Source organism: Pelophylax lessonae (genome assembly GCF_965119305.1).
Source record: "Pelophylax lessonae genome assembly, chromosome: 5".
NCBI lineage: Eukaryota > Metazoa > Chordata > Amphibia > Anura > Ranidae > Pelophylax > Pelophylax lessonae.
In genome coordinates this window covers 115,365,312-115,437,400 of record NC_138772.1, presented here as the reverse complement: position 1 = coordinate 115,437,400, position 72,089 = coordinate 115,365,312, and the positions used below count along the sequence as shown (strand labels likewise).

General features: G+C 42.7%; 1 protein-coding gene across 1 annotated transcript; it reads right to left on the bottom strand.

Annotated features, from left to right (window-relative positions):
- Nucleotides 1–22,000: 22,000 nt before the first annotated feature.
- EXOG (exo/endonuclease G) lies at nucleotides 22,001–67,652 on the bottom strand. The gene is made up of 6 exons (XM_082257796.1): nucleotides 67,455–67,652; nucleotides 59,314–59,463; nucleotides 38,798–38,937; nucleotides 36,594–36,670; nucleotides 26,393–26,507; nucleotides 22,001–22,469 (listed from the first exon to the last, which is right to left on the bottom strand). Exons 1-6 carry the CDS (start codon nucleotides 67,582–67,584, stop codon nucleotides 22,011–22,013), a joined length of 1,071 nt encoding a protein of 356 aa, XP_082113922.1. The 5' UTR covers nucleotides 67,585–67,652; the 3' UTR covers nucleotides 22,001–22,010.
- Between the last annotated feature and the right edge of the window lie 4,437 nt (nucleotides 67,653–72,089).

Here is a 72,089-nt window from a genome sequence, read left to right as displayed (position 1 = left end):
CCCCCCTCCCATATATTTTTTTTTTTTTTAAAACCCCTGCTTAACAGTTGGTGTGTTTAGCACATTTTAGATACTTACCCACCCAGCAGATCCAGTGCTGTCCTCCAGAGACCCTCTTCTCTTCTGGCAGTGCTTGGACACGCTCTGCCTGTTGTGTGTAAGTTATCAACAGGCTGCGGACCTTCCAAGTTCATCCAGCAGGCCTCACGATTATTTACTGCTTGGCCTGCCCATTCTCCTCCTTTGTGAATGAAGGACTATGCCTACTGGGATATGTAATGTGCAAATCTCAGGAGGCATAGGGAGCACAGTACACATCATTTGCCTAGGTAAGTGACGTGCATAGGGGGGCCACCTGAAGACTTTTAGTTTAAAAAGAAAAAAAAGAGCCCTATTTGTGTAGAGGACCAGAGGAGGAGTGACAAGGGGGAGGATTGAATTAAGGGTGTTAAGATCTGCTTTTTAATGTTCACTGTCATGGATGCTCTGACCAGTAAAACTCTCGAACTTCTGAAGCTTGCCCACCTCTTACTTCCTCTTGCACATTTCTATTCTCCAGTGAGAGTGCCCATCATAGTATCAGACCAATAGGAATATGTGGGTGCAAGGATTAGTAACAAGATGTGTTAGAACACTGTTTTGCCAGAGTGTTCCTGTCTGAAAAGCTGACAATTTAGTCAAGAATGTAAGGTTCTTCTTAGTCAAGAATGTGAGGTTCAGGAGATGCAAACACCTCTGGGTTACAACTCTTCATAGCTACAGCTGTTTTTTATATATAGATGACAGTTTATTTAATACTTCAGGACACATTTTATGGTTCCTTTCTCTGTAATAAAATGTTTTAGATGCAATTATGTCTATATCGTTAATTACAAAAGCACAAGTCCTTTTTTTTTTTTTGGAATAAATTATGGGGGGGACCTCAGCAGACCTAATGAGGCCCCATTCAATTCAATTCAGCCTCCTGATTCACTTGAGTTTGATATGGCCATTCTTCAGTATTTAAATGTGTATCAATTTGCTTCAAAGTTGTGAAGCCATCCTTAGAATAATAGGATTTACTGCCGATATATGTTTACAGTGTAGGCTGTTTGCCTATACTTAGCCATGCTTGTTTTATTTATAACACAAGTAGGGATTTATGGATTATGCTCCAAGAAGAAAAAACTTCATTGGAACTTGCCGAAAGTATAAAAGAAGATGGTTTCCATGGATACCATGAATGGCCACAATAGGCACCTTCCTGTGAATCATTAAGTTACCCGGGAGATGCACATATGACGTGTTAGCCAGAGGTGGACTTACTGAAAAATAAAAACACATGGAAAATGTTTAAAGAAAAATCAAACATTCAGGGCCCATTCACACCAACGCACTTTTAATATGAGCGTTGTATCGCACATTAACGCATGTGCAGATGTTTGCCATTTTTTAATGGTGCTAGTTCACATCGGTGTGGTGCGGTGAATGAAAACGTTCATGTCTGTTTTTTTATTCGTCATCGCGTGACATGCAGGCTTTTGGTAGGAATGACAACACACCAATTTTAAAATGCAGGTTAACTCAGATGCATAGGTGTGAGTCCAACCTTAAAGAAAGGCCCCAGTAAGTATTAAAGTTATTTCTCAGCAGGTGTGCACATTAGATAGAGAGGGATTGCTATTGGATTTAACAGCATTGTGTAATTGCTAAAAAAAAATCCCTCCTTATTTTGAACGCTTCAATCTTCTTATACTGGAATGTCTACACATACATATTTGTGATTACAGTGGCCATGTTAATTCAAAGTGTAATCTTTATCTAGGGTCAATTTAAAAATCCATAGATTCCTAAAATGAAAAAAAAAAGTTAAACCACCAATATAATGCTGGTCATAAGCATCTTTAGGAAAAAGGGGAATACAAAAGTGTGAGCAGGTGCATAGGACAGACAAGCCGTGGAATGACACCCTTCTTGGAGTGACACGCGTGCACTGTGTTTATTCAAGTCTGGTTTATCTTTGACTACAAGGAAATGTTTCGACTGGAATGTGACCAGCCATCCTTGGCTGTTTGTGTAGGTCAAGCACAGAGGGGCCGATTCTCAAAAGAAAAAAACATCCATCCAGAAACTTTCTGCAAGAATTGTACATATATGTATAATAACATCTGCATTGTATAGAATTTAAATCATTTTACAGCCCATGTGATTATGTTTCTGATGTTTTTGCAATGGCCCAAAGTACACCTGTCATAATGTGTATGATTATCAATCATATTTTATTTAAAAGTGTCAGGGGGGCGCTTCTAAAATTAAATCTTGACTCTTCCTTTAAAAGTCAAGTTTGGCCCTGCCCCTCCAAAAGAGAGACTGAAGACTAATATGGAGAATGGGGAGAAAGAAGGAGGCTAAGCAAGCTAATGCTTCATCTGTCTCTCGTGCTCTGATCGCTTTGATGTGTTTTTTTTCTTCTTGTACCTGTGTTCACCTATTCTCTTCATCATATGCTCAGATTAAATAAATCTCAAACACTGAACTGACAACTCATGGAGCCCCCTGGCAATAGAGGATCATGGGGCCCCCTGTGTCCTTGTCCACACTCAAGGCACACCCACACAAAGCCCCACCTACAAATTGTAGTTCAGCTGCATACAGGGAGCATTTACAGTGCTGCGCGAAAGTATTCGGCCCCCTTAAACTTTGCGACCTTTTGCCACATTTCAGGCTTCAAACTTAAAGATATAAAACTGTAATTTTTTTGTGAATAATCAACAACAAGTGGGACACAATCATGAAGTGGAACGAAATTTATTGGATATTTTTAAACTTTGTTAACAAATAAAAAACTGAAAAATTGGGCGTGCATCAAAATCGCAACCTGTTCGATTGATGCAAAATGATTGCGAAGTGTATGTTAACCACTTCTGTGTCGGGCCTTTTTCTGACACTTGTTATTTACAAGTTAAAAAATCATTTTTTTTTTTTGCCAGAAAATTACTTAGAACCCCCAAACATTATATATTTTTTCTCTGCAGAGACCCTAGAGAACAAAATGGAGATCGTTGCAATATTTTTTATCACACCGTATTAGCGCAGCAGTCTTACAAAAACACTTTTTTGAATTAAAAAATAAGAAAGCAGTAAAGTTAGCCCAATTTTTTTTCTCTAATGTGAAAGATAATCTTATGCCAAGTAAATAGATACCCTATTTGTCATGCTTCAAAATTGTGCACGCTTGTGGAATGGTGACAAACATTGGTACTTAAAAATCCCCATAGGCGCATTTTAAACGTTTCTACAGGTTACCAGTTTAGAGTTACAGATTCAAATTATTGTTCTTGCTCTAATGATCGCGGCGATACCACACATGTGTGGTTTGAACACCGTTTACATATGTGGGCGCGACTTGGGTATGCTTTCCCTTCTGCGCGCGAGCTAATGGGACGGGGCGCTTACATTTTTTTTTCCTATTTATTTTATCTTTTTTTTTGTTATTTTTACATTGTTTTTAAAAAAAATAAAATGTGATCCCTTTTTTCTATTACAAGGAATGTAAACATCCCTTGTAATAGAAATAAGTATGACAAGACCTCTTTAATGTGAGATCTGGGGTCAAAAAGACCTCACAAAAAAAAAAATTTATGATGAAAAAAAATGGGCTCTTTAAATCTGTCGCTAGGAAGCGAGGTATGAGTCGCATCCGGTCCTCCAAGGCCATGGAGTCGAGTGAAGGCCATCTTGCCCTCACTTGACTTTCTGCCTGAGGGGACAGCAGACCGGATTGTTTTCCCCGCTACCGGCAGGTTCGGTAAGCAGGGAAAAGGACCGGAAAATGGCGGGTGGGGGGGATGCTCCTCTCCCGCCACCCATAAGGGTAATTGTGCAGCGAATCTGCTGCTGTGACCACCCTTATGTTTAAGCGGACGGCCCGCAGCTTAAAAAAATGACCTGGGTTATGGCAGCTATCTGCTGCCATAACCTCGGCATTTAACGCCAAAGTACTGACGTAAAACTGCAGCGGGCAGTCCATGAGTGGTTAGGTCAACAACACCCCAATCAGTTTGCAAAACGCAGCGCAATTTGCAGATTCAGACCGCATGGGTGTGAAACAGCCATGCGATCTGATTCTGGTGCTGACAAAAAAAGGGTCCTGCACGAGTTTGGTCCGAATGCGATGCAAATTCAGCCATATAGTTTGTATGGCTGAATTTGCATCACACAGACATTGCATGTAATCTGCACAGCAATGTGGTGGGAATCACATGCAATGTCTGGCATTGTACTAGTGTGAACCCAGGCCTGAAAGAACTCCCACTCTCAGGACAATGCAGACGATGAGCACACACAGCCTGCAAGCCCCCACCTCTTCTGAACACTGTAGACAGAACATCTGCAGCCCTCCTTCCTGCACAACCTCCTGCAGCTGCCAGCCAGTTCTGAGGAGATGACAACAGTAGTATATCGCTTGTGTTGTGGGTGAGCGCGTCTTGGGCACAGCGCTGTCATTCACAAGCCAGCAACAGCACACTACATATTTCCAAGACACACTAATATAGCAGCTGCTGGCTTCTGCTGTAGTCGTAATGCATTTGTGTGAATGACTAGCCACTGTCATTGACACAACACAACGACCAGCCACTACTGTGGTCACAGGTTGCAGTCTCAGCCTTGTATCTATACAAACTAATCAGAGGAAGCACAGGGATGCATGGCAAAGAGGGCTTTAGAACTGAGAAAGCTGTGACTTCAGTGTTTTCCGGAACCTCCTGTACCTCATAGGAATGCCTAGAATTTTGGGTTTGTGCCTGGAGTGGAGCTACAGCCAGCACTGACAGAAAAAAACAGTGCATGATACATAGGGCTTATAGAACGCTGTATAGATGACATTTATGTAACCATAGAGAGAGAACGGACTGTCCCAGATGTGGAGGATCCCCTACAGATCTTCTACATACGCTCTGGAAGTGTCTCAAACTGGTGCGCTACTGGCGTTATGTTTTCGCTACTATCAATCAAACATTTTTAGTCTCTTTTGCATAACGATCCATTGACCTGTACATTGGGAATTATATATACACCTCAAGCCCGGACTTCTATCTCTAGGTCATTGTTCTTTTCGCCATTTCCTTCCTACATTTGAGGACTGGTGAAGGCAGATTAAAGAGGTTGTAAACCCTGGGGAAAAAAATAAACCTGTAAGACAAAGGCATAGTGAGCTAATATGCATCACATACAACTCATTATAAAAAAAACTTACCTTAGAACAAAGCTGTCTCAGCACGCCTGCACACCGCTGAGGCGGCTGACATCTTCCCCGGGGTTTCTTCCAGGTTCGCGGGCTCCAGCGATGTGAGTGGACGGAGCTGTGATGACGTCATTCCCATGCATGCGCGCAGGAGCCACCCTTTACGGCAGGATCTCTGAAGGTCCGGCACGGTAAGCGTAAACATCAGAGCGCATGCCCCGATGACGTCATTGGCTGCCTGCACTCTATTTTCTAAACTTTGCAAGTATAGGAGATATTCACAATACTTACAGGTAAGTCTTATTATAGGCTTACCTGTAGGTACAAGTAAAAAAAAGAGTTTATTTCCTCTTTAATTCCATCCTGCTTAAAGAAAAGAAAACCATGCTGCAACGAGGCACTCTTCACGATTTCAACAAATTATAGAATCCATGGCTGCAGATTCCAGGTTTAAAAAAACAAAAAACAGAGCGCCTCTAAGTGCAGTATTTAACCACTTGCCCACCGCTCACATTGAGCGTACTGCGGCAAAGTGGCTCGTTCCCGTCCAGCGACGTAGACCTACGTCGCTGGACTCCTCCCCCTGTAGGCGGCGCTCGCGCGCCACCGGAGGCGCGCTCCCACTGTTTTTATTCACAGCAGGAGTCGGGCCAGGGGAGGAGCAGCGGCGATCGCCGCTGCTCTTCCCTGATCGTCAGGGAATCGAGTGAGGAGATCCGCCCGCCTGTGTAAACAGAGCGGGCGGATCTCCATAGTGACAGGGACTGACAGATCGGAGTGTTCAGCATAGCTTGACATCCGATCTGTCCCTGTCTCACACAGTCACCTCCCCCCCCACACGTCAGTAAGCACCAGACATACATTAACCCCTCCCTCTCCAATAAAATTAACCCCTTCACTGCCAGTGTCATTTTTACAGTAACAGTGCATATATATAGCACTGATTACTGTAGTAATGTCACTGGTACCCCCAAAAGTGTCAAAAATGTCAGTCAAGGGTCCGATCTGTCCGCCGCAATGTCGCAGTCCCGCAAAAGAAAAACGCAGATCACCGCCATTACGCGTTAAAAAAAAACCACCAAAAATGACAGAAATCTTTCCCTTTGTTAGTAAACGCAATAACTTTTGCGCAAACCAATCAAAATACGCTTATTGCGATTTTTTTTAACAAACATAGGTAGCAGAAAACAAATTGGCCAAAAATTAAAAAAAAATTTGATTTTTAAATTTTTTTGGGGGGGAATTTCATATAAAAAAATGTTAAAAATATTGTTATTTTTTCAAAATAAACGCTCTTTTTTTGTTTATAGCACAAAAAGTAAAAATTGCACAGGTGATCAAATACCACCAAAAGAAAGCTCTGTTTGTGGGAAAAAAAGGACGTAAATTTCGTTTGAGGAAAGGCGTCGCACGACCGCGCAATTGTCAGTTAAAGTCGCACAGCGCCGAATCGCAAAAAGTGGCCTGGACGTAAGACAGCAAAATCCTCCGGTGGTAAAGTGGTTAATGAAAATATATGAACACACATAAATATACACTCACATAGTAATGAGTATGAGAAGGCTTGAAAGCTCCGGTGGTTTGTTAGGTGGGAGATGTGAGTCCTGAAGTCCCGGGGAGGTGGAGAGTGGCTGATACGGTGTTTTCCATGGACGGGAAGAAGCTGGCCAAAGAGACTTCCGTCTTCTGGTTTGGCTCGTACCGGGGACCAGGCTGGAACGCAGCGTACGCTGCGTGACGTCACCGGAGCAGGCATGACATATTTTGTTGGCTTTGATTACGGCATGCATTCGCTGTGGCATTGTTTCGATAAGCTTCTGCAATGTTACAAGGTTTATTTCCATCCGGTGTTGCAATCATTTTTCACCAAGATCTTGTAGTAATGATGGGAGAGTCGGACCACTGCGCAAAGCCTTCTACAGCACATCCCAAAGTTTCTCAATGGGGTTAAGTTCTGGACTGTGGGTGGCCAATCCATGTGTGAAAATGGCGTCTCATGCTCCCTGAACCACTGGCATTCTGGCATTGTCATCTTGGATTATGCCCGTGCCATCAGGGAAGAAAAAATCCATTGATGGAATACCCTGGTCATTCAGTATATTCAGGTAGTCAGATGACCTCGTTCTTTGGGCACATGCACTAACTATCCAATAGGAAAGTTACTGCATGCTTAGTTTAGTTAGTTGCTTAGTTAATTCCAGGTGGCAACTTTTTTTTGCCAGGCAGTGTATTATATTTTTGGTTTTGGGTTATTACAGCTTTAACTTCTGATGAGAGTTAACAGACAGACTGCCTAAAAGGTCTATCAGCTAGTCAATTCAATGGTCAGCCTTTGGAGCTCAGGGCAAGCTTACCATGCAGGTGTTATTTGGGAGGCAGTGGTTTAGTTTAGGTTTGCTAAAGAAAACTGTATACAGTGAGTCATGAATACAAGCATACTGAAAAACAGATTAAATCTGAAATAAAGGTATGGCAATTTTTACATAGTTAAAATGATCCAGCTTGGATCAATGTAATGATGTACAGTATCTCACAAAAGTGAGTACACCCCTCACATTTTTGTAAATATATATTTTTTCATATCCTTTCATGTGACAACACTGAAGAAATGACACTTTGCTACAATATAAAGTAGTGAGTGTACAGCTTGTATAAAAGTGTGAATTTGATGTCCCCTCAAAATGACTCTGGCAACAAAAGTGAGTACACCCCTAAGTGAAAATGACCAAATTGAACCCAATTAGCCATTTTCCCTCCCCCGTGTCATGTGACTCCATAGGGTTATAAGGTCTCAGGTGTGAATGGGGAGCAGATGTGTTAAATTTAGTGTTATCGCTCTCACTCTCTCATACTGGTCACTGGAAGTCCAACATGGCACCTCATGGCAAAGAACTCTCTGAGGATCTGCAAAAAAGAATTGTTGCTCTACATAAAGATGGCCTAGACTATAAGAAGATTGTCAAGACCCTGAAACAGAGCTGCAGCACAGTGGCCAAAATCATACAGCGGTTTAACAGGTCAGGTTACTTCGACCAAAGAAGTTAAGTGCACATGCTCAGCGTCATATCCAGAGGTTGTCTTTGGGAAATAGACGTATGAGTGCTGCCAGCATTGCTGCAGAGGTTGAAAGGGTGGGGGGTCAGCCTGTCAGTGCTCAGACCATACTGCAGACCACTGCAGCAAATTGGTCCATAAGGCTGTTATCCCAGAAGGAAGCCTCTTCTAAAGATGATGCATAAGAAAGCACGCAAACAATTTGCTGAAGACAAGCAGACTAAGGACATGGATTACTGGAACCATGCCCTGTGGTTTGATGAGACCAAGATAAAATCATTTGGTTTAGATGATGTCAAGCATGTATAAAGGCAACCAGGTGAGGAGTACAAAGACAATTGTGCCTTGCCTACAGTCAAGCATGGTGGTGGGAGTGTCATGGTCTGGGGCTCCATGAGTGATGCTGGCACTGAGGAGCTACAGTTCATTGAGGGAACCATGGATGCCAACATGTACTGTGACATACTGAAGCAGAGCATGATCCCCTCCCTTCAGGGATTGAAACGCAGGGCAGTATTCCAACATGAAAATGACCCCAAACACACCTCCAAGATGACCACTGCCTTGCTAAAGAAGCTGAGGGTAAGGCAGTGGTGGAAAATAATGGTGGCCACACAAAATATTAACACTTTGGGCCCAATTTGGACATTGTCATTTAGGGGTGTACTCACTTTTGTTGCTAGCGGTTTAGACATTAATGGCTGTGGGTTGAGTTATTTTGAGGAGGCAGCAAATTTACACTGTTATACAAGCTGTGCACTCATTACTTTATACTGTAGCAAAGTGTCATTTCTTCAGTGTTGTCACATGAAAGGAAATAATTAAATATTTACAAAAATGTAAGGGGTGTACTCACTTTTGTGAGATACTGTACGTGCCATATCTGTGGGATCCCTGTGGAAGCTGGAAATGATTGCGGTAGGCACCGTTACTATGATGGTTGCTACTAGGGATGATCGAACTTTTGAAAAGTTTGGTTCGACCAGAACACCCGAATTTCCCAAAAGTTCGGATTCCAGAACTCCATTGAAATCAATGGGACCCGAACTTCTGAAATCAAAAAACACCATTTTGAAGCCCTAAAACCCAATAAATGCCCCTAAAAAGTGCCTAGGGTTCTGGGTCATGCCCCAGGGACTATTAATAACACAAAAAAAGTTCTTAAAAATTGTCGTTTTTGATAAAGAGCCAATTATTGAAAAAATTATTGGAAAAAAAAAAGAGATTTCTTTGGATTTAGTGTCTGGGGGGGGTCTAAAAAGTGTACCTGTGAAATTTCAGCTCTGTAGCATGTCCAGAACCAGAAAAAAAAAAAAACATTTTTCTTAGAATTTCAGTAGCGCAGGGATGGTGTTACCCTTCTTTCACACCTGGGCATTTTTGTTTCAGTCGTTTATTGGGTGTTTTTTGGGCATATTCACTCCGGATTGGCCTCTGGACCCCCTAGTCACTCCAATCGGCTTTTACTGATGTTTCTGGGCCAATCACTGGCTTTTAACCGCTTGCCGACTGCTCACAGAATATTTACTGCGGCAGTCAGCCCCTCACAGGCAGAGCGACGTAGGTCTACGTCGCTAGCCTGTGAGGGCTCTGGGGAGCGATCTGTCCGCCGCAATGTCGCAGTACCGCAAAAAAATCGCAGATCGCCGCCATTACGCGTTAAAAAAAAACAACAAAAATGACAAAAATCTTTCCCTTTGTTAGTAAACGCGATAACTTTTGCGCAAACCAATCAAAATACGCTTTTTGCGATTTTTTTTACCAAACATATGCAGCATAAAGCAAATTGGCCGAAAATGTTAAAAAATTTTGATTTTTACATTTTTTTGGGGGGGAATTTCATATAAAAAAATTAGAAAAATATTGTTATTTTTGCAAAATTGTCGCTCTTTTTTTGTTTATAGCGCATGATCAAAAAATCCCACAGGTGATCAAATACCACCAAAAGAAAGCTCTGTTTGTGGGAAAAAAAGGACGTCAAATTCGTTTAGGTACAGGGTTGCACGACCGCGCAATTGTCCGTTAAAGTCACGCAGTGCCGAATCGCAAAATAGGCCCTGGTCGGAATGGGGGTAAAATCTTCCGGGGCTTAAGTGGTTAAAGCCCAGTTCCTGTCCCATTGCATTTTGGGCGGTTCTGGTGACCGAATTCCGAACTTTTACCGCAAAAAGTTCGGAATTTGGCGGGAATTTTGAACAGCCAATGTTCGGGTAGAACCGATGGTCGACCCGATAGTTCGATCGTCCCTAGTTGCTACTAGCTTCCGGCTTGCATGCTAAGTGGCTGCCCTGCTGCTTACTGAATGCAGGAGGTCACCTGCTCGACACAGGCGCCATGCACAGAACACTTTGTTTTTTTCTCTAATCAGATGAGGTAGAGATTGTGATGCCCTATTTACTCCTCTGTACCTTCTAAATTCAAAGAATGCTTTGCTTTTATTGAGTAAATGCAGGTTGTTCCCTGAATGGTGCTCATGCGGAGCGGGTGACCTCCTGTGTTCACAATGCAGCAGCTAGGATGCAGAAGATAGTGGAGATCATTGTAGTGGAGGCGCCTACTACCATGATTTTCAGCTTCCAATGGGATCCCAAAGATATGGTACATACATAGTTACACTATATTGTCAAAAGTATTGGGACACCTGCCTTTCCACACATGTGAACTTTAATGGCATCCCTGTCTTAGTCCATAGGGTTCAATATTGAGTTGGCCCAACCTTTGCAGCTATTACAGCTGTAACTCTTCTGGGAAGGCTGTCCACAAGGTTTAGGAGTGTGTCTATGGGAATGTTTGACAATTCTTCCAGAAGCGCATTTGTTAGGTCAGCCACTGATGTGGACGAGAAGACCTGGCTCGCAGTCTCCGCTCAAAGTCATCCCAAAGGTGTTTTATCAGATTGAGGTCAGAACTCTGTGTAGGCCAGTCAAGTTCCTCCACCCCAAACTTGCTCATCCATGTCTTTATGGACCTTGCTTTGTGCATTGGTGCGCAATCATGTTGGAACAGAAAGGGGCCATCCCCAAACTGTTCCTACAAAGTTGGGAGCATGAAATCGTCCAAATTGTCTTGGTATGCGGACACCTTAAGAGTTCCTTTCACTGAATCCTGAAAAACAACCCCACATCATAACCCCCTCCACCAAATGATTTGGACGAGTGCACAAAGCAAAGTGCATAAAGACATGGATGAGCGAGTTTGGGGTGGAGGAACTTGACTGGCCTGCACAGAGTCCTGAGCTTAACCAGATAAAACACATTTGGGATGAATTAGAGCGCAGACTGCGAGCCAGGCCTTCTCATTCACATCAGTGCCTGACCTCACAAATGCACTTCTGGAAGAATGGTCAAACATTCCCATAGACATACTCCAAAACCTTGTGGACAGCCTTCCCAGAAGAGTTGAAGCTGTTATAGCGGCAAAGGGAGGGACAACCCCATATTGAACACTACGAACTAAGACTGGGATGCCATTAGAGTTCATGTGCGTGTAAAGGCAGGAGTCCCAATACTTTTTGACAATATAGTGTACATTGATCCAAGCTGGATCAATTTTACTATGTAAAAATTGCCATACCTAAACTTCAGCTTTAAAGAGGTTGTAAACCCATACAAACATTTTTTTTTTTTTTTTTTGACCTGAAAGAGAAACACATAATGAGCTAGTATGCATCGCATACTAGCTCATTATGAAATACTTACCTTAGAACGAGCCCCCGCCGTGCCGTCCGCTTACCTCTATGACGGGCGACATGTCCAGTCGCCCGTCTTCCGGGATCGCGGCATCCGATCATCTGATTGGCCCGAGCCGCGGTTACGTCACTCCCGCGCACGCGCGCGGGAGCCGATGGTCACGGCACGGGGCTCTGAAGGAACGCCACCAGCGGCCGTTCCTTCAGAGCGCATGCGCCAGTGACGTCACTGGCTGCATGTAAGGTAAATATCTCCTAAATGGTACATGTTTAGGAGATATTTACAGTACCTATAGGTAAGCCTTATCATAGCCTTACCTATAGGTAAAAGTGTCAGAGGAGGGTTTACTTCCTCTTTAAGCACTTCCAAACATTAGGAACTTTAATTATCTTCTCCTATAGTGATGCTCAGGTCAGCATTTATAATGAAAAGGTGGTATTGAATGGTCAGGAAAAGGCTGATAAATAGCAATCTGTGTATTTCAATTGATTGTCAGCCATAGAATACCACAAAATTTCTGCTGTCAAGGTTTCAGGATTACATAGTGCATTTCAGTGCTACATTAATGAGCACTTTTCAGAAATTACAGGAATAACAGGAAATACTTAGTATTCTCACCAGTGGGGGGAAGTTCCGTGCCAACCATTACTAGCAAACATTTTATGGCTGTGTATCGATCACTATGGTCCAGGTTATGATTACTGGCCCTGCAAAAAAAAAAATAATAAAAAAAAAAATATATATATATATATATATATGTATATATGTGTGTGTAATTTACATAATATATATGTAATATATATAATAATTATATTTATATATATTTTTTTTTTCCTTGTGGCAGGAAGTTATGTTAGTAAGGCATATAGAAAATGTACAAGCCAATACTGACACCTTGAGGCTAAAATTGTGTACTGCAATCTGCATTTTTTTGGGTCAATTCACACTGATTTGTGCTAAAATGTATACAAAATGCATATACAACTCTATTCATTTTAGTCACGTTTTAATGCACACTGACTTCCGTTGACACTCATGTGCAGCATTATGGTGTGAATAGGACATATTAGAAATAATTGTTTTTCAGATGTCCTTCCGCTGACCTGAGATTTACAGCAGCGCTAAAACACAGGTCAAGGCGCTGGTGTGAATTGGCCCCTTGTGTAATAAATAACTGCAAAATAACTCATTTTACTCCATTATAAGAGCACACTGCCCAGAAAATGTCCTCCCAAAAAAACAACTAGTTCAACTAAACAAATCTGCTTGGAAAAATGTATAAAGCATTTGGAACAAAAAATATTTTTGATCTACAAAAAATCTATTGACTACTAGACACCATTGGATGTGCTCTATAGATCAACTGGCACCAAAGAGTAGCACTTTATATATCACTACATTAAGAAATAGGTTCTATACACTATGGAAGTGTAGTCAAGCGGTGGGTTCGGTATAATACTGGGCACTAGGTACTGGGCAGTATAATATCTATCTAGCACCAAAATAAAGATTAAACTTTATATAAGACTGGCATGCACCTTATAAATTACAATGAACTTTTAAGAAATGTTCCTGTCCCATTGGACTTACAAACTAACGTCCCTACCACGTAAACTCAGAAGCTACTAACAGCTGACCTTCAGGCAAATAGCTAAATACGCCATAGAAATACTTTTACCCAGGTCTGTATTTTGATGCTTCCCTAGTTGCCTCTGCATGATGACCCTCATTCCCCACCCCCACCCCACCCTTTTCCCATTTGTCATGTAACAATTATAGTAAACTGTTGAAGGCAGCATGGGATCTGCATTTTATGCAAAAATACTTTTCAATTGTACAGAAAATCAAAGAAAAATTGTTTCAAATTTCCTGAACTATAAAGAGTCTTCTTACTCCTCTCATCATCCCCTGTATCCTCATTAGTCTTGGATGTGGCCACAATGTCCAGAGGTGGGCAGAAGATTGAAACAAAATGTAAAAAGATATCACATTTTGGGGTTTGATGCTGACCCATCTAACTCTGTTTACCTAGGCACTGGCCTTATGAGAAATGGTGCCCTGCAATACTGTACTGAACATAAACTGCTTTACCTGCTTGTAGGGGGGTTTGTACATTGATGTGATCAGCCTTGGGATGAGCACAACCTCCTTCCAAAGAGTGCAGTCAGGGCATGCATCTCCCTGAAGAATACATTGCACTGTCCAGCACCCATCCCAGCCTCTGATAGGGCAATGAAAGAGCAGTAGCACACTGTTAAGGTCACCACCATACTTAATATATAGATATATGTAGGAGCATATGTTTTTTTATATATTAAATACATTTTTAAATCACTGTTAACCCAAAAATAGGTTTTGAATTGGAGGGAAAAAGCAGAGTAGTTGGAAGAAGCCAGTGTGGGAAAACTCACAAACTCCATCGAAACAGATTCTTGTTAAGAAATAAAAATACCAGATATACCATGTACATACCACAAAGTTATTGCAAGGAAAAAACAGTGAGCAAAATGAAAGCATGCTTTGCAGAATCTTGAAGACTGTCACAGTTCTAGTCAATATACTTTTCTGACTCGTTGTCTCCCCCTGGTGGTTTCTTACTACATTAACATTAAATGGTATATTATTTGTTCAAAAGATTATCAGCAATAAAATGTTAGCTATGGTATGATGGTCCTTGCACCTTTTCAGGGGTCTCTTTTTTATGGAGAGAGGGAAGCTGTGTGTGTAATGGAGGAGTGCAAAACTGAGCTGATAATGTATTTTACAGCTCAGTATGAAGTCTAGTTCATTTACAATTTAAAAAAAGAAAATGTAAACATTCTTACCTGACTTGCATAGGTGAAGACAGGATTAGAAAACATTGGCCTGGGCTCAAAATGGATATCAAGTTTTCTGTACTTAGAAACTTAAACAGGTACTAAACCTTAGTTGTTTTTATCTTAATGCATTCGCAGCTTTAGGATAAGAATGCCCCAGTACATTTACACCGGCCCAAACACTTCCCTACTACTGTCCCTTGTCACTGCCGCAGGGTCCTCCATGATCTATGCTACTACCCAAACTCCCAGTTGTAGTGAAGACAGTGAGAGTAAGAGAGTGATTGGCTCCTGCAGCTGATTGGGAGAACACATCAGAGGCGTGACTTGTCAGGTGCTTTGTGTTTAAATAGAAGAACACAGCCTCAGCCATGCACATAGATGGGTGGCTTCTTAGCAGCTGAATAGCTAAAGGAGGCACCCATAAACTGGCAGGGGGGGGGGGGGCTCCTGGAAAATATAAAAGGCACATTTTAAAGAGAGCAGACTAACAAATTATGTAAATCTAGACTGCCTCAACTGATAATATAAAAAATTATATAAATATATTTTTAAAAAAGAATTTGTATTACCGTATTTTCCGGCGTATAAGACGACTGGGCGTATAAGACGACCCCCCTAATTTTCATCTACCGGTAATACTTATACTTAGGTTACCTTGGAGATATTATACTCGGCGTATAAGAGGTTCAAAAGTAGTCTTATACGCCAGAAAATACAGTACTTAAAAGTTGACCTAACATTATAATTTATTCTTCATCAGCAAAGAAGATCAGTGTCCAGAAACTGAAGTTGAATGACGGGGACCATCAAACACTAATAAGGATTGTGACTAAGCAACACAGAACTACTGCAGCAAAGGTGAGAGCAGCAGGACTCCACCTTAAAGACCCTGTTTCCACAACAACATTCCACAAAGAACTTCACAAAGCCAACATCCATGGGAAAGCTACAATTACTATACCTGTAATGTAAGAAACCAACGTTAACATTAAAATTCATTTTTTGTCCATTATTCTTCTATATCATTGAAGTCTTGCCAAGCTTTGTGTATATAATAACTACTGTGGAGATCATTACTCTTGGAACACCAATTTGCCCGATGTGGTCAAGATAACTTTTTTTTTTTCCAGTGTAGCCTACAAAAATAAAGTTAAGGCTGGAGTTTAGGTATGGCAATTTTTTACATAGTTTCAATGGTCCAATGTATGTATGTGCCATACCTGTGGGATACCCCTGCAAGCTGGAAATCCCTGTAGTAGGCACCATTAATACTGTGATTGCCACTAGCTTCCTGGTATGGCGCCAAGTGGATGCCCTGCTGCATCGTGAACACAGCCGTCATTGGCTCCTGTGCCGAGCAAGCAACATCCTGTGTTCATGATGCAGCAGGGTAGCTGTCTGGCATGGAACACGGAAACTAGTGAAGGTCACTGTAGTAATGGTGCTGACTACAGTAATTTCCAGCTTCCATGAGGAGAGGATCCCAAAGGTATAGCTGGACTATGTAACTTTGAAAAATTGCCATACCTAAATTTCAGCTTTAAGCTCTATAATATTGAGGTTCCTCTTATTGTGTCCAACCCTCTGCCTACCAAGGTGATCTATTTTTCATTATCCAAAGAAATCACTCTTACAAGAGTGAATTTCTCTTCCTAGGGGTAGATTTCCTCCCACTTCCTGTTGTCTCTCTCCATTTTTAAGGTGGAGGCGTATGTAAGTCGGATGTTTGTAACTCGGGGACTGCCTGTAAGGGTCCTTCTATGGATGCTACTTGCACACTACTGGCAGCGTCTTCTTTCGGACACTGCGTTGACCTGGCACACACCAAAGCTGCAAAGCAACAAAAATGGTAAGTTATTAGCTATGTTGGTGGCTGACCAAAAATCCCTCAATAATATCCCTACGATTCGACAGGCGGGGGGGTGACCTAGTTACAGACCCGGCGTTTATTATGACTCTTCACTATAGGTACCCATTCCGCCATATGACTCTACTGGTTTGGACTCTCTTTTGGGAAGTTTAACTCTCCCGATTCCCGATCCAAAACGGATAGAGGTGCTCTGGAAGCCAAGATAACACCTCTGGAGATCGAGGCAGCTATTTTTTACCTTTCCTCTTCATAAGGCCCCAGGGCCTGACGGGTTTCCAGCTGGCTTCTACAAAACTTATGAAGAATTATTAGTACCCCAACTTAGAGCACTGTTTGCCCACTGCCTAGAACAGCCGACCCTCCCGCCATCAACGCTAGATGCCTACCGTAAATGGTCCTCCTTTCAAAACCAGGCAATAATCCCTCCAAATTCGACACCTATCGCCCAATAGCTCTATTGAATATGCACCTTAGAAATTCTAATTAAGGTTTTAGCAACCCAGTTGGCAAAGATTATACCTTCCTTAGCTGATATTGACCTGACTGGTTTGCCCAGGAAGTCTACGGACACTAACCAAAGAAGAGTATTTACACATCTCCAACTCCATAATACAAGACCACCAACTAGAATTTTAGTATCTATTGATATAGAAAAATCTTTTGATGCTGTCGGTTGGCACTACATGCAAAAAGTCCTGGAGAGGATCGGATTTGGGCATCTGTATCAGCAATGGATTGCACTTCTGTATAGCAGCCACCGGGTGGCGATCCGGCTTGGACTCCCTGTCTAACCCTTTTTTAATATTGGCAGGGGCACAGGCAAAGGTGTCCCCTCTCCCCCTTTCTTTCTGCTCTAACAATGGAGCCCCTGGCGCAAGACAGTTGGGGTCATTCAGGTGGGCACTATTTGTAATGTTGATGATTTAATTTTATTCCTCAGGGATCCTGGGCCCTCCCTCTGCGAAGCATTGACTATACTAAATGACTTCGACTCCTTTTCGGGTCTTAAAGTTAATTGGGCCAAATCATCCATCCAAGATACACGAGGTAGCCAGGGAAGTGGCTGATCCGGGTCTCCCACTGCTTTGGGTTTCTTCCTTACTTAGGAGTCCAAATTATTGCTTGTGTTTAATAACTATATGTCCCTTAATTTAGTACCCCTGGTGTTGCAATTAAAACAGAGAGTCTAGACCTGGAAAAAGCTCCCGTTGTCTTTAATGGGCAGGATAAACCTCCTTAAAATTAAAGTTCTTACAGTTATCTTATACTTCTAGCTCCGTGCTCCGGTCTGGCTGCCCAAATCTTTTTTTTAAAAACTGGATAGTGTCATTAGCTCATTTTTATGGTCCCCTTTATCTCCTTGCATAGGGCTGGAGGTCCTACAAGGACCCTAGGGTCAGGGAGGCTTAGCCCTTCCAGTTTGGCAGAAATACTACTTTGCTGGACAAATGGTCTTCACCCGCCGTTGGCTTATGATGGGGATTCAGCCCAGGTGCTGGAAGCAAATAACGTATATTAAAGTTTAAGGTACCAAGTCTACTCATCCGCTTACAATAACCATGAAGGCCACCATTAAGGATTGGGAGGCTGCAACCAAAATGTTGAATCCTAGTCAGGTGAGTATTTCCCCATCCTCTCATATATTAATGAATCCACAGCTTCCTTACTTTCATGGTCTACCTGACTTCATGGTATGGGTGACTAAGGCATTAAAATGGTAGAGGACATCACTAGAGAGGGAGAACTCCTCACCTTTGATCAGTTGAAAGCAAGACATAACCTCCCCAACTCTTACTATTTTTGATTCCTCCAATTACGCCATGCATTTCAGGTACAATTTAGTGAATTGGGACTAGAGACTCAGTCTTTGGCTCTTGAAAACAGACTGAGGCTTACAAGGAATTGTTTAAGAAGACACCGCCTGCAGTCACAAGATGTAGGGAGCACTGAAGTTCTTAAGTGCGGGACATTTAGAGGAAGGATTGGGATGACCTGTGGGAACAGCCTTTTAAGTACCTTGTGTTAGCTAGGGACATACTAATTGAGTTCAAATTCCTAAACAGAATTTATTATACACCCGCTAGGTTGGCTAGTATGTACCCTACCTCCTAAGTTGAGTGTTGGCATTGTGTATTTTCCCCTGCCAATGTTGAACACATCTTTTGGAAAGGTCAACGGATCCAAGACTTTTGGAAAAGCTATTCTTTTACATTGGAAAAAGCTCAATGCCCCCACAGTGTCCTTTTGGAAGGGTGTGGTGAACTCGATGTTACCATTTTACAGAGCCACTTATGTTTCTAGAGGTTGCATGAAAAAATTTGACAAAGTTTTGCAGGTTTGGTTATCCACATCCTCTACTACGGGCTGATGTACACGTAGTTGGGTAATTTCTGAGCAGCAGTGCAGTCTGATTAATACTAGGGGCCCTCTTCACCCCTGACTACCCTTTATAGGTACTTGAGGGCCCGCCAATTGGTACTGGACTAGTTTAGTTCTTAAATTGGCTTTAGATTCCATGCCCTTCTTAACTTTACAATAGTCCTGATGGAATCTGAGTTAAAGTATCACTTGCTATTACAGTTCATTTCTTGGTGCATTTTTCTTTTACCTGAAATAAATACTGTATAGGTTGTTGGAGACGGGCTAGTAATTGAGAGAGGGTGGGGGTATGTGGGGGATTTGGCAAATGTTAGTTGATCTCGGTTAGTCGGTAGGAAGTAGAACTACTTCTGTACTGTATGTTGGGTCCTGCGAGGCTGGTTAAGGTGGTATTGACCTTGTGACTACGCTACTATGTTTTTCTTGCACTGTACCTAAAACTAAGTAAAAGTAATTTTTCAAAAAAAAAAGTAATATAAGGGTCAGCAGCTAAGCGCAATAAAATATTTGTATGGTTAAGGTGCAAAATAGTGTGATCATGAGGAACAATAGTATATAGTCCTTAAGGATAAGTCCATAAATGATATAATCAATAATAAAGCCCATCAAGGGGTAATGATAAGTGTAGTAAATACGTGGGGAATGTCAGGGACCTAGGGGAAGCTTCTTGTAGGAGTAGAAGCAATCTCCAGGGTACATGTAAAAAAAAAAGAGAGAGGGGAAGAAGGGGCTCTAGGTGTAGACTTAAAAAAACATTTACTGTATTAAGAAACAAGTGGTTAAGCAACTCACATTTCCATAGTAAAAACAAGGCATATAGTTAAATCACCAAACTAGGCTTAAAAAAGGAGCTTGTCTGACAGACTATTCTCAGTGCGCATGCTCTGAAATGCGTCGTGAACATTCCAGTGACATCATCATGTCCAACCCTACACTCCACAAGCGTTCCAAGCCTCTCTCCTGGTCTACTCCCAACAGTCCAGCTGGCTTCAAGGACCCCCACCAGGGGCAGACAGAGCGGCAGCAGATGCGCTGCTACAGATTGATCTCACCGGTGATGATTTAACTACATACCTTGTTTTAATTATGGAAATGTGAGTTGCCTAACCTCTTGTTTCTTAATAAATGTTTTTTAAATGTCTACACTTAGAGGTGCCTCTTCCTCTCTCTCTCTTTTTTCTAAGTGAGATAAAACCTTAACCATAAACAAAGGAACAGACATTAGTAGATTAAGTTGCTGCTGCTGCAAAAAAGAAAAAGCGTGTGACTTCAGCCATTTTTCGGCAGACTCTATTGTCATGAGGGAGGCCGAGGGTGTGCACGTTCATAGGAACTCTGCTGTGGCTTCAGGGCACTGATATGGAACCTAACGGTATAGCCTAGCATCTTGTATTACCTGCTTCCTCCCAGAGAAAATAACGCATATCTATTAGTGTACTGAGCCTTCCGTCAGTTATAGAAAGCTACACCTACGCCAGTGTTCAGATTGTGACATACATACATAAACACAGACATACATACACACACACACACACACACACATACATATCTATATTAGGGTTGCGCCGATACCGAGTATTAGCATGAGTATTCATTCTTGTGCAAATGCTCCAATACCCGAAATGAATGGGCTCAAATCGCACTGCAGAGAATCACATGTGATTTGAACAGGAATGCGGTGCAATTCCTGTCCAAATTGCATGCTGTTTCCCGGACTGCTTCTATGTGAACCCAGGTTTGTCATAGTGACTTCAGCCTTGGTTCACACAGGAGCAGTGCAGGAAACCGCATGCGAAATCGGACAGGAATGGTATTGAATTCCTGTTAAAATCACATGCAACTCTTTGCAGTGCGATTTGAGCCCATTTATTTTGTATGGGCTCAAATCACATTGCAAAGCTATAGGTGAGTACTTGACCGAAAGTATCAGTAGTCGTACTCACCAGTAAAAAACTGTATTGGTGCAACCCTGATATATATATATATATATATATATATACACACACATATATATATATATATATATATATAGTCTAAAAGAGGGAGCGGCACTCACGGGTCATGGGAGGTGAACGCACAGTGAAGATTTTATTTGCACATTGTGACAAGGCACAAGCTTGTCTTCTTTAAGGACAGGTCCTGAGTAAGACAAGCTTGTGCCTCATCTAAATAAAATCCTCACTGTGCATTCACCTCTTGAGGCCCATAATTGTCGTTCTCTCTTTTGGACTATATGTACTACAGGCTTTGCTGCGCACCTAGGCCCATTTTCTCTCTGATATGTATGCAGTTGCAACCACTAGATTATATACTGTATATGTTTTGTTGTGTGTGTGGAAGACAGGCACTATGATGATGGTAGATTTTATAGCAAGAGTGACTGTAGCCCCCACTTCTCTGACATCTGTCCATGTTCAGGACGAGTAAACTGCAAAAAGCAATAACTGTATCAATTTGATTTCACCTTCCATGATCTGACATCAGCAAATTGTATCTTTTTAGGTGCTGTGTGCATGTATCACAGCATCTCTAGTCCTCACTCTTCTTTGTCGACTAAGAACCTCCAAGATTATTCTTAAAATTATCAAAATCGTATGTCATTAAGAGTCGGTTCACACTAGCGCGACTTGTCAGCCTGACAAGTCGCGCTCCCTCGCGGTCCATTGACCGCTATAGGACCCGTTCTAATAGGAGCGACACAAGTCGCTCCGACTTAGAAAAAGGGTCCTGTACTACTTCGGGGCGACCTCGGAGCGACTTGCATAGACTTCCATTATGTGAAGTCCCTGCAAGTCGCTCCGAAGTCGTGGTGCATGGTAATGCATAAGTCGCCCCCGAAGTAGTAAGGAGTCGTGTCGCCTCAGTGTGAACCGTCTCTTAAAGGAAAGTTTGTAAATGTATGTAGATACAAAATAACATAAGAGGTCTGAGTTTTATTGGAGTGTAAACAAAGATATAGGAAATAAAAATCCCCTTTATCCTCTCCTTCCTTCACGTGGGACAGATAGCTCATTTAAAGACAAATCTTTCTTTTTTTGTTCATAAAGGTCTAAGATATACTTGTCCGGTTGTATCTCAGCCTCATCCAGTTCCCTCATAATCTTCTCGACCTTCTGCAAGTTTTGTGCATTCTTCATCCTTCTAGCTGCTATGTACAACTTGAACTCGTCCAACTGGATAAGTCTGCAGGTGTCCACCTCACAGAGGTTCTTGACACCTTTAGACCTGTCTACTTGGGGAAAGAAAACTAAGCCAGACTTTTTCTCCAGATCCTCACATTCCACTTGGAATTCAGGCAACTGGTGATCAAAACTGATTGGAATGTTGGGGACAATGAAAGCTCCTTCAGCCAGTGTCTCTGCAGACTGGTTCTTGCGTGCAAGGACCACTTTGAATAGGTGTGTTGGCACTGCTACATCGTCTTTTCCGATTACCTGTGGAGTACAGAACAGACTAAGATGACAAGAATATAGTGAATGGCAATGCTAGACTACACAGTAAATAGTGTCTCAATAAATAGTAAGTATTTTGTTTTTCCTACTACACATACTGCTCACAGGACTAGAAAAGAAGAATTTAAATATAGGCAGTTAGTTGGTATATAATAAAGGGAATCTGTACTGGTTTTGTATACTATAGATTTTCTTTATTTGTTATGGTCAGGATTAAAGTCATTTTTAGTCAGGAAAATACCACTCTGTATTTTATTTTCAACTAGCAGGTAGAACTCTGGGCTTCTTTTCACATTTTCCAGACTAGTTTTCTTTTCTAAATAGTGCTAATCCCTCGCGCTAAAATATAGGAGAGCTCAAAGAGCTCAGGGGCCTTAAGAGGAGTTCCAGCTTTGCTATCAAAAGTATCCTAATATAAGGATACTCGCCTGTCCAGGGATCAAGCAATGTCCTCACCGAGCCGATTCTTCAATCGGCTTTGGGTCCAGGCGCTGGCATCTTAATTAAGGGAAATTGGCACATGCCGCGCTGCGCTTTGTGAATGGTCCTGCAGTCTTCTGGGCCCTGTCATGTGTCCCAGATGGCTGCAGGGGAAAGGAGGGGGGGGGGGGGGGTTGAACTTCTGTCAAAACCAGGTACCCCAAAAAAGTGGCAAATGTGACAGTGGGGAGGGGGGGGGGTGATCCTTTTGGGTGAAGCTCTGCTTTAAGCTCCAATCTGCACTGACAGAGTCAGAGCGGTGATCTATTGCCCTTACTTTTGCTGCATACAAAGGGAACTTTACAATCAGAAAATGAGAGCCTAAAGGTTAACAGGTCCTGCTGGTCTCTGTCTTAGTAAGCCCATGATGTTCTAAGACTCCAGTGTCATAGGTGCTCCTTATTTAAATTGTATTTTTATAAAACAAATGTTTTGTACAAATTGTACAAAAAATGTATACAACATTAGTTTAAAAACTTGTAAAGTAAAATATTTATTTAAAACTCTGTTCCTTTTAAATATTAAGGCTTCATGCACACAGCTGTACAGTGTGCAGAACCTGTGTAATGCCATTCCTAGGACCACATGCTGCAGCATACAGCTGCCCATTAACCACTTAAGCCCCGGAAGATTTTATCCCCTTCCTGACCAGGGCCTATTTTGCGATTTGGCACTGTGTGACTTTAACAGACAATTGCGCGGTCGTGCGATGCTGTACCCAAATGAAATTGAGGTCCTTTTTTTTTTCCACAAACAGAGCTTTCTTTTAGTGGTATTTGATCACCTGTGCGATTTTTTGATCATGCGCTATAAACAAAAAAATAGCGACAATTTTGCAAAAATAACAATATTTTTCACATTTTTTTATATGAAATTCCCCCCAAAAAAATGTAAAAATCAAATTTTTTTAACATTTTAGGCCAATTTGTTTTCTGCTACACATGTTTGGTAAAAAAAAAAAAATTGCAAAAAGCGTATTTTGATTGGTTTGCGCAAAAGTTATTGCGTTTACTAACTAAGGGAAAGATTTTTGTCATTTTTATTGTTTTTTTTTTTAACGAGTAATGGCGGCGATCTGCGATTTTTTTTTGCGGGACTGCGACATTGCGGAGGACAGATCGGACCCTTGACTGACATTTTTGACACTTTTGGGGGTACCAGTGACATTACTACAGTAATCAGTGCTATACATATGCACTGTTACTGTAAAAATTACACTGGCAGGGAAGGGGTTAACTTTATTTGAGAAGGAGGGGTTAATTGTGTCCCTAGGGGCGTGCTTCTTACTGTTATTGGATGTGGCTAGTGATGTAACAGCAGAGATCTACGGTCCTACATAGCAGGACCGTATGACCTCTGCTGTTACACAGGGGAGAATGACAGGTGGCTTTGTTTACACTAGCCGCCTGCCTTTCTCCCGGTGTAACCGACGATCGCGAGTGAGCGGCGGACATCAGGTCCGCCGCTCACACGCGCGGGGGGGCGTGAGCGAGCGGGAGCACGCCTCCGGCGGCGCGCGGTCGCTCCCTAGAGCCTCACAGGCTAGCTACGTAGACCTACGTTGCTTTGCCTGTGAGGGGCTGACTGCCGACGTAAATAGTCGTTAGGCAGTCGGCAAGTGGTTAAGATGCATAAAAAGAGGCAGCTGTGTACCGTTGGTTGTGTAAAGTGCTCACATGTGGACTGACGTATACTCCAAAAATGCAGAGTGTGTTCAAGTGGAGAATAAGCCAATGTGCATGTGGGTTCTGTACAAAACGCCTAGTGCACAACCATATACACCACCTCTTCTAATGCATCTCAACAGGCAGCTGTAGGTGGCAGCAGCAGGTCCCAGGAATGTAATTCCGCAAGTTCTGCATGCTGTTCGGCCCCTGTAAGTCAATGTGCATGAGGACTAAAACCACATTACAGCACTGGGGGTCTAGGTTACCTTCCCACCAGAGACCAAATCACACTGAAGATCATATGTTTTACCTGTGTTTTGTAGGTTACCTACAAAAACCCAGGTGATCTGGGTTGCTATTGCCCATTTTGCTTTGGGGGGGGGGGGGGGTGGAATCCCATATATACTTGGACACGGCACAATTTCCATAATTGATGAAGAAATAATGAAGGAGTAAGCCCACACCTGGCCATGAAACAGCTTTTGATTCCAATGTCCAATTACTTTTGGTTCCTTGAAAAAAGGGGGATAGCTATTCTTAAGAGCTGTAATCCCTAAACCCTTCCTCCGATTTGGATGTACATATCCTCAAAGTAAACCTGAGTGTGTGCACTTTCAGCCAATTATATTCATTATATAACTATAGCTTTAATATGTTTTGGGGTAAATACCTGAAAAAAACAAAATTTGTGCCTGTATCCAGATATAAATGGACCTAACTGTAAATGCTCCTGGGCTTTCCAATGCTACCAAGATGTACTGTCCTCATGTACAATGTTGCATAAGAACCGCTGGTCTTGCATTGTACGTGATGGTGTCACAGAGCCTGCAACCAGTGGAACAACTAAGAGCTGGAGCAGCTGGGAAGAAGCCAGAGGAAGCGAAGAATGTACTTATTTCAATTTATCTAGACAAAATGAGCATTTAACTCTTGCATTGTGGAGGGCACTCCATGGTTGAGTTTTACAGAACCCCAAAGTCTGGCTTTTACTTGTAAATGTTATCATAAATAACAATTGCACAGAAAGATGGACAACTCAGTCGCTGTGACAACTGCTACATATATTGTATATACGATCAGAACCAGGAACTATTTACACCTAGATCTTCAAAGGGCAATTTCTTAAATTTTTAAGTGATTTGAACATGTTCTCATCTGTATAATCAAACTCGCATCAGTCGGAGGGGAAACCACTGCGTTCATACCTAGCCTCACTGAGTTTACTGCAGTGATTTCAATGCCCATTTTTTTCGAAGGCTTTCAGTAATGTTGGTGATAATTCAGTGACACAAATTCTAGAACGAACAAGGCCAAACTCAGCACAGGGTCATATTATACAAGATTTATATATACAGAGCCAACAGTTTGCATAGCACTTTATTAGTAACTACAGCCTGGCTATTTCATTATCCTTGTAATCCCCCAAGAGAAAGCACTCCCTCCATGTTGTCCTCTTAGCAGCTTCATTAGAATTCTAAAACTCTGATTAATCAAATTACAATCTCGCCCTACTGACATAAAATGGCAGATGTTAATGAGAATGCACAGTGTCTTTCTCCCTCCGTAAAGAAATTATGTGGATTTTAGGCTGCTGATAAGCGCAGCTTCATTTCACGACTGAATGCTTTTTGCACCTGTCTAATGTGTTAAGAAAAGAAGTTTGGCAAAGATGGGAAACACTCATTGTGTTTGATAATATACTCACTGACCAGTCTACTCTTGACATTCCTGAATGTGTCACAATTAACAATACCTCACCTGATAAGTGACACTCTTTTTGCCATCTTCATGCTGCACTGGCAATGTCAGGGGGCCACTAATTACCCAAACATCGTCAAATCGCTCTGTCAGGTCTCGACAGTACATTTCAAGCCTGGAAGACAATAAATAGGGAGGAGTTTTTTCAGAGTCACAAAAACATTTTCAAGAAGTATAACATTTGCCTATTAGTAAATTCAATTTTCTGTGCAGAAATTGAATGTTTCCTTTGCAATATGGCTGCTTACCCTTAGCACTGCAAAAGAGCAATTTTGATTTACCTTAAAATTCCATACCTTAGACCTTGGGTTATAGGCTTGTACCTTCCTGTGATTGAACACTGTCTAAGCTTTGGAGTAAACACCAGTTAGTTTTGTAGCAAGCAATGGAGGGTAACAAAGGTATGGGAGGCAGAGTGGCCTGTGTCCTGTACTGTACATCAAGATATGGAATTGGCAGGTAAGTCAAAAGTCATCTTCTCTTAATTGTACAGTACAGGACACAGACAAAGCACTCCATGACCCTGGACCATCCCCAAGCACTGAATGAAAAGGGTGGGAAACAACTTGGTAGACAGAACTGTGCTAACAGGCCCAACACAACAACAATGGTCAGAAAACCCAACTTCAGAGTGCAGTGGCAAGACCTTTGCATCCAACAGCTGCATCTGCAGAAGTTTGGATACCCGCCTGTTGCAACTCTGACCAATGTGATAGACACACATTTTTTTTTTACGTTCAACGCAGCAGACTAAACGAAAAAAACAAAAAAACAATGAGAGATTGCTTTACTAACTAAGCAATGTTAGTACATCGATCTCTCCTGCTGTGCCTTTGTGTTCTGACAGGGGGATCCCATTGGCTGTCAGTGCTGATAGGATCCTGAATTATCAGCATGTCCTTAGACCGGCTTTTGTCAGAAGGACAGCTGTACGCATTGTCCGAATGTCGGCCAGTTCCTGCTGAACCAGCCAATATTCAGACCGTGTGTACCCAGCTTTTAAAGGGGAATAAAGTTCTCCTAATGTAAAATGCATGCATTTATTTTGCGGTTACCAAAAAGATTTTGTTGAGTATATTTTGAAGGAAATATATGGGTTTGAGCAGATTAACATCTAAAAAATATAGGAAAATTAATGTTTTCCTTATCAATAAAAATGTGTGTATCCAAATAGGCTACCAAATTAAAGCCCTATCTACCCCCCCCCCCCCCCAACAAAAGGTGTATCATTTGTTAGAGCATTAAAATATATTCTATTGTATTACCTCTTTTTTTTTTTTTTAAAGTAATGTTTGGAAATCTAACAAATGCTCTTTCCTGTTGACATGCTATAACAGACATAAAGACACTGAGCTCCCGTTCACACTGGTGTGACTTGTCATGCGATATGACAGTTCCAAATCGCATGACAAGTTGTACCCTATTGTCGGCAATGGAACTGTTCAAATTGATGTGACTCCGACTTAACAGTGCAGCACCGATTAGAAAAAAAGTTTCCTGCACTATTTTTTGCAATTTCAGGTGCAATTTGCATAGACATCTGTGCATGAAGTCACATAGATGTCAGCCAAGTCACCCCGACCTGTGGCTTTGAAATCGTGCAACTCCAAGTGAAGTCAGATTCAGTGCCCTTATGGATAGGGCAGATCTGTTAAAAAATACTAGACGTAGAGTTCTTTTATTACCTCTTTCTCCACTCAACACTGTGCCTTAAAAAAAAAAAAAAAAAAAAAATCAGAAGCATTGTCCATTTCTTAAAAATGACAGTGTACTGGGGCCTATGCTTCTAGAGCAACCTTGTATAATTTTTACAGGTGTACCTTCATTGAGAAACAAAATTGCACATAATGTAATAGATCGACAAATAAGACCAACATTTTTTCAGGACTTAAAAGGTTTTTTTCCGTGTCGGAGATGTAACATTTGCGCAATTAATTCTTTAGAGGAACAGGAAAATATTGATCTAATAGATTAGATCAACTTGAAGCCCTCCTAAAAGAACATATTGACAAAGCAACAGATAATCCAATAGGGAACACATATCTTCGTAAAAAATCTGATAAATTTCCCTCCCCTAATGTTAATCCCAATGTAGGCACATTCTTGACATTGACCACTTAGGAGATCAACAAACTTATACTGTCCTCCTCCAGTCACAATTTGTCGAAAAACAGGCCTTAGACACTCTCACCAATCAATATCATCAAACCCTCCGATAAAGGACGCAATATTGTAATTTTCAATAACATCCAATATAAAAATTTATGTCTTAAGATTCTTCATAACAAAGATTGGTACAAACTCATTACCAAACCCACAATTGACAGATTTTACCAAAAATGTTACTTATTAATAGATAATGCTTATCTTAACAACATCTTAGCCAAACATTGCTGGGAATTTATTTGCACAAGCCACCCCAAGATACCCACCTTTTGCAGTTCACCCAATATACACAAAGATAAAAAAAAAAAAATCCTCCAGGTAGGCCAATTGTGTCTGGAAGAGGCAGCATTACGGATAATTTAAGTATGTTTGTGGATTCAACCTTTTGTTTTTAATCTTCCATCTTTCATTAGAGATACCATACACCTATTACAAATTCTAGATGGAGTATACATACCTGTTGACGCCATATTGGTGGCAATAGATGTAGAAGCCTTATACAGTTCCATCCCACACCAACAGGGCATCTCTGTGATCAGATGCATCCTGTCTCAATCCAATCCAGACAAACAAACTTTGAACTCATTTTTAGTGTTAGCCCTTGAACACATGCTCACCCATAATGCATTTTCTTTTGATGGTTCCCATTTCCTCCAGGTGCAGGGTGCAGCGATGGGGACTTGTTGTGCCCCATTCTACGCCAATCTGTACCTGAACGTTTCTTTTTGGCTGATGATGCGTTCACTGCATTCTCACTTGGCACTGTTATCTCAAGGATATTTTCGTCGTATGGACCGGACCGATTGAGATGTTACATACATGTAATGCAATGATGCATAGAAATTGATTCAATCCAAATTTAACTATGTCTTACGATCCTAATTCCATCAACTTTCTGGATGTCATTATCAATGAGGAACCGGACAGCAAACTGACAAGCACATTATACCGAAAAACCCGCAGCAGGGAACACTATACTACATGCTACCAGCTCACAACCACTAATTAAATATATTCCCTTCAGTCAATATCTCTGTATTAGGAGAAATTTTTCAGAGGATTACACTTTTCAAATCGAGGCAACAAAATTGAAAGACAGATCGCTAAAAAGAGGGTACTCTATAACCTGTCTGAAAAAAGCATACCGACAAGCTACCAGGCCGACCCGACAGGACCTCCTTTTTGGTAAAAAAGATTATACCAGATCAGATAACCCTCAAACTAACACAATACGAATTACAGTGGCGGCCCATGCATAGCGGGCGCCAGGGCGCCGCCCCCCTACCCCTGAAAAAAATAAAAAAAAAATAAAAAAAAAATGACAAATAAAGTTTTACAAAAAAAAAATTGGGTTCGCCGGCCTTTGTAATGGAAGTGGTGGCTAGGGGGGGGTGGGGTTACGTCCCAGAAGAGGCGCCGATTGGACACCCCCACTTTCGGATATCCTGGCTGTGATTGGTCCAGTCTCCAGCCTGGACCAATCATCATCCAGGACATCCGGTCCCTGACGTCACAATGGGGGCGGTGCCGGTGCGTGAGTCAGTCACTCACCATCACTGCCCCTCGGAGGACGAGGGAGAAGCCGCTCTCCTTCCCGCCACCGCCGCCGCAGAGAGGACGGACTGGATCGAGGAGGGAAGAACCCGCCGCCGCCGCCGCCAGGTAAGTGCATTAAATTGAAGGGAGCACGCACGCTGCACTCTGCATTGATTGGGGGACAATGCTGTGGGCACTCTGCATTTATTGGGGTACAATGCTGTGGGCACTCTGCATTGATTGGGGGACAATGCTGTGGGCACTCTGCATTGATTGGGGGACAATGCTGTGGGCACTCTGCATTGATTGGGGGACAATGCTGTGGGCACTCTGCATTGATTGGGGGACAATGCTGTGGCGCTCTGCATTTATTGGGATACAATGCTGTGGCACTCTGCAATCATTGGGGTACAATGCTGTGGGCACTCTGCATTTATTGGGGTACAATGCTGTGGCGCTCTGCAATCATTGGGGTACAATGCTGTGGCACTCTGCAATCATTGGGGTACAATGCTGTGGGCACTCTGCATTTATTGGGGTACAATGCTGTGGGCACTCTGCATTTATTGGGGTACAATGCTGTGGGCACTCTGCATTTATTGGGGTACAATGCTGTGGGCACTCTGCATTTATTGGGGTACAATGCTGTGGCGCTCTGCATTTATTGGGATACAATGCTGTGGGCACTCTGCATTTATTGGGGTACAATGCTGTGGGCACTCTGCATTTATTGGGGTACAATGCTGTGGCGCTCTGCAATCATTGGGGTACAATTCTGTGGCACTCTGCAATCATTGGGGTACAATTCTGTGGCGCTCTGCATTTATTGGGGTACAATGCTGAGGCGCTCTGTATTTATTGGGGTACAATGCTGTGGCGCTCTGCATTTATTGGGGTACAATGCTGTGGGCACTCTGCATTTATTGGGGTACAATGCTGTGGGCACTCTGCAATCATTGGGGTACAATGCTGTGGGCACTCTGCATTTATTGGGGTACAATGCTGTGGGCACTCTGCAATCATTGGGGTACAATGCTGTGGCATTCTGCAATCATTGGGGTACAATGCTGCGGCACTCTGCAATCATTGGGGTACAATTCTGTGGCACTCTGTAATCATTGGGGTACAATTCTGTGGCACTCTGCAATCATTGGGGTACAATGCTGTGGGCACTCTGCAATCATTGGGGTACAATGCTGTGGGCACTCTGCATTTATTGGGGTACAATGCTGTGGGCACTCTGCAATCATTGGGGTACAATTCTGTGGCACTCTGCAATCATTGGGGTACAATGCTGTGGCACTCTGCAATCATTGGGGGACAATGCTGTGGGCACTCTGCAATCATTGGGGACAATGCTGTGGGCACTCTGCATTTATTGGGGTACAATGCTGTGGCGCTCTGCAATCATTGGGGTACAATGCTGTGGCACTCTGCAATTATTGGGGTACAATTCTGTGGCACTCTGCAATCATTGGGGTACAATTCTGTGGCGCTTTGCATTTATTGGGGTACAATGCTGTGGCACTCTGCATTTATTGGGGTACAATGCTGTGGGCACTCTGCATTTATTGGGGTACAATGCTGTGGGCACTCTGCATTTATTGGGGTACAATGCTGTGGGCACTCTGCAATCATTGGGGTACAATGCTGTGGCACTCTGCAATCATTGGGGTACAATGCTGTGGCACTCTGCAATCATTGGGGTACAATTCTGTGGCACTCTGCAATCATTGGGGTACAATGCTGTGGCACTCTGCAATCATTGGGGTACAATTCTGTGGCACTCTGTAATCATTGGGGTACAATTCTGTGGCACTCTGCAATCATTGGGGTACAATGCTGTGGGCACTCTGCAATCATTGGGGTACAATGCTGTGGGCACTCTGCAATCATTGGGGTACAATGCTGTGGGCACTCTGCATTTATTGGGGTACAATGCTGTGGGCACTCTGCAATCATTGGGGACAATGCTGTGGCGCTCTGCAGTGATTGGGGACAATGCTGTGGCGCTCTGAATTGAAAGGGGCATGCACGCTGAACTCTGCATTGTGGGGGCACAGCACAGTGTTCATTGCATTGAAGGGGGCACAGCACAGTGTTCATTGCATTGAAGGGGGCACAGCACAGTGTTCATTGCATTGAAGGGGGCACAGCTTCAAAGTCACGCAATTTTTTTACTGCGTTTTTTGGCGCGAAGCAATACCTATTACATTTTTCTTTTTGCGCCCCCCCAAAAATTTTGAGCACCAGCCGCCACTGACGAATTATCACCAAATACACTAGACAGCACCAGAGAGTTAAAAACATAACAAAGAAATATTAGGGATGCACCGAAATTAAAATTTTGGGCCGAAACCGAAAATGCAGGATGCCCTTGGCCGAAAACCGAAACCGAAAATGACTTTTTCCCCCAAATAATTTTAAAATAGATAGAAGAGGGGCATACACCAAAAACAGGCAGCGACGTACACCTGTCGCTGCCACCCTGTTACAGTGTATGTACTGTGATGGGTTGGCAAGTGGTTAATTTAATTACCAATGGTATTTGTATTATGCAGCATGAGGGGGTTAATGTATTGTCACTGCTGGTCACTGATGCATTAGTGACCGACCAGTGGCAGTTAATTAACCCCTTTGTGCTGCATTAGTGCAACCAGTATCAGTGTTAATTAACACTGGTTGCACTGATACTGGTTGCACTAATGCAGCACAAAGGGGTTAATTAACTGCCACTGGTTGGTCACTAATGCATCAGTGACCAGCAGTGACAATACCTTAACCCCCTCATGCTGCATAATTAATACTAATACCATTGGTAAGCTGCCTCAGCTCCCCCCTCCCCTCCCCCCTGCCTCAGCGTCCCTCTCGTCAGTACACCCCCCCCCCCCCCCCCGCCTCAGCGTCCTCTCCTACTCACTGTGCTCCTCCGGTGTCCTTCATTCAAAAGACGCACCTCTGGCCGGCGGCCCGCCTCCCAGTGATGTCACTACTACGATCTGTCCATGAATGAACTGACACACCGGGCGGGAGGGCGGGCGAGCGGCCACTAATAGCTGTAAGTATGTGAGAGCTTCACTTCACTTCACTTCCCTGTCAGCGGACGATGTGCATGAATGAACTGAACTGACACACCGGGCGGGAGGGCGGGGGGAGCGGCCGCTAATAGATATAACTATGTGAGCGCTTCACTTCCCTGTCAGAGGAGATACCCGCCTGATAGGGAAGGGAAGCTCTCACATAGTTACAGTTATTAGCGGCCGCTCCCCCCGCCCTCCCGCCCGGTGTGTCAGTTCAGTTCATTCATGCACATCGTCCGCTGACAGGGAAGTGAAGTGAAGCTCTCACATACTTACAGCTATTAGTGGCCGCTCGCCCGCCCTCCCGCCCGGTGTGTCAGTTCAGTTCATTCATGCACATCGTCCGCTGACAGGAAAGTGAAGCTCTCACATACTTACAGCTATTAGTGACCACTCGCCCGCCCTCCCGCCCGGTGTGTCAGTTCATTCATGGACAGATCATAGTAGTGACATCACCGGCAGGCGGGCCGCCGGCCAGAGGCGCGTCATTTGAATGAAGGACACCGGAGGAGCACAGTGAGTAGGAGAGGACGCTGAGGCAGGGGGGGAGGGTGTACTGACGAGAGGGACGCTGAGGCAGGGGGAAGGGGAGGGGGGGAGCTGAGGCCGCCCTCTGTTAGTTCATTCATGAACAGATTGTAGTAGTAGGGACATCATTGAGAGGCGGGCAGCCGGCCAGAGGCGGGACTTTTCAAACCTGCGATGCACCCTCCTACTTCCTCACGGCGGCCATTAATTTTGGCATTTTTAACCCATTTTCGGCCGAAATAGGATAGGCCCATTTTCGGCCGAAAATTTCGGTGCATTCCTAAGAAATATTGCCACTTATTGCGACAGACTACGGAGTCCTTACATACCTGACAATCCAGCTATTACATATCGCAAAACCAGATCACCTTGTCCATAGTGAATATGTGGGAGGATTTATAAACGACCAGGTACTTTTCAATGTGGAAGATGCTCATACTGCCAGTTTATGAATACTGATAATATCACACTCACGAATGGGAGGCTAGACAAACCCCAATATTATGCCAACTGTAGGACAGCCGGAGTTGTATATCTGTTGATGTGCCCCTGCCCCCTGCGCCCACCACCATTAGGAAGCAGGAAAGCCGATCTACGAGGCTGGCGGCCGCTGAGAGAGAATGACAGTCTGCTGTTGTAAACACAGCAGACCGTTATTCTCTCTGGAATGAACACAGAGTGCCTGTGATCCTCCTATTTAGGATCACAGATCTCTGTGTTAATTCCACAAGTCCCTCCCCCATACAGTTAGAAAACACTCCCCTAGGCTCAACACTTAACCCTCTGATCAACCTGGGTTAACCCCTTCCCTGCCAGTGTCATTATTACAGTAACAGTGCATATTTTTAGCACTGATTACTGTAGTAATGTCACTGGTCCCCCCAAAAGTGTCAAAAATGTCAGTCAGGGGTTCAATCCGTCTGCGGCAATGTCGCAGTCCCGCCAAAAATCATAGATCGCCGCCATTACCAGTAAAAAAACAAAAAAATAAAAAATGACAAATCTTTCCCCTAGTTTTTAGATGCGATAACTTTTGCGCAAAGCAATAAAAATACGCTTATTGGGATTTTTTTTTTTACTAAAAATATATAGCAGAATACAAATTGGCCTAAAAGGATGAAAAAAATTTGATTTAAAAATTTTTTTTTGAGAATTTTGAGAATGTTATATAGCAGAAAGTGAAAAATATTTTTTTAGAATTGTCGCTATTTTTTTTGTTTATAGCACACAAAATAAAATCAAATACCACCAAAAGAAAGCTCTATTTGTAGGGGAAAAAAAAGGACGTCAATTTTATCAGAGTACAGCATTGCACGACTGTGCAATTGTCAGTTAAAGTAACGCAGTGTCGAATCGCAAAAAATGGCCTGGTCATTAAGGGGGGTAAAACCTTCCGGTCCAGAAGTGGTTAATAATAGTTGATGATCTTTCTAATTTGCATTATAATAATTATTTTTATATGAGCACATTTTTAATGTTTACATTTTTACCTGTATAACTAAATTTTTAGCATTATGAGGAGTAAGGGCACTGCATTTCAATGTGTATGGTATGGACCCTAATAGATATATATTATATATATATATTCCCTTTGGTAGAATTTATTTACTTTTTTTTTTATTAATAAATATTATTTTAGTAAACCACTAGATGTCATCTCTATATGATAAATTATATATGTATTTGTTATTTATTCAATTCTGCATGGGATATAAGTGCTTGCCCTGTGGAGGTAGACACTTTCCCGTTTTCTTTGCCCTTCTTCTGGTTGGTTCCATACACATATGAATGCGTACTTCCGCCCTTACTTTGTTTGGGTATAGGGTAGCGCACCTCCGCCCTTACTGAGTTTGGGTATATAGTAGCGTGGTGCATGTCTGGTGACCACGCCCATAAAACCTATGACGAAATGCATTGGGAGGGGCCAGACGTGATGTCACCACGCTCCTCGGCCTTTTGCCATCCTGATTAGAGAAAACGCTGCAGCAATCGTATGGACTTTTCATACATGTTCGTTTTAACAGTTTGAAATGTGAGTGCACTTTTTTATTCAATAAATAGCTTTCTTTTTACAGTATCACGCTATGATTCTTTACATCTAATATGTACACACGGGAAATACATCCTGATCCGAAACACACCAGGATAACCAGTGCCGCATGGATTTGTTTGGGAAATCATTTCCCTACAGCGCATTTGGCTTCTCAAATAAATTGGAAGCCAATTAATTCTGGTAAGCTGCCACTCCCTTCATTGTTGGTGTTGCACACGAAGGATCTGGGAAAACTGGCTCTCCTATGCATGCTTTTATTCGTGGTCTTTCCTACTGTGGAATATGCTTTCCTGTGTCACTGGAACCTACTCCAAAAAAATAGTTTTTCTTTTTTTTGGTTCACTTGTCTGGACATTTATGGACTTTTAATTGAAATTTGTCGTCACGTTTTTGTGTTTTACATTTTTTTTCAATATTTGATAGAGCTGCACTATATGTATAGTTATTGTTTGTGTGGTTTGTCTATTGACCCGTGCTAGCAGCTGTTTTATCAATTATTACTTATGTTTGTTTATATACATTTATATATCTAGCGCAGATTTTTTGCACTTTATTTGCGTGATGCTTTACTTCACAATGAACTACGGCAATAACTTTACCTCCTGCCTTTCTCAGCAGGCACGACCAGCCACTGAGCATTACCGCCTAAATTGAAGGGAGCCACGCTGCAACTGCCCCGCAACCATGCAGAGCAACCTCCTCACTGCCTGTAAAATGCTCTCTGAAGAGCAATCTGAATGTGGATCACTTTTCAGAGAGCAAAGCAAGTGTAAACGAACCCTAACTGAATATTTGCACATACACAGCTGATAACATTCTCTGAATTCACAGCTCTTACCGGTTCCAGAATCCGGCATTATTTTCGTAGTTTTGAGGCACTATGTTGGAAAGATAGAATGTTTCAGCCATTGCTTCCTGTAAGACAGAAAATAGATTATGTTATCTAATTGATCTCGGAAGTGGAACATTTTGGAAGTCTAAATTGAGCAACATGTCAGCGTATAGACAAGCTTTTTTAAATGTATTTTTTCTACTTAGAATAACAAAGCTTACCAGTTGGTAAAAGCGGTTAGGATTTTTAGATTATATATACTAACAATACTTGTTTTAAAATGTTATATGATCAGTTGTAGTGAATGCCATTTCCTCTACACCAGCGTTTCCCAATTGGGGTTCCGTGGTGGGTTTCCACATCCAAGATGGCCGCCAGCCGCTGTTACCGAAAGGTCGGAAACAGCAGAGATCACGGGAGCGGGATCTGAATCCGGCCGTGACGTCAGCCCTGCATTCAGCCAGCCCTGCCATGATCAGCCAGACAGTTAAAAAGTTTGCCCAAATGAGAGCCCCTCCAGCATTTAGCCATTGAGCCCTGCCATTGGCCATTTTCTCTCACTCGTGGCTAAAGCTCCGTTATTGTCAGATAGAAAGACTCTGTCAGGGACATTGAAAATCTCTGTCGGGGGACATTAAAATTCTCTGTCGGGGGACATTGAAAGACTCTGTCGGGGGACATTGAAAGACTCTGTCGGGGGACATTGAAAGACTCTGTCAGGGGAAGTGAAATTCTCTGCTGGTATTGAAAGACTCTGACAACAATTAAACAAAATATAAAAAGAATTTGCCAGCAAAAGAGAACATTACACTCTGCTCATTAAAAGGTTTGCGCTGCGCTGTGCCGCGCTACACTGCGCCACTCTACGGCACACATTTTTTGTTGGGGTTCTAAAGTTTTGCTATAACATTGTCAAATGGTTCCAAGGGAAAAATTAATTGGGAAACCCTGCTCTAAACACACACACACACACACACACACGGTGTACATAGTAAAGGAAACCTTAACACTTGCACTTTGTTTGGGCCAACCAGTACATCTGTAAGTTGTGGTGCGTTGAAGGGCAGGTTATGTCTATTCATACTGTGCCTGAATGGTAATGAACCATGACAATGTGGGGTGTGTGTGATGGGTGAAAACTGAACCTAAAAGCTATGGATATAAGGACTGCCGCTGCAGGCTGTGCTAAGTGCGACCAAAAGCAGACAGGGTTCAGATGCTGCTTAGAAGCCCCTGCACACTTAGCTATACACATGAAAGAGATCAGCATAAAGAAGACCTCACACACTGATTAAAGGCCCATTTATACTATTGTGTTGTCTTAACACATTGGAATGCATGAAACAGTGTGGTGCATCACAGAACCATTCATTTAAATGGCACCCAGGCAGAGCACATGTGAACCATGTGCGTGTTGTGCTGAGATGTAAAAAGTCCCGCAAGTCTATTAAAATATACATTGTAGAGCCTTGGCAGACCATTCAAGGTGCCGTCCAAACGCAATGTAAATTAACATGGAGAGGTGGGCTGATAAGGTCCTGATCTTCACCTCAAAATACAAGGTTTCCTGTGAATGAAGTGCAAATAATAACTCCCCTGCGCTACCTAGTTTTTGCTGAATGCTGATCAATTTTGCAAAAAAATAAAAAATAAAACAAAATTGCAAAGAAGAGAATTGCTGCAACACCTAATAGTGTTCTCAACTACACTTACAAGAAATTCCTATGCGATTCGGCACTGCGTTACTTTAACGGACAAATGCGCAGTCGTGTGATGTTGTACCTAAATAAAATTGATGTCCTTTTTTCCCATAAATAGAGCTTTCTTTGGTGGTATTTTATCACCTGTGATAAAATGTGATTCATGGGAATCCCACCAATTGGAGGTGCTATCCATACAATGGTGGCTAGGTGTTGCCAAAAAAGCATGTATGCCAAATTTTTTTGTTTGTGAGTATATACATATAGGGGGCCTGTTAGAAATGAATAGACACACACCCCATACAACATGAGGGCTATGATGTCAATGGGCCCATAAAGTAGAGCTCTGCCTGAAACAGACTTCCCATGTTTGGTTGGAATAGGGTTGGCATTGATCCCCAGACAGCTGTTAAGTGGTATATTGGACCCTGGTTAATGCAAGTTGTTACTATGTTACTTCAACTGGCATTATAAAATAGTAGAACATAAATAAAATAAATAAACTCATACCATAGAATATTTGGCATCTCCAGCTGGTGCCATGTGACCTCTGGACCAACCACTTTTTAAATAATCCTCATTAGTGGCACTAAACATTGCTGGAATGTTTGGGTCTGGTTTAAATCGACAATGTTTCCGGTCGGCATTGCCTAGGGAAGGAAAAATAATTTACATAAATGTTAAATTTTAACATACAGTATTAAAGCAGAACTAATCTCCTCCATACTTTCCTCCCCTCTAGTGATACAAAGCATATATATGGACAATATCCCCCAGATTGGGACTATGACGGGTAACAACACAGGTAGGTATAATCAAAGGAAATGGTTTATTAATGATAAACACAATAAAATATATATATACAGTAATTGGCAAAAGGGCCAAAAATATTACACAATTGCACAATTTTGAAAGAAAACGTTAAAAATTGGGCGACTCTTTATATTGGTAGATCCAATGATCATTTAGACATGGAGGAACCTGCAATGTGGTTTTGAAGACCCTACGCGTTTCAATGATACTCTTCTTCAGGGGTATTTTTAAACCTTGGTTCCAATTGACCGTTTATAACTATTTTACACTGTTCTACAAAAACAGAAACAAAATTGTTAATTTTATATCATGGTACAACTTCTAGTTATATATCATTTATTTTTCATTGTATATTGTTCAACATATCTCATCATACACATACCATGTCTTTTTTTGTGTCATTCGATCTGCAAAGAGTCGTCTTTAAAAACTTGATCGTTTTGGCATTCTCCAGGATCACATGCTAGGAGATGTGTACGGGGGTTTATACTGGAGATTCAGATCATTCCTACTCAATCCAAGAGGGAAGAGAGAAATGGGTGAATCAGTACTGGATAAGGAGCCGAGATCAGGACAGAGACGTAGGACAGAGGCACTGAGTCACTGCACGGGGTCCATACCCAAAAAGCACCAGCTTATTCAATCCGTCATTCTAAAAAGATTAAATTAAAAAATGTATATATTGTAATCTTATTTGTTGGTAACATAATTTCTTAGTCAGAGAATAACAGTATGAAGAGATATATCTCTTAACATATTAATGTTTAAATCGGGTTTGTGGGATTTTGGGTTTGCATATCCCTAGGTATTGGGTAGTCATTTAAGCATTGTGATTGGAATATGAGTTTTAAACAAAACCAGATAGATATAATCTTGCAGGGTATAAATTGTTCCCTTTGCAAGAGACATCCGTGCATTCAAAAGGATACCTACCTTATAAAAGTGTGTTGTCAAGAAAGGAGGCTTTGGAGGGGAGGACAGGTCAAAAAATCACACTTGCAAGATATTTTCAATGGCCATATGGTTTCCAAAGAAATAAAGGAAACATCTATTTGGAATATAAAGTTATATATCAGTAAGTAAGTATGTATTTATTCATACAAGAGACTAGATACATGATCATAGTCTGTACTTCTAAAGAGGGAAGCCAGACTAGAAGATGTATATATCTATAAGTATCTTCAATGGTTTTTATATTTCAAAATTACCTTTTGGAAATTGTCAGGCCGATTGCAGAGTGTGTGTCCCTCTCCTCTTGTGAGTAAAGAATGCCTAAATGATTGTGGGAGGGATGGCTTTTTATATCTGGGCTTATGGACTGAATTGACGGATCTAAAGCAGGTGTGTGTAATGGGAGGGCCCCCTGAGGGGGCGGTGCGGAGGGCGGCCCCACGGGATGCCAACCAATCGGGGCCAGCCGTCATGACACGTCAGGATCAACTCCGACCGTCGCCACGGCAACCCCGCTGTTAAACAAGCCCGGGACCACGATCCGCATCGCTCCCCCACCGACGCACGAAAGGGGGAACAGGGCGGTCAAATTGACCATCCCGACCCGCATAGCCATCCATCTCCAAGGCATATATTGCCAGAGATCGGATGGCTTACGTGCGCCGGGCAGTGACTGTACGGACCGCCCATTCCGGGACCGTCCCATCCCGGCTCCTTCCATGGGCGGATGTGACGTCACACATTGTGTGGCTTACCAGATCTCCCCGCATACAAGTCCCAGAATGCCTCTGGGGAGGCTCACGATCTGTGTGCCAAGTCATAGATTTAAAAAGACAAGAGGAGAAAAAGGAAGATGTAAATAACAACATATATTGGACATACTATGTTATATAAACCATACAATGTATCCAAATATCGCTTTAGATTCATTGGTGTTTAAATTGCTATTAGTCATGTATAACAGAGAAGATGTACTTCCACATCATACAGTTATATTAACAGGATTTCTTTGTTATTGTTATACATTTACATACATTGATGATAATAATATACATTCATATATATTGATGGTAATAATATAGCATTAACTACAAAAGATTACTTTACAGCGTGGCACTTCTGATTTTATTTTGCCTATCATATCTTGGGCCATGATGTCACGAATGGTATTTTTATTGTCACTTTCTTGAAACAAATATGCCTGCTAAATTTAGTAGATTTCAATAAATAAAAAAATAAAAATATGGGATATACAGTCATTGTTCCCTAGTCACTATATAAGTTCCCAGGATACTCTTTAAATGGATGTAGCCAGTGGCATCAAATGTTTAGAGCGTGACATCATAACTCAGATTTTTAGGCATGATACAGTTTCAGGTACAAAAAAAAAAACAAAAAAAAAAACAGCGGGGTTGCCGTGGCGACGGTCGGAGTTGATCCTGACGTGTCATGACGGCTGGCCCCGATTGGTTGGCATCCCGTGGGGCCGCCCTCCGCACCGCCCCCTCAGGGGGCCCTCCCATTACACACACCTGCTTTAGATCCGTCAATTCAGTCCATAAGCCCAGATATAAAAAGCCATCCCTCCCACAATCATTTAGGCATTCTTTACTCACAAGAGGAGAGGGACACACACTCTGCAATCGGCCTGACAATTTCCAAAAGGTAATTTTGAAATATAAAAACCATTGAAGATACTTATAGATATATACATCTTCTAGTCTGGCTTCCCTCTTTAGAAGTACAGACTATGATCATGTATCTAGTCTCTTGTATGAATAAATACATACTTACTTACTGATATATAACTTTATATTCCAAATAGATGTTTCCTTTATTTCTTTGGAAACCATATGGCCATTGAAAATATCTTGCAAGTGTGATTTTTTGACCTGTCCTCCCCTCCAAAGCCTCCTTTCTTGACAACACACTTTTATAAGGTAGGTATCCTTTTGAATGCACGGATGTCTCTTGCAAAGGGAACAATTTATACCCTGCAAGATTATATCTATCTGGTTTTGTTTAAAACTCATATTCCAATCACAATGCTTAAATGACTACCCAATACCTAGGGATTTGCAAACCCAAAATCCCACAAACCCGATTTAAACATTAATATGTTAAGAGATATATCTCTTCATACTGGTATTCTCTGACTAAGAAATTATGTTACCAACAAATAAGATTACAATATATACATTTTTTAATTTAATCTTTTTAGAATGACGGATTGAATAAGCTGGTGCTTTTTGGGTATGGACCCCGTGCAGTGACTCAGTGCCTCTGTCCTACGTCTCTGTCCTGATCTCGGCTCCTTATCCAGTACTGATTCACCCATTTCTCTCTTCCCTCTTGGATTGAGTAGGAATGATCTGAATCTCCAGTATAAACCCCCGTACACATCTCCTAGCATGTGATCCTGGAGAATGCCAAAACGATCAAGTTTTTAAAGACGACTCTTTGCAGATCGAATGACACAAAAAAAGACATGGTATGTGTATGATGAGATATGTTGAACAATATACAATGAAAAATAAATGATATATAACTAGAAGTTGTACTATGATATAAAATTAACAATTTTGTTTCTGTTTTTGTAGAACAGTGTAAAATAGTTATAAACGGTCAATTGGAACCAAGGTTTAAAAATACCCCTGAAGAAGAGTATCATTGAAATGCGTAGGGTCTCCAAAACCACATTGCAGGTTCCTCCATGTCTAAATGATCATTGGATCTACCAATATAAAGAGTCGCCCAATTTTTAACGTTTTCTTTCAAAATTGTGCAATTGTGTAATATTTTTGGCCCTTTTGCCAATTACTGTATATATATATTTTATTGTGTTTATCATTAATAAACCATTTCCTTTGATTATACCTACCTGTGTTGTTACCCGTCATAGTCCCAATCTGGGGGATATTGTCCATATATATGCTTTATACTAGCTAAAGGGATGAGGGTTTAAAACGACCCAGCACTTTTTCAAACCTATCCAACTCCCACACCCCCTCTTGTTATCTATATAACCGGGTGGAAGACACCCAAACCCCCCTTTCCTTTTCAACTGTGGTTGTTGGTTTGAATAAGTAACTAATTTACAATATATAAAATATCTATTTAGAATAATGATGAGATACAGAGGTAAGGGCTGGGAGACCTTTGTCTCCCAGGCTTACCTTGATTTCTCAAATAAAGAGAAAAAAGACTCAGAAATTAACACAATGTTTTTCAATCTTAGAAAGCTATTAGAGAAAAAGTCATCATATTATTGGCATACACATTCATTCGAGCAATATAATCTCAATAATATAGCACCATTTGGATTAAGAGTACAGATTTTCCCCACCCTGGAAAATCCAGACTCTTCTTTTAAAAAAGAATGGGAAACAATCTTGTTAAGATGCTCTCAGGATATGATGGCACTTCTGACAGTCCAATATAAAAAGAAAATGAAAGAGATTGAGAAGGAATTAGAGACCGTATATGAACAACTTTCAAAACTAAAGACCCACCCTGCATTTTCAAGACTTGAAAAAGAACTTGATGAACATCTAGACAAATACAATAAAGATATCATAATCAAAAAAGACAAAAAACTGCACAGAGATATAAAGGCCTTTAATGATGAAAGAGCATATACATGGAATACAATAAAAAATCCAACCAAAAAACAATTTCAAAGAAATAGAGGTCCCCAAAAACAGGAAGACTACTCTTCTTTATCTGATGCATCTTCAACTTCTTCTCTCTATAACAGGTCTGATCTTCCCACACGCATAAAGCACGGAAACAAAAAGAAACGTAGCTCTCAGGAAGAGGGCTCATATGAAAATCAATACAAAAAACGAATCACTGAAAAAGCAACACATGCACCTCCACCTCTAAAAACCTCACTGGTGACAGGTAATACTATGGGTGGTTTGGCCTCTTCCTCACTATCTTTTCCACCTCTTTCTCGAAGTGACACCCTTACTTCTCACAACTCTAACACGCCTTCCACTCATGAAGGCAACACTTCTGAATCTATGTCTACTTCTCTTCCGGGTTTTTCTCGTTCTCTTGTGGACCCTCTGCCACCCAGCTAACACAAGTTGTCGATAAAAAAGATATGAGTTCCACTTTAAATATTGTAAATCTGTCGAGTTACCCTTTGAATGATATAGAGAAACGCGTTCTGATGCGAGGATTAAGTTTCTGTCCAAATGAAGATATAGATAACTTTGAGGTCATTAAGGACCTTCAACTTTTTGCCAGAAAATTAATCTTGAAACAAATGTATAATAAAAAAAGTTCAGAGCAGAGTACCCAATTAGATAAAAAAGAAGAAGAGGCAGTAAATACTCTAGTTAGCCTCCTCGAAGAAAACGATCCCCCTGATCTCATTGATCAAGTTAATTTAGAAGACCTTCTAGTGGGTGAAGACATAAAAAATAGAGACTCCTCGACATCGATAGCCACCGGTAAAAACAAAAAGAAATCAGACTTTTTTCCGGCACTTAATACTAATCCTAACGTTCAAGCTTTTGTCAATTTCACCACTAATGAAATAAAAAAGATTAAACCAAAAAAATCCACGGGCAATCTATCACGAGAAGAACTAAAAGCACTACGGGATTTATCAGATAACACCGACCTTGTCATAAAACAATCAGACAAAGGCGGTAATATTGTCCTATTGGACAAGGAGATTTATGTCAGTATGTGTATGAGAATCCTAAATAATACAGAATGGTATAAACCAATAACAGCATCAAAAATTAAAAATTTCTATACTGAATTCTACCATTTAATTGATACTGCCCGAACCAATAATGTCCTGAATAAGAACGATTGGGAATTTGTACGTACCAAAATACCACGCACTCCCACGTTCTATGCCCTTCCGAAATTGCATAAAAGCCTATCGCAACCAACAGGACGCCCAATAATATCAGGGAATGGATCACTAACTGAAAATCTTAGCCAATTTATAGACAATTTTCTACGTCCATACGTTATAGGTTTACCAAGTTATGTAAAAGACACTATTCATTTGCTTCAAAATGTAGAGGGAATACAAGTTCCCCTACAAACATACCTGGTGGCTATCGATGTCGAGGCCCTATACAGTTCCATCCCCCACGACAAAGGCTTGGCCTGTATCCAACACATATTGTCACAAAATTGCCGATATGATTGGCCTCTAAACAATTTTCTCTTGGATTCTCTCAGCTTCATATTGTATCACAACTTCTTCACTTTCAATGGTTCCCACTACCTCCAGGTACAGGGCGTTGCGATGGGGACAGGCTGTGCCCCATCGCACGCAAACCTGTACCTGGGGGAGTGGGAACGCTCCCTGCATATGGGGGATATTGGAAGTGATGGCATGGAACATGCCATAATATGGCTAAGATATATCGATGACGTCCTAATGATTTGGGACGGTAATCTGTCTGAACTCGACCAGTTTATCAAAAAACTGAACAATAATACATTCAATCTAAAATTTACTGCAAATTGGGATCCAGATATGATTACCTTCTTGGATATCCAATTAATTAAGGATTCAGAGGGCTTTATAAGAAGTAATCTATATAGAAAGCCAACGGCAGGGAACTGCATATTACACGCCAGCAGTTTCCACCCAAAACCACTTATAAATTCCATACCTTTTAGTCAATATTTAAGAATCAGGAGAAATTGCTCGCGTGAACAGGATTACAAAAAAGAAGCTGATAATCTGAGAAAAAGTTTATTAGATCGAGGATATTCCAAGTCCTGCTTAAAAAAAGCTTTTCATAAAGCTAACGAAAAAAACAGGCATGAACTCCTTTTCAAAACACGGACAAAAAAAGAGATAGACGATACTCCTCGCATCATTACGCGTTTCTCTAATCAGCAAAGGGATATCCAACGTATCATAGAAAAATATTGGCACCTCCTCAAAATGGATCCAAACATCAACCAATTTGTTTCTGAAAAACCACATTTTACCTTTAAACGCGCAACATCCTTAAAAGACAAGCTTGTTGCTAGCGAATTCAAAACTGGACCCTCAAGGGATCCATGTAAATATCAAGGTACCTTTAAATGTGGGGGTTGCCAATACTGTCAATTCATGAATGTGAGGAAGGGTATCAAACTGCCGAATGGAGAGTTGTACCGTCCACACCACTTTGCAAACTGTAAGACCCAAGGGGTAGTTTATATGCTCAAATGTGAATGCCCCTCTTTCTACATAGGAAAAACTAAGTTAGAATTCTGGCAGAGAGCATATAAACATATCCATTCAATGAAAACTAAAAATCCAGATCTGCCCCTAGGCAGACATGTCATCCAGATGCATGATGGGAGATTTCCCAAAATCTCCTTCATCATCCTAGACAGGGTCCATATAGGTATTCGAGGTGGGGACTGGAATAAAATCCTCCTTCAAAAAGAACAAAAATGGATCTTCAGACTCCAAGCCACCACACCTCCAGGCTTGAATGAGATGATCTCATACAAGCCCTTTTTGGAGGGATTCGTATCGGGAAAATCTGAGTGGAAAATGACTTAAACAAAAAATCTCATATTAGGTCTCCATGTCTCTCTTTCTCTTTCTTTCTCTCCCCTTGAACCCTTTTTTTTTTTTTTTTTTTGTACCTGAAACTGTATCATGCCTAAAAATCTGAGTTATGATGTCACGCTCTAAACATTTGATGCCACTGGCTACATCCATTTAAAGAGTATCCTGGGAACTTATATAGTGACTAGGGAACAATGACTGTATATCCCATATTTTTATTTTTTTATTTATTTATTGAAATCTACTAAATTTAGCAGGCATATTTGTTTCAAGAAAGTGACAATAAAAATACCATTCGTGACATCATGGCCCAAGATATGATAGGCAAAATAAAATCAGAAGTGCCACGCTGTAAAGTAATCTTTTGTAGTTAATGCTATATTATTACCATCAATATATATGAATGTATATTATTATCATCAATGTATGTAAATGTATAACAATAACAAAGAAATCCTGTTAATATAACTGTATGATGTGGAAGTACATCTTCTCTGTTATACATGACTAATAGCAATGTAAACACCAATGAATCTAAAGCGATATTTGGATACATTGTATGGTTTATATAACATAGTATGTCCAATATATGTTGTTATTTACATCTTCCTTTTTCTTCTCTTGTCTTTTTAAATCTATGACTTGGCACACAGATCGTGAGCCTCCCCAGAGGCATTCTGGGACTTGTATGCGGGGAGATCTGGTAAGCCACACAATGTGTGACGTCACATCCGCCCATGGAAGGAGCCGGGATGGGACGGTCCCGGAATGGGCGGTCCGTACAGTCACTGCCCGGCGCACGTAAGCCATCCGATCTCTGGCAATATATGCCTTGGAGATGGATGGCTATGCGGGTCGGGATGGTCAATTTGACCGCCCTGTTCCCCCTTTCGTGCGTCGGTGGGGGAGCGATGCGGATCGTGGTCCCGGGCTTGTTTAACAGCGGGGTTGCCGTGGCGACGGTCGGAGTTGATCCTGACGTGTCATGACGGCTGGCCCCGATTGGTTGGCATCCCGTGGGGCCGCCCTCCGCACCGCCCCCTCAGGGGGCCCTCCCATTACACACACCTGCTTTAGATCCGTCAATTCAGTCCATAAGCCCAGATATAAAAAGCCATCCCTCCCACAATCATTTAGGCATTCTTTACTCACAAGAGGAGAGGGACACACACTCTGCAATCGGCCTGACAATTTCCAAAAGGTAATTTTGAAATATAAAAACCATTGAAGATACTTATAGATATATACATCTTCTAGTCTGGCTTCCCTCTTTAGAAGTACAGACTATGATCATGTATCTAGTCTCTTGTATGAATAAATACATACTTACTTACTGATATATAACTTTATATTCCAAATAGATGTTTCCTTTATTTCTTTGGAAACCATATGGCCATTGAAAATATCTTGCAAGTGTGATTTTTTGACCTGTCCTCCCCTCCAAAGCCTCCTTTCTTGACAACACACTTTTATAAGGTAGGTATCCTTTTGAATGCACGGATGTCTCTTGCAAAGGGAACAATTTATACCCTGCAAGATTATATCTATCTGGTTTTGTTTAAAACTCATATTCCAATCACAATGCTTAAATGACTACCCAATACCTAGGGATATGCAAACCCAAAATCCCACAAACCCGATTTAAACATTAATATGTTAAGAGATATATCTCTTCATACTGGTATTCTCTGACTAAGAAATTATGTTTCCAACAAATAAGATTACAATATATACATTTTTTAATTTAATCTTTTTAGAATGACGGATTGAATAAGCTGGTGCTTTTTGGGTATGGACCCTGTGCAGTGACTCAGTGCCTCTGTCCTACGTCTCTGTCCTGATCTCGGCTCCTTATCCAGTACTGATTCACCCATTTCTCTCTTCCCTCTTGGATTGAGTAGGAATGATCTGAATCTCCAGTATAAACCCCCGTACACATCTCCTAGCATGTGATCCTGGAGAATGCCAAAACGATCAAGTTTTTAAAGACGACTCTTTGCAGATCGAATGACACAAAAAAAGACATGGTATGTGTATGATGAGATATGTTGAACAATATACAATGAAAAATAAATGATATATAACTAGAAGTTGTACCATGATATAAAATTAACAATTTTGTTTCTGTTTTTGTAGAACAGTGTAAAATAGTTATAAACAGTCAATTGGAACCAAGGTTTAAAAATACCCCTGAAGAAGAGTATCATTGAAACGCGTAGGGTCTTCAAAACCACATTGCAGGTTCCTCCATGTCTAAATGATCATTGGATCTACCAATATAAAGAGTCGCCCAATTTTTAACGTTTTCTTTCAAAATTGTGCAATTGTGTAATATTTTTGGCCCTTTTGCCAATTACTGTATATATATATTTTATTGTGTTTATCATTAATAAACCATTTCCTTTGATTATACCTACCTGTGTTGTTACCCGTCATAGTCCCAATCTGGGGGATATTGTCCATATATATGCTTTATACTAGCTAAAGGGATGAGGGTTTAAAACGACCCAGCACTTTTTCAAACCTATCCAACTCCCACACCCCCTCTTGTTATCTCTAGTGATACAAAATAAACAAACACCCTTACCACTGCTGACATTCTCTGGCTCTTCTTTGGGGTTCATCATCTTGATGATCTAGCCCCAGCTAATGTAAATCCTGTGTATGCACAACGACATTCATTCATTCATCCCAACAAAGGGTTAGTATACATTCTAAAACATCTTAAAGTGGTTGTAAACTCTACCATATACCCAGTGAAGTGACTGGCCTCAGGTGATACTCAAGTGAGAATAAACAAATCCTCCTACATAAGTTGTACCTGTCTTTCCCCTACATCCATTCAAAGTGCAGAATCTACATAGGATCTCTCCTCTCTGAAAAGCAGGGGATGGGGAGCTGAAGTTACATCAGTGAGGAGAGCTCTGAGGGGGACACACCCCCTTCACACAGCACACATGAACAGAGCCGTGGCTGTCAGTCAGCTGGAGGTTCCTCCTCTGCCATCATTTTTCTCTCGGTGTCAGGGAAAATTGGATTTTTGTCTTACCGTAAAATCCTTTTCTCGGATGTTCATTGACGGACACAGCTCCAGAATCTTCCTAACCATTGAGTTATGCTACCCCCTACAGGAGAAGGATGCTAGGCAGGAAAAAGCTTTACCACGGCTATGGGGAAGTCCCAGGGGATATACTCCCACACTCTGCTCTAGGCATTCAGTTTTGTTGCAAGCAGTGTCAGAAGAAAAATAACCCAACTCAATAGAGAGGTGTGTGCTGTGTCCATCCATAAGACAAAATTCCAATTTTCTCTTACGTTCATTGAGGGACACAATTCCAGAATCTTATTAACCACTGAGACGTCCCAAAGCAGTGTTAAACATGAGGGGTGGGAAAAACACAGCAGAAAAAATACCAAAAAGGATAAAACCTAGCCAACCAGGTAACATGGAGCTCAACCAGGAACAACTGGAGCTTACCTGAAAACAATACACCCTCAAAGAGGACCAGGTCCTCTCAAACAGCAGCCTGCAAAACCTTGCAGCCAAAAGAAGCATCCACAGATGCCAGTACATCCGCTTTATGAAATTTCGTGGAAATGTGCACAGACGAACAGTTTGCCGCCTTGCAAACCTGTATCACTGATGCCTGATGGCAGAAAGCCCATGGGGCACTAAGCGCCCGCATAGAAAGCGCCTTAACAGGGAACAGACGAACCTGACCCTTGATGGAATTGGCCTCCACCACCATCTGTCTTGTCCATCTGGAAATGGTCGCGGCAGATGCGACCAACCCTTTGCGAGGTCCATCCATAAGGACAACCAGTAATGCTGACTTCCTAAATGACTTGGTTGCCGCAAAGTACACCCTGAGCGCCCGAACCACATCCAGAAAGTGCAAGGCAATCCCCCCCAGGATGTTTAGACTTAGGACACAGGAAAGGCAATACAATGTCTTCATTCAGATCGAAACCAGAAACAACCTCAGAAAGGAAAGACTGACAAGGGCGAAGCACCACTTTATCTCTGTGAGCCACCAGGTAAGGTGAACGACAAAACAACGCCGCCAGCTCTGACGCCCTGGGTGCAGAAGTGATAGCCACCAAGAAGGCTACCTTATGGGACAATGTAAGCAGAGGAAGCTCGCAAATATTTTTGAAAGGCGGTTACTGGAGAACATAACAGCACAAAATTGAGATCCCACGGAGGCCACAGAAACCGTACTGAGGGAGCCAAGTGGCGAACCCCCTGAAGCAAATCAAAGAATGTGTAGTCAAAAGACAGTAAAAGAAGACTGCCAAGGCCGAAAACCTGGCTCTTGACGGTACCCAAGGTAAGGCGCTGCTCAAGGAATGCCAAAATCCAAGCCACCGAAAGCGAACGGGTGTGACCCCCAAGAGACACACACCACGCAATGTACGTCTTCCAGTCACGATGGTAAATCTTCCAAGAGGTAGATTTTCAAGCCTTTAACAGCGTTAAACCCTCTATCCTTCAGCACCTGTCTTTCAACAGCCAAACCGTTAAAACAAGCGACTGTAAAGCAAGATGGAAGTTTGGCCCTTGGGCCAATTGATCTTCTCTGAGAGGATGTCTCCAAAGGGCATCAGCGACTGGCCATACCAGATTGGCATACCAAGACAAGCGAGGCCAATGTGGAGCCAATAGGATTCCTTCTGCCTCGATCCTTTGCAGAAGACTCAGCAGAAGTTTTAGCAAGGGAAAGGCGTATATCAGACGATACTTGCCCCAAGGAGCCACCAATGTGTCTGTGGCGTCGGCCAGAGAATCCTGAGACCTTCCCTCAATTCTATGTACTTTCCTGTTGAGACGAGAGGCCAACAGGTCCACCTCAGAAGTTCACCACCGGAGAGAGAGCTGAACTTTAGAATGCCGGCTACCTTCCGAGCCAGGACACTTCTTGTGCCCCCTTGATGATTGACATACGCCACGGACGTGGCATTGTCCCATTGAATCCTTACCGGGCACCCCTAAAGGCAATTTGGCCAATGAGCCAGACAAATCTTATCGCCCGAAGTTCCAGTATACTGATCAGTAGTCTTGACTCCTCCAGAGTCCAGACCCCTTGAGCACATCCATGCCCAAAACGCCTCACCACCCGGACAGGCTGGCAACCATGGAGACCACCGTCTAGTACAGGGGAAGGAAGGATTTGCCCTGTCGAAGCGCCGGAGAGCAAAGTCAACGTATCAGGGACCCTCTCATATCCCGGCTCAACAGGATCAGATTGTCTGGAGATTGTGTATTCTTGTCCCACTTGGCAAGAATCTCTCTTTGCAGAGGTCTCGAGTGGAACTGTGCAAACAGAACCACCTCAAAGGTAGACACCATCAGGCACAGCACCCGCATGCAAGTCCTGAAAGATAACAGACTGCTGGACAACAGAAGCCAAATCGCATCCTGCAGCTTTTGGAGTTTTTTCCCTTGGAAGAAACACCCTGGCTGAAGCCAAGTCCAGAGTCCAGACCCAGATAGTCCAGCTTGGTGGGCGGAACCAGAGCAGACTTTTGGAAGTTCAATTTCTAACCAAACTCCTGCAGAGTCTGTACAGTAATTTCCAGGTTGTCCTTTAGAGCAGTAAGAGACTCTGCTCGCAGAAGAAGAGCGTCCAGGTATACAATACCGCAATCCCCAACTGCCGCTACAATGCCAACACCGGGGCCAACACTTTTGTGAATACCCGAGGAGCTTAGGCGAGATCAAAGAGTAATGCCATTAATTGATAATGCTCCTCGCCCACGGTAAAGTGAAGGAAACGCTGATGACCGACATATATTGGAATATGAAGGTAAGCGTCCTTTGATTGCGGGATGCCACTACTGCACAAATGGACTCCATTCGGAACTTCTGTACCCGCGTAAAGCAGTTCAAAGCCCCGAGGTCCAGGATTAGACATACCTTGCCTTCCATCCTGGGAACTGTAAACAGGTTTGACTAGAAACCTTGAAAACATTCCGATTTTGAAACCGAAACAATCACTCCTTGTAGTAGAATGTTTTGCAACCCCCGAAGAGACCCCGCAGGCGGTCCGAGGACAAAAGAAGGTTGGAAGGAAAGAACCTCACTGGAGGATAAGACCAAAACTCGCTCTTGTAGACGGACTAAATCAGCTCATGGACCCCCCTGTCTTTAATCAGAGAAGTCCATGGGTCCGGAAAGAAGCGAAGACATCCCCCCACCTCAGACACAGGGGAGGGCGCCCCCTTCAGGCAGAGGAGGGCTTGTCTGCAGGTCTGGAAGTACCTGCCCTCAGCTTACCAGACCAGGTCCTCTTGGAACCTCCTGGGGAGGTTTTAACAGACTTAGATCCTTTGTCTTGAGATCCTGACAGACAAAAAGGCTGCATATGAGCCAAGAAAAAAAAATGGCCCACGTCTGCGACGAGACTCCTTACCCCTGGCAGCCTGTGGATGAATAGTACTCTTCCCCCCTGTAAGACCCTTAATAATATCATCCATATCATGCGCCAGGCTTCCAACGCCACAAGGCGATTACTGAACATAACCAACTTTGCTGAACGGACAAGAACGCCTTCCTTGCTTCTCTCTATAGATGCAGAGAAGGCGTTCGACCGCGTTCACTGGGAATATATGCACCAAGTACTGATAAAATTGGGTTTCATAGGCACAATAATATCAGCCATTTTGCCACTATATTCAAATCCATCTGTGAGGGTCTACTCCTCAAGCTTCCTCTCTAAACCATTTTCAATAATTAATGGAACCAGACAGGGATGCCCACTATCCCCATCCATTTTCAACCTGATCATTGAGCCACTAGCTTAGGCCATTCATAACCCAATCTGGAATATCTGGTTTTTGCTTCCATGAACATCCCCACGACATTAATTTATTTGCAGATGACATTATTTTAATGCCATCCAACCCAGCAACATCTTTCCCAAACGCCCACCAGATTCTATCATCATTCAGTGCCATTTCATATTACAAAGTGAACTGCTCCAATTCACTAATTTTAGATTTAGGCCTCCCCAATGAAGACATGCTCCCTTTTATCTATATCTATTCCATATTCTTGGGCAGTGAAAGGAATACCATATCTGGGTATAACACTGACTTACCCATTCGCTCATCTGGGTGAAGCAAATTACAAACCTCTAAGTAAGCAAGTCTAATGCCGAAACCCAGCAATTTCTAAAAAGTAAACTTTCCTGGATGGGTAGAGTAGCTTCATTTAAAATGATGATCCTACCACAAATCCTTTATACATTCAGGACCCTTCCTATCCCAGTAAACTCTTCCTACATGAAGTCCCTCTCCTCTTTGGCCAAAAAAATGTATCTGGAACAACAAAAGAGCCTGTTTCCCCCATGCCCATCTTGTCAAGCATCAGAAAATGGGAGGAGTAGGCCTCATAGATATCCCTGACTATTGGGTTGGCACGCAGAGGTCTCAGTTGAGACAATGGTTCCTCCCCACCCCAGACAACCTATGGGTAGATTTGAGTCTTACCTGCTACATACCTCAGACCTCAAATCAATCCTCTTAGACATGTGGAAGCATATTGATTTATCCTCTTACCCTGCTACAAAAAAATCTGCACTTCTAGCCTGGAATGCCTTCACCCGCCCCATGACAGACAACACATAGAACTCCACAGCCCTTATCCCCATCACCAATTTAGAATCTCTCATCCCTCGCCTATCCACAAAAAGATGGGGAGATGAAGGCATTCACTGGGTAGAGGACCTTTATCAAGGGACACACCTCAAACCAATGGATGACTTAATAAAAAATCATATCTCCCCAAAAGACTTCCTCACCTATATGCGTGTGTCCACATTCCTGAAGGACAATCCTAAACCACTCCTGCAAATACATTCCTCAGCATTGGAGTTTTTTACAAGTCATAATCCCAAAACTAAAGGCATCTCACTGTTCTACTCTACTCTCCAATTTAAAAACGTATTTTCCAGGACCGCTCCTATGGTCCAGTGGGAATCTTACCTCCAACAAACTTTCACTGTTGCTCAGCTATTCACTATTCCCAGACTGTTACCCACTGTATTAACCATTGGGAAATGTCGCAAAATAATCTATCCAGCTGGTACTTAACTCCATACCGTTTAGCAAAGTTTTCTCCTGAAAACTCCACCCTTTGCTGGAGGGGATGTGGACACACCGGCACTCTTCCACACCTACTCAGGGCTTGTAAAAGTCTTACTAGCTACTGGAATAAAGTCTTTCAACTTATTTCCCAAACTACTGGGATTTTCACTAAGCCTAACCCAGCACTAGCTTTACTATACTTCGGAATTGAGAGCCTACCCGCACAAATCTGCAGTATCGTAACTCTTATCATCATGTCTGCTAAGATGCTCATCAAATAAAAAAAACAAAGAAATTTCCAGTCATGCTCATCAGAGATGCTCATCACCAGACTCTGGAAATCTGCACAAGCACGCAATGTATCTGAGCTAGTAACTCTGCTAAACTTGACCTATGACTATGAAAAAGGTCTAACTCTTAGAGCAGGTTCTATCTCCTAATTCAATCAGATGTGGAGTCCATGGATCCCAATGACATCTTTTCATAGTGCTTGACGCACTTTATGAATATGGTATTTATGTAGTTTACTTATTATGCCACTTATGTTTGCCCTAATGACATGTTACATATCATGCCTTGTTGAGTACAGTATTCTGTTAATAACCTGGTTGTTCTATGTCCCTTACTATGTGTAAAACATGTATAATTTCAAAACCCAATAAATATGGAATGTTGAAAAAAAATAAAATAATCAAAAACATAATTTTTTTTATATATTTTAATTGTTTGGCTTTAAATCATTTTTTTTGATTTTTATCAAATTTATTTAAAGAAAATGCTTTTGGAGTAAAAATATATCTAAGGATAATTTTCTGTTTACGATACATTATTAATTTAGTTTATTTAGCATGAAATGGAGCTTAGTTATGTTGCATGACGCTGTATATTCTGCAATATTTACATTTTTGGTAAACTCATTCAATGAATCTAAGCTCTGCAAGTTGAGAGAACACGCACTGCATTGATGCATTCACACAATTTCACACTACCAGCAAGAATGAGTCCTTACATTTAAAGAGCACCTGTCATTTCAGATCCATCATGGCAGCGCCTGTTAGAGGGCATCCACTCACCTGCTGCCGCCACGTCCCTTACCTTGTTGTGTCACTGTTGCATCACCAGCCGTCCCATTAAAATGCATGGGACTGTCAGTGAGTCAACAGCAGGTCAGAGGAGGAGCCGCTGTGAGACAGAGATGACAGTTGCTCTTTAAAAATTATGATTTAAACCGAGTTGATATAAATCAAGTCTATTTTCGAGTGATTTAAATCATAATTTAAATCATATTCACCCTGATACATGTTGATCATATCCCCCCTTAATCTCTTCTTCTCAAATTCAGTTTCTCTTATCTATCCTCCTAGCTGAGCTCCTCCATGCCTCTTATCAGTTTTGTTGCCTTTCTTTGCACTTTCTCCAGTTCCCGATATCCTTTTTATGAACTAAAAAGGGTAAACAACTGCGCTAAACCAAAGAGATTGTAAGCAGCAACTTCAAGTGTGACTATCACCTCAGAAACAATGTAAAAATATAAGTTGCGCTATATAGTGAAAACATATATGATAATGTAAAAAAGTCCAAAGATAAAGTCCATATAAAGGCAAACAGCACGTCTGACGAAATTTTCTGTACAGGTACCGCTTACCAAAGGCTAATGATAAATAGGCCCAAAGAATCCAAGTGATCCACAGGAACCAGATCTCAGACGGACTCCGTATGTTGAATGGATCTCCTCAGTGTTGAGTGATCATGTGAAATGAAATAAAAAACGCCATAGCGTAAAACCACAAACAAATAGATGTAACACCCCAAGTGATGGGAATATCAGAAAGGTGCTGTAGTAGTGATAGTAAAGAACATAAACACCTCCAATCCTGTGAATATACTCCTTGCCAGAGTAATAGAAAAATATAGCAGAACAAATAGTGTAGAGGACCTCCCCCAATAGGACTGCAGCTTACCAAAAGGAAAGTAAATAGAGCACATAGATCCCAATCGTGTCACCGAAGAGGGCTGACATACATATGCCCTTACCAGCTCCAAAATGATAAAGGCAGAAAAGGTCCTGATTCGCCTAAGCACTTCCGCTGCGAGCAAAACTCCAAATGTTGGTGTCTAGATATTCCAAACCAGGCGCCTCCAATGGGAACACTGATACAGGCTCAGCATACAGATGGTGATGGCCGTGAATTGAAAGAGAGGTAGACCATAGTGTAAACCCACAAACAATTTATTGTGTTTTCCGGATATCCGGGTTGTTTCTTTTATGAACTGATGCCCAAAACGGAACTGCATATTCCAGATGAGGTCTTACTAATGACTTGTACAGGGGTAAAATTTTATCTCTCTCTCTACTGTCCACACCTCTCTTAATACAAGAAAGAACTTTGCTTTCTTTGGAAACTGCGGTTTGGCATTGCATGTTATTATTAATCTTATGATCTACCAGAACACCCAGATCCCTCTAAACCATGGATTCCCCCAGTTCTACTCCCCCTAGTATGTATGATGCATGCATATTCTTAGCCCCCAAGTGCATAACTTTATATTTATCAACATTAAACCTCATTTGCCACATAGTTGCTTATTTAAACAGTGCATTGGGGTCGGCTTGTAAATTAGAGGCATCTTGTAAAGACGTTATTCAGTGCCGGTTCACACTTATGCGATGCGGGAAGGCTGCGAATTCGCAGCCTGTTCCCGCATCGCACACGCACCCCCGGCAGTTCACACTGCCATATGCCATACGCTGGGGGTGTCAATGTAATCTTAACGACACCCCCAGTTTGATCGCATATCGCAGTGCGATCGTGCAGTTCGCACAGGATCGGATCGCACAAGTGTGAACCGCTGTGCGATCCGATCCTGATGCGGCTGCAAAAATGCCTCTTGTGCGTGTTTGCTGCGGGTGCGATGCGAATTTAGCCATACAAACTGTATGGCTAAACTCGCACCGCACAGCCGATCGCATGTAATGTCGGAGCAGTGCGCTCCGATATTACATGCGAACCCGGCACTCGCACAAGTGTGAACCGGCACTCAACTGCATAGCTTGGTGTCATCAGCAAAGACTGAAATGGTACTTTTAATCCCAGGCCCTATATCATTTATCAAGATATTAAAAAGTAAGGGTCCCAACACTGAACCTTGGGGTACACCACTGATAACCTTAGACCATTCAGAGTAAGAATCATTAACCACTTAAAATTTACACTGTTATACAAGCTGTACACTCACTATACATTGTACCAAAGTGTCATTTCTTCAGTGTTGTCACATGAAAAGATATAATAAAATATTTACGGAAATGTGAGGGGTGTACTCACTTTTGTGAGATACTGAGCAAAGATGTACTGAATAGGTTTTTTTTTTTTTTGTACATACATTTAACCACTTGCCGACCAATCACTGTACATTTACGTCAGCAAAGTGGCTCTCCCAGGCAGAATCACGTTAATAAACGTCATCTGCCTGGGAGGAGCTACGGGGCGAGCGCGCTCCCACCCCCGATCGTCAGCGGGGAAGCCAGTGCGGGTGCCAGGTGGCTCCGATTGCCGGCTGATACCAGCGATCTCTCCCCGCTGACAGAGAAGGACAGATGGCTGATGTATGCACAGCCGTCCGTTCTTCTCCCTCGGGTGATCACAGAGGCTATGTGATCCTGCTATATAAGATCACATGTCTCTGTGATAATCTCACAAGCCCAACCCCCCCACAGTTAGAATCACTCCCCTAGGGTCACATTTAACCCCTTGATCACCAATAGTATTAACCCCTTCCCTGCCAGTGTCATTATTACAGTAACAGTGCATATTTTTAGCACTGATTACTGTAGTAATGTCACTGGTACCCCCAAAAGCGTCAAAAATGTCAGTCAGGGGTCCAATCTGTCCCCTGTAATGTCACAGTCCCGCAAAAAAAAAAAAAAAAAAAAAAAAATCGCAGATCGCCGCCATTACTAGTAAAAAAAAAAAAAAGAAAACAATAAAAATGACATAAATCTTTCCCGTAGTTAGTAGACGCGATAGCTTTTGCGCAAACCAATCAAAATACGCTTATTGCGATTTACCAAAAATATGTAGCAGAAAACAAACTGGCCTAAAATGTTAAAAATTTTAGATTTTTTATTTATTTTATTTTTTTGGGAATGTTATATAGCAGAATGTGAAAAATATTGGGTTTTCTTTTTTTTTTTTTGCAAAATTGTAGATTTTTTTTGTTTAAAGCGCAAAAAATAAAAATCGCACAGGTGATCAAATACCACCAAAAGAAAGCTCTATTTGTGGGGAAAAAAAGGACGTCAATTTTATTTAGGTACATCACGACCACGCAATTGCCTATTAATGTAATGCAGTGCTGAATCGCAAAATAAGGCCTGGTCAATTAGGGGGAAAATCCTCCGGTCTGAAACTGGATAGTGACATAATTGTAGCCCCCCTTCAGTGGTTATTCTGAAAGAGATAGTTATATACTTAGGCTGTCTAGAACTTATTTACAGCTAACGAGTACAAACCAATATGCAAGGTGTACATCTGCATAGCTTTCAGTGTCAATGGACACACCACACACGGGAAAATGTGGCCAGTATAAGAACACCCAGACACTTTTCTAGAGAGGCTCTTACCAACTGTTTTCTCCTTTGTAAGATGTTCAATCACCCATCGGGGAGTCTTCCTTTCTTGATCATAGGATAAAGAGTGACCAACATACTGCCTCACTTCATTGCCGCTCTGTGGGAATCCATATTCTTCTAACACTGACTTTTTCACCGGTTCTGACAGAGACAACAGCAGAAGTAATATATAAGTATGAACTGTCCCATAAGCATGACTAATTCTGTGTCATACTATTATATCAATGCCATGTCTAGGGGGTTCTACTGTGACCGGATATTTAGGTACACCTCCATGTGGCAAATATATACGGTCTCTCAGCGTGTGGGCTTTAACGGCAAGAGGCCACATATATGCGGTCCTATGTAAACACTATTCTGTGCTGAGAGTGTGTGCCCAGCCAAGTCACCAGCGGGGATGCAGAAAGCTCCCAATGTATACTTGCGATCGGGAGCATTCTGATCATGTGGCCAATCACAGCAGTCACATGACCCGAATGCCCGAATCTGCTTCCTGGATTTTAGAAGCTCTTAAAAGGGCCAGAAGGTGGCAGCAGGAAGGGTTTAAAAAGTCAATAAATTTTTTGATTTCCTGACTACATGCATTATGATTTGTCAAATCTGCAGAGAATCATACAAAGTCTTTAAGCCAAAAGAACAGCAATCACAGCCAGGCTGCTAGCATTTTCAGAAAGAGAGGTCCTTAATGGTAGCTCTCATATTCTCCCATAGCAGGTTTCAGGTCGCTTCCCAGCCTATTAGCTAAGATCAAGTGTAGTATCCGGTCTGATCAGTTTTTGGGAGAGAAAACGCTGGAGCCTTTGGACCGGGGAGGCACCAGTTAGTATCCTACCTGATGTAAGAAGGTGGGAATAGTGGTAGGGACCCTTTTCCTCCTGGGTTGAGTCTGGCCTGGGTTCTGGGGGGGCATCAGTTAGTATCCTACCTGATGTAAGAAGGTGGGAATAGTGGTAGGGACCCTTTTCCTCCTGGGTTGAGTCTGGCCTGGGTTCTGGGGGGCATCAGTTAGTATCCTACCTGATGTAAGAAGGTGGGAATAGTGGTAGGGACCCTTTTCCTCCTGGGTTGAGTCTGGCCTGGGTTCTGGGGGGGGGGGGGCACCAGTTAGTATCCTACCTGATGTAAGAAGGTGGGAATAGTGGTAGGGACCCATTTCCTCCTGGGTTGAGTCTGGCCTGGGTTCCACAGGCTTGTCCTGGTTGATGGCAAGGCTCTCTCTAAACTTCTAATGCCTTCCTGATTTGAATGGGGCTGCATTTGTCTGGGCTGGGAAGTGCAAGGAGCTCCTGGTGATGTGCACCCTGAGGGTGGTGTACCAGGGGTGCCAGAGAAACACTTTTGGGCTGCACCACACCATTGGTGTTTCACCTGCACATGGACATATCTCTTTATGCTTTTCTTGCGCTACTCTTTCAGATGGGGCCGTTTGGCTTGCCAGGGTAATTTCTATGCAGGTGAAAGGCCTGCTGTGCTTTGCACGGCCCTTATGTTTGTTTTGTCACCAGCACTGTATTTGTGTTGGTTTTTTGTTGTGTTTTGCATAGAGACAGGTAATGATATTTTTGAATTATACCACCATCTTATTGTCTCCCTTCTTTTTTCTGGGATTCTTTTTCCTGTTATATCTAATTATACCTCTATATATCCCAGGTTTATATATTTTTTCCTACAATAATCATACCCTGGCGATCCCCCTTAGGGGACTCTACTGGACCAGTCCGGATCACTGTGGTGCCCACCGATTTACAGTGCTACGGCTCTTTTTCTTCTAAGTACTCCTGTCTACAACATGTGGAGACCTTAAACCAAGCATCCTTCTTTTCTCTCTGGTAAACCTTACCGGACTTTAATAATGCACAGCTCTCCCTGGAATATATGAAGATTCAAGTGGTATGTATTGACCATTGAGATGTTCTAACAAAAATGATTCCTACACATATCCACAACTTATAGTATTAATTATTTGTTCACATAGGTGATACAACATGGTTTGAATCTTGTTAAATCCCTGAAGAAGGGTTTTTACCCGAAACGCATAGGGTCTCTTGTTTCTTCACCATATGTACCCCGAAATCTTCTATACCTTGTATGAGCTGTACTTGCATGCAATTTTTTAGAAAACATTGTTTTTGTTATTATTATTTTTTCTTGGTATTCTTAATGTACAAGCAATAAAGTGTTTGATGTTTTTTATATACGTTTTCTACCTTCTTTTTGGAGTAATCAGTCGCATACACAATCCCACCAATTTGGGAGTTTCCCATTTCCCACTCACATTATAAAAATGTCCACCTGACACTAAGGCCCCTTTCACACTAACGATCCAATCAGATCCGCCTGTCAGTTTTTCAGGCGGACCTGATCGGATCCTCCATGCATCCCTATGGGGCAGCTGATGTCAGCGGAGACATCTCCGCTGACACCCGCTGCTATCCGATCCGATCCTGTCTGTCAAAGCTGGATGGATGGAAACCCTATTTTCCATCCGTCTGGGGGAGCTGATCGGATCAGATGAGAACGGTCAGGCGGTCCGTTCTCATCTGATTCCCCCATAGAGGAGAGCAGGGATCTGACAGCTCCGTCTCTGCACACAGAGCAGAGACGGAGCTGTCATCCGCCTGCTCAGCGGGGATCGGCGGATCGATCCCCCGCTGAGCAGAACGGACTCCATCAACGGAACAGAGCCGTGTGAAAGGGGCCTAAGGATTAAGAGTGCTTTTGTTATAATGTATCCTCGCCTCCGGCTGTGAGGCGAGAAGAATACATTGTAACAAAAGCGCTACTAATCCTTAGTGTCAGATGGACACTTTTATAATGTGAGTGATACAATTGTGTCTTTTAAAACCATACACTTCCTTGCATCCTTATGGGAGAGCCTGATTGTGGGGACAGGATTACCAACTAGTGGAATTAAGAGCCGGCCTGCTGGATAATTTATAAAAAGGTGCATAAGCTGGTTCATTGTTTTACCAGCCACTCCCTCTGGTGAATTAGTTGGGGGTGATCGGTGGAAGAATTGCACTGGGTGATCACACAAAATTGTTATAGATTTCGTACAGATACTTTTTATGCACTTTTTTGTTTTTTATTCTTTGGGACTTTTTAACCACTTGCCGACTGCTCACAGTATATTTACTGCGGCAGTCAGCCCCTCACAGGCAGAGCGACGTAGGTCTACGTCGCTAGCCTGTGAGGCTCTGGGGAGCGAGCGTGCGCCCGCGGAGGCGCGCTCCGCGCCCGCGCGGTCACGGACCCCCCCGCGCGTGTGACTGGCGGACCCGATGTCCGCCGGTCACTCGGCGATCGTCGGGGGTCGGGAGAAAGTCAGGCGGCTTGTGTAAACAAGCTGCCTGTCATTCTCCTTGGTGTAAAGACAGTGATCACACGGATCTACTATGTAGATCCGTTGATCAGTGTCCTTACACCTCAAGCCACAGCCAATCACAGTAGAAAGCACGCCCCTAGGGACACACACAGCCCCTCCCTCCCAAATAAAGTTAACCCCTTCACTACCAGTGTATTTTTACAGTAACAGTGCATATATATAGCACTGATTACTGTAGAAATGTCACTGGTAACCCCAAAAGTGTCAAAAATGTCAGTCAAGGGTCCGATCTGTCCGCCCCAATGTCGCAGTACCGCAAAAAAAAAAAATCGCAGATCGCCGCCATTACGCGTTAAAAAAAAAAACAACAAAAATGACAAAAATCTTTCCCTTTGTTCGTAAACGCGAAAACTTTTGCGCAAACCAATAAAAATACGCTTTTTGCGATTTTTTTTACCAAACATATGTAGCATAAAACAAATTGGCTGAAAATGTTAAAAAAATTTGAATTTTAAATTTTTTTTGGGGAATTTCATAAAAAAAAATGTGAAAACTATTGTTATTTTTGCAAAATTTACGCTCTTTTTTTGTTTATAGCGCAAAAAGTAAAAAGCGCACAGGTGATCAAATACCACCAAAAGAAAGCTCTGTTTGTGGGAAAAAAAGGACGTCAAATTTGTTTAGGTACAGCGTCGCACGACCGCGCAATTGTCCGTTAAATTCACGCAGTGCCGAATCGCAAAATACCCCCTGGTCGTTTAGCAGGAAAATCCTCCGGGGCTAAAGTGGTTAATCATGGGACAATTATAATTTTTAATGTTTTACACACTTTTTTGTATTTTTCAATCATATTTGAAATGTATTTGTGACTTTTTTTTTTATCATGGGACCATTGTTAGGATTTTTGATCTAACATTTTTTTTTGTTCACTTTAACCACTACGTCGGCTGACTTTAAGTGGTTGTACTGAGGTGATGCCTCTAGCTAGCGGCATCACCCCGGTACCGTTTTTAGAGTCGGTGGTCGGCTTTCCGGCGGTAATAACCGATGTGGCTCGGGAGCCGCTCGATCGTTACCCCAGCGAGCGGGAGGGGACGACCCCCTCCTGCCGCCTTCCGCGGCTCTGCCTGGGTCTCCTGTCCCGCCGGAAGACCCGAGCAACCAGCCGACACATCCACTGGCTGGTTGGAGTCCCAATCAAAGCCGGATGTGGCTTCGATCGGGTCTCCAATGACGTAACCCGGAGGCGGCGTCCACGACGTCACATCCGGGTTACTCGGCTGCTAAAGGCGCCAGATTTAAAAAGTGAATGTATTCAAAAATGCAATTTTCGGCGTTTTGAATACATGGAAGTGTAGTGGAGGGGTCTAGGGTCTTTTAGACCCTCGATCCCTCCATAAAGAGTACCTGTCACTGCCTATTGCTGTCACAAGGGATGTTTACATTGCTTGTGACAGCAATAAAAGTGATCAGATTTTTTTTTTTTGGAAACCTGTGCTAAAATAAAAAAAATAAATAGGAAAAAAACAAATTTTTAGCCGCCCCCGTCGCCGTGAGCTCGCGCACTAAAGAAAACTTATACGGGAAGTCGCGCCACAAATGAAATCTCTGTTCAAACCACACATGTGAGGTATCGCCATGATTGCCAGAGCGAGGGCAATAATTTAAAAAAGAAAGCTATACTCTAACTCTAAACTGGTAACCACTAATTTTTTTTTACTGTGTCGCCTATGGAGATTTTTATTGACAGTAGTTTGTCGCCATTCAGTGGGTGTGCGCAATTTTAAACCGTAACATGTTGGGTATCTATTTACTCGACGTGACATCATCTTTCACAATATACAAAAAAATCAGCTAACATTACTGTTTAGTTTTTTTTAAATGCAGTGAAATTTAATTTTTCGTAATTTTTCCAACAAAAAGGCGTTTGAAAGACCGCTGTGCAAATACCGCGTGACAAAACATATTGCAATGACCGCCATTTTATTCTCCAGAGTCTTTGCTAAAAAATATATATATATATATATATATATATAATGTTTGGGGCTTCTAAGTAGTTTTCAACAAAAAATACTGATTTTAACTTGTAAACAAAAAGTGTCAAAAATGGGCTCGGTCCTTAAGTCGTTAATACGTTGTTTTTATATATTGGTTATGAACGATATGAATTTAGAAGTACTGTATTGATTATTTGAACTATTTGGTAACAGTTAGTTGGCTGCACTTACTCATCACATCTCTTTATGAGAATAAATGTTTCAGTTGCACTAATATTTTAGGTTTAGACACTAATGCTGGCCATACACTAAACGAAAAATTGTTCAAACGCATGAAAAACAAACACTCGGCCGTGAGAGCAGACGGTCGTGCCATCATGTAATGACCCAATTTTGATCAATAAATTGTTCAATGGACATAAATTAATCTGTTTTTCCTTCATTTTGTCACATATACCTAGTGCAGACAGTTCAGGCGAGAAACACATTAACCTTTCAATTTATTGTTCATTCGTTCCAATTTTCCAAACTGTTCCTTCGATTTTTCAGCTCTGAAAAGTTAAAACTGATTTTCCATTAACTGCACGAAAAACACACCAATGGACCAAATGACAGATTTTCGAATGATTTTTCAGCTAGTGTATGGTCAGCATAAGTCCGTAGGGTTCAATATTGAGTTCGCCCACCCTTTGCAGCTATAACAGCTTCAACTCTTCTAGGAAGGCTGTGCACAAGGTTATGGAGTATATCTCTCATCAATTAGGGGAGTGCAAATCTGCGCGGATTTATTTTTCACTTATGCCTCGTACACACGTACCGATCGTCGGCTGACCAATCGGCCGTCTTTTGTCCAGGGCTGTCCTGTCCGCTGAAAAGTGCAAAAGACTGCACACGAATTTTGTCGGCCAACAACAGCCGACTGCAGAAGTGATGTCATGTGATGGTTAACTTTCCGTGTCTTTTTTCTTTTCTGAGCATGCCCAGTCTTGCAAATCTGCTGATTGTCGGCCGAATTCTGTACTGACTGGCGAACAATCGGCCGTTCTGGTGTTGGCCAACAAAAATTTTAATGCCTGCACGACAGATTCTTTTCGGCCGAAAGTGCGCTGTCGGCTGTCGGAAGCATCATACTAACAAGCCTACAATCGGCCGATCGGTCGTCGGCCGAATATTTATGGCTGACAATCGGTACGTGTGTACGGGGCATTACTCTGATGTTGGTTGCACCTGCTGATAGTCAGCAGCGAGCATAAATAAAAAACCCCTTCAATAATTGTTTACAACCAACGACGACCTTACCGTCAGATCTTTTTTCTTCTTAATTTTGGTGGTGGTTGTGTAATGGTGTGGGGGGAGTTTTGTTGGCACACTTTGGGCTCCTTAGTACTAATTGAACATCGTTTAAACTAGTAATCGACCAATAATGTTTTTTTTAATGCCCATACCGATATTTTGGTTATCGGATATCGTTATCGGCCGATATTTTTGGACATGTAAAAAATTTTGTTTTTTTTACATTTTTTCACAGGTCCTTGTGGAGTGGAATTTAGACCCCAAACCCCTCCTCGGCACTGAAAAGCATTCAAAACGCCAAGTTTGGCTGTTTTGAATGCTGTCAGTTTTTTTTAATTTGGCACCGAGTACCCGGAAGTGATGTCATGACATCACTTCCAGGTTTTTTACATGGAGACCCGATCAGAGCTGAATGAGGCTTTGATCTGGTCTTCAGGGCATATGCAGGTAGGATGCCCGGGTCTCCCGGTGGGACGGAGACCCGGGCGAGCTGCAGAAGGCGGCAGGAGGGGGGGGGGGGAACGTCCCCTCCCGCTCCTTTTAATGACAGCCGAGTGGCTTCTCAGCCGCATCAGTTGTCATATGTACGCCGGTACCGGGGTGATGCCTCTAGCTGCAGGCATTACTCCGGTACAAGCACTTTCCCAAAATATTGGCAACCTCAGGGGCCGATTCAGGATATATCGGGGAAAGTGCATATCGGCCCCCGATATATCTGTGGTGCCGATAATCGGTCAATTCCTAATTTAAACACCACGACCTACATGGGTATTGTTGCTGTCCAAGTCCATGACTACATTGTACCCATCTTCTGATGGCTCCTTCCAGCAGGATAATGCACCATGTCACAAATCTCAGATCATCTCACCACTGGTTTCTTGAACATGACAATGAGGTCACTGTACTCCAATGTTCTCCAGTCACCAGATCTCAATCCAATAGAGGACCTTTGGGATGTGGTGAAATGGAAGAATAGTATCATGGATGTGCAGCCGATAAATCTGCAGCAACTGTGTGATGCTATCATGTCACTATGGACCAAAATCTCTGAGGAACGTTTCCATCACCTTGTTAGATCTATGCCAGGAAGAATTCAGGCAGTTCTGAAGGCAAAAGGGGGTCCAACAGATACCAGCAAGGTGTACCTAATAAAGTGTCCGGTGAGTGTGTATACACAGTATATATATATATATATACACATACATACACACAGCTATACATTGAGTTGTTTGGTTGCAGTTGAGTTTATAAAGCACAATACAGAAATAAACCCTGAAAGTTAAACCAAATAACTTTCCATTGGTGCTCAGTGCTTCTTCTAGGACTGTAAGCCTGCTAGGGCCAGCACTGTGAAGGAGATCTCAGTGGCCATGCTCTCCTCCTCCCTCCTCTATACACACTCGCACATGCGCACTGTTAGCCCGGAAGCCCCTCTCCGTTCATAGAACGCTCCCGGGCAGACACACACTCCGGACTAAGCTGTCTATTTAGTGTCCGCCAGGGGGCGGGGTTCTCACCAGGCTCCGCTTTCCTCCGATCATATAGATGCAGGGCGGCCAGAAAGGAAGCGCTGCTCACCGCCGCCCCCACTACAAACCCCCCGACGAAGCGGCGGCTTACAAGCCGATAAACCAGGCGACCGGACATGACTGGGGAGCGGGAAAAAAAAGAAAGCAGAGCGCCACCTGTAGTCCCATACGTTTCCTCTAAGTAACAATTTAGCATCCGCTGATGGCTGTAGATGCGCACTGCATGCAGTATTCCAGTAGCAGGCGAGCTGTGACTGTAGCGACATCTTGTGGATGTGTTTAGAAATGCAATAATAATAAAAAAAAAAGAAAAATGCTACAGTAACTGTCCCACTTCACTTCTCTAACCATCACTGCTCATCTAGCTTAGAGTTGCTATTCTCTTAAGAAGATTTAAAGATTAACTTCACTTTCGATGAGAGAAAAAAAAAAAGAACACTAATCAATGTACAGTGAAAGGGTTTAACATTTTTTTGCAGATTACTATGTTTTGTTGCTGTGAAGAAATAGCTGTTTGTGGAAGATAATGTTAGGCTATAGACAGCACTGCGCTCATTATAATTGTTTGAAGTAGAACTATAGTCAAAACTTTTTTTTTTTCATTTTGGATAGAGCATTGGCGTGTGCAGATCTGACACCCCCTACTGCCTAGGCTTCCCCCCTCCACCCCCAGTGCTGCTGGATTCCCTCCTCTCCCCCTCAGGTGCTGCGGGGGTGTTTCAGGATTGAGAGCAGGGAAAGGGGCTAGTCAATATCCTAATAACCAGCCCCTTCCTTTTCTAAAAGAACACAGTGAACACACACTCTACGTTTATTCATAACTGAAGCATAGTAAACTGTTTTTTTCTATGCTTTACTTTGTGAATTAACAGGAAGCCACTCAGCACGGAGCACTTCCCATTCATTTACCAAGTGCAGCTGAGGCTGCAGAAAAAGACGTGTGTTTCAGCTTTGGGGTGCACACCCTAATGCAATAGGCTGCACACACCTATGGGATAGAATAAGGGAGGGTTATAACCCCTCTAAGGTTTAAGTTTGCCATCTGTGTCCTATTGGGAAGACTTAACTTTACCTTCTGTCCCATAACCAAACAGGAAGTAAGAGGAAATCCCTCCAAATTAAGGAAATCTTTAGGGACCCTTAAGTCACCAGAACTGTCCCAGTTGGAAGATTTCCCCTCTATTACTTTTCTGGGGGGCAAACCAAAATTTGGGATCTCTCTTTCGTTCATTGATGGACACAGCTCCTTATCTTCTTGACCATTGGTTATACTTCCCCCCTACAGGAGTAGAACACTAGGCAGGGAAAAAGCTTGACTACTCCTATGGGCCAGTCCCAGGGGGGGTATACTCCCTCTCTCTGCTATAGGCATTCAGTTTTTTCTGCCTAGTCAGAAGTAAGGACCTAGTTCCTTGCTGGGACCTCTGGTCCTGGCATTTTTTTTCCTTTTAAATGGAACTTTTGTCTATCTTTGTTATTTTGTTCCTGTGAGAATCTGCAATAAACTGCTGCACTGGGCGACAGACTGGATAATCTAGATCCAAAGGGTCCCCCCACTGTGGCCAGTGAGTGAGCACAGGCCTCGGCTCTGTGCTAGGTCAGCCATAACATAGCCCTACTGGACAGGGGCTGGCCTGCGAGTTAAATGTCTCGCGAAGGCGCATATGAGTCGCAGCATTCCTTCTGGCCACAAACACAAACATTCTGATGGAGCAGTGGTCTGTCAGGAGCGGTGCCAACAGTGGCTGTCGGTGTGTTGGGGGCGCAGGGGTGCCGCCCCCCCAATCTACATGCAGGGCGCCGGACGCATGAGTTCAATGGGTTTTTTTTTTCTTCTGAAGCACATGATTAGAGCCAGAGGCACGCTGTGGTCACTCTGCACTGAAGGGGGCACACTGTGGGCACTCTACATTGATGGGGGCACGCTGTGGTCACTCTACATTGATGGGGGCACGCTGTGGGCACTCTACATTGATGGGGGCACGCTGTGGGCACTCTACATTGAAGGGGGCATGCTGTGGTCACTCTACATTGAAGGGGGCACACTGTGGGCACTCTACATTGAAGGGGGCATGCTGTGGTCACTCTACATTAAAGGGGGCACACTGTGGGCACTCTACATTGATGGGGACACGCTGTGGTCACTCTACATTGAAGGCTAGAAAGACGATCCCCTGTTGGTGGGACTTTGTAGGCACTCAAGTATACGTATACACAGTACTTAACATTTTTTGCAAGTTTTATTAACAAATTACAAAATAACATAAAAGACGGTAAGTTCAATAAGATACATCACAGATTATTGATATATTATCGCAGATAATGAATAACCACACCATTCCAGGGTGACTGATGACCCAACTAGTTTCGGAGTTTTTGCGATAAATACTCCTTCTTCAGGGGGAGACCCTGGGTAGTGGTCTGTAAGTGGTTGATCAGACAAAAAAGTCAGATGACATTATGCCAGAAAAACAGAACAACTAGAAAATTGCAGCAATTCATAAAAAAAATGTTTAAATTCAAAGAAGTTACAACTTACATTCTCTGCAGTGATGATTGACACTATAAACTTGCCATCAAGATATTAAAATCAAGTGGTCACCATGCTCAACCGGATCCACACACTTGTTTTGTAGAGGGTCTAACTGATATGATTTTGCCCTTGTTTGTATATTATGTAGAAATGAAGCTTTGTTGTGGTGTATAATAATCAGCCTCAAACTGCATCAAGAAGAGACAACTGGAACCCACATATGGCACATCCGCTAGAAAATGATCAAAAACGGTTGTCAGATAATCTCCCTTTGTCCTATATGAGGACACAAATCAGGTATAGCTTCAAAAGGAAGAGGAATGAAGCAGAGGGAAGAGAAATATAGGAGGCGGAGGGAAATGTATTTCATTTTTATTTTATATTTATTTTGACCGCAATGGCCAAAAAGAGGGCTAAAACATTATGGGGGTCTTATAGTATACTAGCCCACTTATTGTTCGCCCATATATATGAAAATACATTGAAGGGGGCACACTGTGGTTAATCTGCATTGATGGGGGCACGCTGTGGTCACTCTGCATTGATGGGGGCACGCTGTGGTCACTCTGCATTGATGGGGGCACGCTGTGGTCACTCTGCATTGAAGGGGGCATGCTGTGGTCACTCTGCATTGAAGGGGGCATGCTGTGGTCACTCTGCATTGAAGGGGGCACGCTGTGGTCACTCTGCATTGAAGGGGGCACACTATACTTTGATTACTGAAGGCCCCTTTCACACTTTTGTGACCTCAAAGTCATGCAATTTTTTTCTGCGCTTTTTGCCGCAAAGCAATGCCTATTACATTTTTCTGTTTGCGCCCCCCCCCCCCCCCAAAAAAAAATGTTGAGCACCAGCCGCCACTGGGTGCCAACCCTGTTCCTGGTATGGTAAGTAGCTGCCGCCCCCCCTACCCCTGGAGGGTTTTGGGATGGACGTGGGCCCCTCCCTGGGACAGTGGAACCCCCAGGTTCCCCTCCTTCCCCAGCCCCTTAAAAATTTTGGTGGTCACTGTGGGTCTTCTGGCCCCCTCCCCTGGGTGAGGTTATGAGCTGGCTTTTGCCACATGTTCTTAAGAGGGGCCTTGTTGGAGTTGCTGCTGACTGTTTTTTTTTCCAGGTGCGCAACAGGGGATTGAACAGGTTTCCTCGCCACCCTGGGGGTTGGTGACTAGGGCAGGGATGTCCCCTGTGCTGCCTGCTGCAGTTGTTGAGCTGGGGATGCAGATGGTTTAGCATCTGCGGGTCGCGCCTTACGTAGCCGGATACTGACAAAAATGTAGGCCCTACTGGTCGGGAGCTATGTGGGGCAGCCCCAGTGAGGGCGGCTACAGCCACTACCATACGTTTGGGCATTCGCTACCCCTCGGTGGTTGGCTCCGCTGGGGCTCACGGCCAAGCAGCTAAGGCATCCACAAAAATTAAGGCTGCGACTTGCAGCCTACTAGGCCATGTGGCCAAGCAGGTTGCCCCAGTGAGGTTAATGAAGCCCCCAGCCATGTGCTTGTGGCTGGGCATCCACACAAATTTGGGCCACAGCTTGTGGCCTAATAGGCCATGCGGCCAGCTTGGCGCATCCCTTGGAGGGGTGGCACTGTGGGGGCGATTTATTTTTTTTGGCAGCCATGCCGCCATTATTGTGTAGCGCACTTGCCCCTTTTTTAGCGATGCGGGCCCATCAGGATACCCTGCCTGCACGTCCATATCTCTGCAGGCGGCCCCATTTTAAAGGGGCTAATTCCTATTATGCAGGCTTCTATGGAGGGGCTCACAGGGTGACCCCCTTGTTTTTTTTGCGGGGTCAAGTAGGTGGTCCATTCGTGTGCCCTTGGTCGGCGGCCCTCCCCTGATTGTAATGTTTTCTGGGTGAGCTTAGTATATAGTGCCCCCAACCCTCCCCTGCCTCATCAGAACCTGAATTTGTTTCGGCCACCGTGGACGCGAGTCGCCCTATTGGGTCTGTGTCAACGCACCCTGAGTGCTCAGATAGGGGGGATAATTTCTCTGCTAATCTAGCCGCGCATGGAAAGGTGCTGGTGGGTGCACTGATTGTGTCAGTGCATAAAACTTTAAAAATGTAGGCTGCGGATGATG

Excerpts from the sequence above, each read along its gene's own strand:
- EXOG (XM_082257796.1), bottom strand. The coding sequence starts at position 67,584 with ATGTCCGGTCGCCTGGTTTATCGGCTTGTAAGCCGCCGCTTCGTCGGG. Across the intron at positions 36,671-38,797 it reads GAGATGCCAAATATTCTATG|GAAGCAATGGCTGAAACATT; the intron begins GTATGAGTTTAT and ends TCTGTCTTACAG. Across the intron at positions 26,508-36,593 it reads AATGCCGGATTCTGGAACCG|GCTTGAAATGTACTGTCGAG; the intron begins GTAAGAGCTGTG and ends ATTGTCTTCCAG.